Source organism: Malaya genurostris, chromosome 2 (assembly GCF_030247185.1).
Source record: "Malaya genurostris strain Urasoe2022 chromosome 2, Malgen_1.1, whole genome shotgun sequence".
In the NCBI taxonomy this organism is placed as follows: Eukaryota; Metazoa; Arthropoda; class Insecta; order Diptera; family Culicidae; genus Malaya; species Malaya genurostris.
In genome coordinates this window covers 55,037,182-55,109,270 of record NC_080571.1, presented here as the reverse complement: position 1 = coordinate 55,109,270, position 72,089 = coordinate 55,037,182, and the positions used below count along the sequence as shown (strand labels likewise).

Genomic DNA, 72,089 nt, shown 5'->3' with positions numbered 1-72,089 from the left:
CTCCTCGAAATCAACGGTAGAATGGTGTACTACCAAAAATGTCACTTTCGTCCCAAAAGACATGAATCCACCAAATTGCCCACAACTTCGACCAACTGAGGAATTTTGGGCATTAACGAAGGCACATCTTAGGAAACATGTCTCGGCAGCCGAAACCTTTCAACAGTTCGAAAAAGATTGGAAAAAAGTGTCAAAACTTGTCGCCAAGAAGTCTGTACGGAGTCTGCCAGCTAGTCTACAATGGCTAAGTAGCAAATGTTTAGAATAATATTCTGATGTTGTAGTATAATATTATCAGTATATCGAATAAAATTCGAATATCTAACACTTGTGAATTATTTACAGCGAAATCAAAGTGCGTCCATACTTTCCGGGACAGTCTTTATGGTTCCATACGGAGTTCCTGAATTTCTTCCCGATCCGACTTCCGGTTCCGAAATTACAGGATTATGAGTGTTAAAAATTTCAAACCATCATATAAAGCGCATCGGCACGAACGTGTGCTGGTACGGAAGAAGAAAACACAACACCGCCTCCACGAACAAAGCACACAGTGTGCTGAGTTCGACTTCAGGTAAAGAAAAACGAAAACCAACACCGTGCGTCGGACTTCCATGCTTCGTGATGTATAGGAAGTTTTTCCAGCTGGTATAATTAAAATGGTAATAGTAATAATAAAAATGCAATAAAAATTTGTTGCTAGTTCAAAAGTATTTCTCTATAGAGTTCGAATTTCATATACAAAGTAACATGAGCGCTAGATTTTGGTCGTTTAAATTGTTTAATCAAAATAGTGCATAAGATGTAAATCGACCAGCTCGAATTGTCTCTACAATCAATATAGAAAATCGACTAGTAAAAAATTGTGCTCTATACCATTCGACACAGCTGAACATTAAAAAAAACTAAACTAGTCTCCAGCTTACTCCAATCGGTAGTCATTTTAATAGACAATTCCTTAGTCCCGGTTTTCAATAAACGACCGGAGATTGTAGTCAGATACTCAAAAATGGATCTCACTCTCTTTTCTTGTTCCGATTTTGATTACACCGGTTCTCGGATTCCGGTTTCGGTAGAGCAATAGTAGAACTCACTTCGTTTTCTCAGAAATGATCCAGCCAATCTGTGACCTGTTTCATTCTGTAAGTTATACTAGTTTATGGACAAACCTTTCTGTTTTTCAAGAATCAAAGAAAATTGTTTTGAAGAATACCACACATTTATATATGAGAATGTGAGAGACATGAGAAAGACATCGTAATTGTCTTACACAAGCAGTCTGAAAGTAATTAGTTTTCGCATCGGTACGTACACTTTCAACAAGGGAACTCTTCAGATTAGGATGCCTTTTCGTCGTTAATTTTGACTTCTGAGAACTAAAGAAAATATCTAAAATACCCGTGATTTCCATAATTCCCATCAACGGAACGTCAGCGGTCCGATCATGTAGTGCAGGAACAAACGAACAAAATTATGTGCTACAGAATCTCTCACATCAGACCACCAAATTTATCGGCTCATTCAAATCCTGTCCCAAGGGAAGCCACGAACCGCGGAAAGATAAGATAACCATCCGATCATTCCGTCATAACGGACCGTCCTCGTTTGTACGTGTCGAATACAATAAAAAAAAATATGCGAGATAGGAAGCGAACCAACAACGGGCCCGGACATTTCACTTCTGGGGTTCGTTTGTCACTATCTGCAGGGCAAACCCCGGAGCCGTTGTTGTGGCTCTTGGTATACATACCCATCATGTTCGTTTTCCTGTCGTGCCCTGGACGGCTATTCTGTAACCCGGACTTGGTAACATTATAACAGAACCTTACGGTGAATTTTGAAATTGAAAAAAAAAATGACAATACACGACCACACCTCTGCCCACAGTCGGCCCCGGTGTGGATGGCCAAAGACATCCGCGCCAGCACTGCGCTGAACTGTTTGGTTTGATGATCAAGTTACGGCGAAACGGTACGGTGGAGGAAGGTTGGAATGAGAACTGAGGCATTGAACCTTTTTCCTCTTCCTTGGGTGAGAGGGAATTTCACTTGTTGCCTCCATTGTTTGCTGCACTTGACTCATCAACACCTCACCGAGCTGTACTTCAGTCGCGCGTGGTGTTACACAACGTTGTAGCAATTTTCTTCTCAAAGTACGATTGTTTTTTTATTCTGCTCGAACGGCAGCGGCGCTTCGCGCGTGGTCACTAGTTCATAGTCATCGGTTATGATTGCGACAGTGCTGCTATCTGAGCTTTCAAACATGAGATCAGCATGATACATATAAAATACTAGATCAGCTACCTTTACCCGATGGGCTACAGTTCCATTGAAGAACGAGCGGAAATAAAATCTGACGGTTGGATGACCCCCAATACTGTACAGAAAGCACTTTTCCACACCGGGAACATGCCCATATAGTTATGAATGTACGCCGTACCTACACCCAACAGATGCGTAACATTGCCTCGCATCGCCGCAGATCGTCACCGGCTGTTTGCTCAACCGAGCCGAGTGCATCCTGATCAGCAAAAACAAAAAAAAACAAAAACAAAAACCCTTTCGCATTACAACTCTGGTACCTAAATAATAATACTACACACAGCCTACTGGGTATTGGATGAATGACTGGATGACTTTCAACTTTGTCCCTTCATTATGGAGCCGTTCCTTCGTTAAATTACAACTAAACGGTAATGCACCGATTTAAATAAAGTGGTTCCGGTCGTTGCGCCCATCGGCGATTGTTCGTGTGTGTGTGTGAGTACAATGCAGTCAGATCGCCTGCCCGTTGTTTCGACAAAGGGACGATCTATCCCTTGATCATTGTTCTGAATCCACCTGTTTTGAAATCGGTTTCGAAGCAGTAAGGATTCCCCTTCTGTATTCGGTGAATTGCTTTTTTCGCCAGGAAGCTTATGATAATTTATATTGCTTTTCTTGGGGCCCCAGATATGGAATTATACTCAGTCTAGCGTGAATATTGTACTTGATGGATGAGAAACAACAATTTTTCAGAAAGTGTTCGTTAAGTTCACGCATCAGACAGTGCTTCGAACCGACATCACATCATGTGTGAAGGGGTTGTAAGTGATTCTTAAATTATTATCACTTTTGCGTTTCGGGATGTGCACAGCAAGCCATGAACAACAAAAAAAAACCGACAGTTGAATGAAAAATCATCCCTCGTGGGTCCCGGTTTCAAGACGTTACGAGAAAGAAGTTCCGTTGTTCTGTATCGGCGAAGAAGTCGTTATTTTTAGAAGAAGTTTCCCGAGCTACAAAGAGGGAGATGGAATTTAAATGCAGCCGGAAGCGTTCACCTTAGGTGCACTATTCTCATTCGAAATGCACGTTTTTTTCGTCTGTCTGCTTATCTGCTTATGCACACACAAAAAAAAACGGGAGGGTGGCGAAGGAGTAACTCAAGTGTGGCGAAGACGGAATACATACGCTGGCGGAAGTGCTGTTTTAGTCCTTGAGGAGAGGGTCTTAATGATAAGTTGTGAAGATGCGTGCATTGTGTGTTTGTCCTTTGCCTTCCGGCCGGAAAAAGGGGCTGTTATCTGCGATCTAAGAAACTGCCAGGCTGTACTTGTAAGGATATAACTGGGGTGGAACATTCGGGCCCTTTCCCACAGGTTTGGTTCCCAGTATTTGGAGTGTTTTGTCAGTAAATATTTAAATAGATTTTTCTTACTTCGATAGATATTCCACGCACGAAACTACTTTCCCTTACTACCCGCGTACGAAGGCACGAAGATCGTACTTTTTTTTATATAAAATTGTACCGACTTAAATCAAATGAAATCGAAAAGGTGTAATTATTTGAAAGGTATGTACAGTTACTCACAAAATTTATCGTACACACGTGTGATGCTACAAGTTATTGCAGTTTCTTACTGTTGCTAGCTAGTTTTTAATTTATTTTGAAGTGATTTTGCAATGAAAATAGTTTTGAAACATAATTGAACGAAAACTTGGATTAAAATTATTTTGTTGTTAGAAATAATCGATTTATAAGAAAATGTATGCCTTTTTTAATCTCACAAAATTGATCGTACACCATTATCGACACAATTTTCTATGAACTTGTTTTGTGTGTAAACTGTCAGTGTTAGAGTAAACAAACATTAATACAGTGCAAACGGTTATTTTTTTGTAATGGAAGGCAAAAGAAAGCAAAAAGACATTTCTACAAGAAAATTGATCATTTCCTTGCGCTGTGAAGGAAAATCCTTACGCGAAATTGGAGAAATCGGTGGACGATCACATTCCACCGTACAGAATATCGTTGACAACTGGTAATACGAGGGGAAGAAAACGGATCCTATCGGAAGTTGACGAACGCCTTATAGTTCCCAAAGTACGAAATAACCCGAAAATAAGTGAACCGGAATTAACGGCGGAATTATCTCAAGATATTAACCGACTTGTTTCAACTGAAGCTGTTCGTCGCGTTTTCCGGAAATCTAATCTGCATGGTCATGTTGCCCGTAAAAAACCTTTCATATAAGCAGTAAATCAGATGTATCGGCTTGAGTTCGCCAAAACCCACGTAAACAAGCCGCTGGAGTTTTGAAATCAGGTAATATTCACTGATGACACAAAAATAAATTGCTTTGGATCTGATTACAGACAAATTGTTGGGAGAGAGCCGAATACAGAGCTCAAATATAAAAATTTGAGATCAACAGTGAAACATGGTGGTAGCTGTGTTATGTTGTGGGGTTGTATGGCAGCTTTAAGGCATAGGAACACTGGAGTTTATCGACCGGAATGTGGACAAAATGCTATATATGAATATCCTAGAACGTAACCTAAAACCAAGTGCACAATAATTAGGACTATCATCAGGATATTGTTTCCAACAGGACAATGATTCAAAACACACCTCACATGTTGTTCGGGAATGGCTGTTACATAACGTTCCTAAGCAATTAAAAACACCTTCACAGTTACCAGACATGAATCCCATCGATAACCCATGGGATAAAATTAATCGGCGGTTCAAGGATACTTACACATCAAACAAAAACACGCTGAAACAGAAAATAAAATAAGTGTGTAAACATTCGAGCATCTTGCGCAAATAACTAGTGGACCCATTGCCCCGTCGTTTGTAAGCCGTAATCGACGCTAAGGGAGGCCACACTAAGTACTAAATTTGATATTCCAATCCGCATTCCCCAGCTACACTTAATAATGAAGATTTTCATAATGAGTGTACGATCAATGCAATGTTGTGAGATAGAACTAAGGCGTTTTTTGTTGCAATCGAACCACCAAATGGGAAGAATCTTAATATTTAAATAAATTATATATTAATCTAATTCATGAAAAATAAAACATTGAAATTAACAGATCGGCTGAAAAGTTCGTATCGTTTCTATGAGAGGGCGCCACTAGAACTAAATCCATACCATTTTCAGTTAGTACCAACCTTCAAAAGATACGTGTATAAGTTTGACAGCTGTCTGATTATTAGTTTGTGAGATATTGCATTTTGAGTGAAGCTACTTTTGTTATTGTGAAAAAAATGGAAAAAAGGAATTTCGTGTGTTGATGAAACACTACTTTTTGATGAAAAAAGTGCCACCGATACCAAAAAATGGCTTGATGAGTGTTATCCAGACTCTGCACCGGGCGAAGCAACAATTCGTAAGTGGTTTGCAAAATTTCGTACTGGTCATATGAGCACCGAAGACGATGAACGCAGTGGACGTCCAAAAAAGGCTGTTACCGATGAAAACGTGAAAAAAATCCACAAAATGATTTTCAATGACCGTAAAGTGAAGTTGATCGAGATAGCTGACACCCTAAAGATATCAAAGGAACGTGTTGGACATATTATTCACGAATATTTGGATATGAGAAAGCATTGTGCAAAATGGGTGCCGCGTGAGCTCACAATCGATCAAAAACAACAACGAATTGATGATTCTGAGCAGTGTTTGGAGCTGTTATATCGAAATAAAACCGATTTTTTCCGTCGATATATAACAATGGACGAAACATGGTTCCATCACTTCACTTTGGAGTCCAATCGACAGTCAGCTGAGTGGACTGCACGCGATGAACCGAACCCAAAGCGTGGAAAGATTCAACAATCGGCCGGTAAGGTTATGGCGTCTGTATTTTGGGATTCGCATGGTATAATTTTCATCGAATACCTTGAAAAGGGAAAAACCATCAACAGTGACTATTATATAGCGTTATTAAAGCGTTTGAAGGACGAAATTTTAAAAAAAACGGCCTCATTTGAAGAAGAAAAAAGTTTTGTTTCATCAAGACAATGCACCGTGTCACAAGTCGATGAAAACCATGCTGAAATTGAACGAATTGGGCTTCGAATTACTCCCTCATCCACCGTATTCTCCAGATTTGGCCCCCAGTGACTTTTTCCTGTTCTCAGACCTCAAGAGAATGCTCGCTGGTAAAAAATTTAGAAGCAATGAAGAGGTAATCGCTGAAACTGAGGCCTATTTTGAGGCAAAGGACAAATCGTACTACAAAAATGGTATCGAAAAGTTGGAAGATCGCTATAATCGCTGTATCGGCTCTGATGGCAATTATGTTGAAAAATAAAAACGAATTTTGGCAAAAAATGTGTGTTTCTATTAAAGATACGAACTTTTCAGCCGAACTGTTACATATATTTTGTTTTACTAATTGAAAAGCAAAATGTGAAAATGTGATATTTTTTCGTGTGTACGATCAATTTTGTGAGTAACTGTATACACAATGCTAGTAATTTATCACGATCCGACTTCCAAATCCAGGGTTACTAAAATTCGACGATTCACAAACCCATGAGCAAGTCATCATTACACAATATTTCATATATTTTATATTTATTAAGTCTTTGAGTTAAAATAAATAATTTCGCACAGGCTTAGACTTATACTAATTTAATCCTAAACTTATTCTTTGTTTGAAAGTCCCTTTGCTAATATTAAAATCAAATTTGGATTTTTTTGGCCTTACTGCGTTCTATGAACTGATGATCGGAAGGAATCCTTTCGGCGTAGCAATCTGCTTGGAACGTTGATATCCAATTTAGCTAACAGAGCATCACAGTCAGTGTTGTTTGAGAGCAAGTCGAAAACGAATAGTTGCTGTAGTAAGATTCGCCTATCTCGTAAAGTAGGCAAACTGATGACAGTACAGCGATGTTCATAAGAAGGTAGTTGGAAACGATTTCGCCAAGGAAGTCGTCTAAGATCGAACCTCATAAAGCTCTTTTGAACACGTTCGATACGATCGATATGAATGGAAGTGATACGGGGACCACACAATACTTCCGTACTCAAGGATGCTTGAGTGGCCCAAGATGACTTCCTTGGGGTACTCCAGATGAGATAATGAAACTGCTCGAAAACGAAGAATCATGTCGAACAGATGCACTACGATTTGTAGGATATGAAAAAATCCAAGAGGTTAGCCAGTGTGGGAAGACATTTCGTTTCAATTTCTCAACAGCAAGTAGATGTGAGAACATATATTTTCTTTTTTTGCACATTTTACCCCATCATTCCGGAACCGGAAGTCGGATCCAAATAATATTCAGGAATTTTGTTTGGGACCACAAGACCTTTCATTTGAATCTAAGTTTGTGAAAATCGGTTCAGCCATCTCCGAGAAAAGTTAGTGCAAAAGAACGTTACATACACACATACGCACATACACACACATACACACACACATAAATTTTGCGTACTCGACGAACTGAGTCGAATGGTATATGACACTCGGCCCTCCGGGCCTCGGTTCAAAAGTCAGTTTTCACAGTGATTGCATAACCTTTCTATATGAGAAAGGCAAAAACTGTTTGATAGATTTCAATGATTATACATTTATTTGAAAGGTTGATTCATGAAATTTACTTATGAAAAATGTTTGGTTTCAACAGGACGGCGCTACGTGCCACACAGCCAACGAATCAATCGATGTTCTATGAACAATTTTTGAAAATCGAATAATCAGAAGAATGTAAATTGGCCTCCGGGACGCTGCGATTTGACGCCGCTGGATTATTTTCTTTGGAGAGCGGATGAAGATAAATGTTACGCCAACCACCCAGAGACAATTGAAGACTTCATGCACGAAATTCAAGTTGCTATTGATGGCATAAGACCAGAAACAATTGAAAATGTACTCAAAAATTGGGTGAATCGGATTGGCTATTGCCAAGCCAGCCGTGGGGGTCATTTGAACGAAATTTCTTAAATTAAATTTTCAAATAAATGTATAATCATTGAAATCTATCAATTGCATTTTTAAATTCGAAATTTTTCATCGGACACCCTATAAAAGTACATCAAAGAGCTTTCTAATCGTGAGTTATGTTCTTTTCAAATAGATCAAGGGGCTGGGGTTCACTAGGAGATTGATTGTACCTATTATCTTTTTCCGGACAAGACCAGCCTAGAAGTCGTGTGAAATCCGGCGGAAAAAAAAATTATAACCATAAGAATAGATCCACTGGGTTCCAGTACTTGCTAGTAAACCAAGCTTTTTTGCAAGTTTTTTTACTGACCGATCCGGATTTTCATTGCGACTGCACACAATTGCTTTTCGCACATGCTCTTCTTCCGACACCATTTTTGATCTAAAAGCTTGTAGTATCACCAAAAAATGATTTTACCTAATGTCTTCTTAAAATTGAATCAGCTTCGGTTTGTGGAAATCATATAGAAAATGAACATTATCGTAGTCATTGATTTTAAGAGCTGGTTCCGACAATTATTCGTTTTGGTTATTTTAATACCAAAGATGGCGCTATATTTGTCGACGTAGTTTCACATTGTGTGAACTGCATTGCTGATCAACACCGACGCCGGCCACATCCGAATGCAGATCTACTGGGGAAGGAAGGATTGTTAGTTCAATGCATGTTGCTACTAGAAACCGAGGAATCCTCTGCATTTTCACATGCATCACAGGGAGAAGTTGTTTGTTGATGAAGTTAGTTGTTGTCGAAAAATATTATCATGTGTTAATTGCTCTGGGTAACCGGCTACCGAGAATATGTGGCAATTTTATTGCGTTTTGTGTTTATATGTGCTTCCCACTAAAATACGAAATTTCTTCTGAAACTCGTAACACTCCAAAAAGCCGGTTGTCGAGAGATTCGCTATCAATTGATACATTTAATTCTATGTGTTCCGTTTTTCTTTCAATAGACAGCCGTAATACTGGCAAAATGCGTTTTACGCAATTCGAAGTAATGTCGAGGTCTACTCCCTAACCAAAATAATAAAATGCTTAATGGATCCTCCTCACAGTCTAAACTATATTTGAATATGTCCTACTTAAGCATCGTTCGCCAGACATATCTGCACGGTTATGATTTTCACGAGCGCGTCTTAAACTTAGCGTCTAACCCGAAGAAAACTAGATCCCTTGATCGAACGTTCCCCGAATAATTGACGGAGATTAGTCTAGCCCGATTTTAGTAAGGACATTGTAAATAAATTAAATTGTAAATAAGAGAAATGTGAAATATCTCTAAGGAACGATCTCACCAGTAAACAACGCGAGATGATACACAACTACTGAAAAAACAAAATAAGACAAATACTCGCAGGTAGGTTTATTGCAAACCAATTTGTATTTTTTAGCTTGAATCACACGATTGACTTGTAAATTTTCACACATTTCACATACATCTGATAACACCGACAAAGATATGCAGACGGCGCTCCGATCGGTTGACGCCGTTTAATTTTGGGTGATAAATTCGCAGTATCCGTCATTTGGACATTTTTTAGTTTCGCGAATCAGCATTATTCAATAAATAACATTTTTAATACTTTTAACTAATCAACACACACTTGCCACAGCTGCACAATCACTCAAAATATTTATTTCGACCAATTACTTTACTATAATTTGTTTGATACACATTGAAAATAGACTGTTTTGAGATCAACACTTAGGCACCGCATCGTACTCCCAGTGATGCCAACTCCCTAGTTCAATTAGATTGTAAATTTATGATAAGGAAAAAAAGGGGCTAAGATTTTGACATTCAAACATTATATGATTGTGATTGAATGATTTCCAATTGAAATTTCTGTAGTCTTCTGAAGAAATAAACCATACATAAATTCTAGGAAGTAGATCCATAGAGAAAGCAGGAATTCAGAATTCAGAATCCTTGAAAGTGTTAAACAATTTATTGCCTATTTTTCAAATTTAAATCTATTGATGAGTGAGTTTGAAAATTGCATTTTTAATGTCATTGTGATTGGTCGTGTCTCGTACACACCCTGTAATCTTTTCAAATAAACATTTTCCCGAGAAGCCTGCCATTCCGAAAATATTCAATTCCTAAAAAGCAAAGCCTTGATATTACATTCCTGTAGTGGAATTTGACTTTCTGTTTCAACAGAATTCGCAGCCGATTCAGAGTGTACAGAACCAGTGCATGGCTGGTGCTACGATTCTAGTGACACTACGAATCCTTCCGGGTCGGGGCTCGAACATACGACAACTGGTTTGTAAGACCAGCGCCCTATGCATTGAACCGCCAACCCGGGACATTCAATTCCTACTTTTATTAAATAATTATTTTACACGAAAAACAATTCTGTGCAAGAAGCCAAAAAATGACTGCACCCTTCGGTGCCCTAGTTAAGTCACCAATACTCGAAAATTTTCCCAAACCATTTATTTTGAAAAATAAAATACTCACCCACTCTACCACCGTCAGGAACACGAAATTTGAAAAGAAAAATCTCACTAAGATTGAGTATCCTTCCGAACCACTCAACATAATTTATTCAACCCGAAACCATCGAAAATCCTGCCAAGTCACGATCATTGACCGTTGATTGGAAACCTCTATTCATCATAATTCCACTTGCACTTTACTCTCTCTCTCTCTCTCCTCACTTGTGCTTCAGCAAACAGAGAACGAAAACAACAAAAAAACCTGTAGAAGTATAGATAATCAAGAATTTCAATAAAACAAATCAACCTGATGCTCCTGATGGTGGCTTGTTGGAAGGGTAAAAGTTCCTTTTTGTAGTTTGGATGGTCCCCCTGGCTACGACTGGCTAGTTCTGTGCATCTTCAGGTCGATGACTTGTTCGTTTCGTTGTGTCTATCTATTCTTTCTATCTAAGTTGTTACGTTTCTATCCCCTTTGGGTGTTAACTGTCGAGTGTTGATTCGTCCGCAGGAGAAGGATTTTGTTTTTTTTTTTTTTGGAAAGATTACATCAGAAATCAGGCTACCAATATTTTTTTCAGATGGTAGCCACATTTCTGTCAGCAAGCAAAAACAAAGGTTCGTGACATTGTGCGATTAGACTGTCGGAACACGCTAGAAGTACAAGTGGCCAATGTGTCGTCGAACTCAATTATTGCTAATTATTTGGCCTTTGCCAAGCAGGCTGCGAGATCCTCAGTCTCAGTCGGTTCCGTCGATCGCGATCATTCCTTCTATTCGCTACCATTACGGCGCATAGAACAAAGCAGAGAAGATGCATGATAGACGTAGCAAGCCAGGCGAACAAGTCCTTGACTTGACTCCGACCGTCAAGTTGAATGACCTTCTTTTCCTTACAGCGTGTGTAGAGATTAGATTTTCTCCGCTTCCTTCTTCAAGTCGCGCTACGATGGCGATGATGATGATTGTTGGTGTTCGTTCCTTGCCCCGATCGGTGTCTTCTGCACTGCCGTGAAATGTATGGTGAATGTATGCTGCCTTTCCCATCATGACTCTGACTATGTATACAAACGCAAAAAACTGTTCCTCCGTGGCCACGATCGACCGGCAAACTATTTCTATGCTGATGCTTTCGTAGCAGTGTGAGTGAGTTTTGATTCGGCACACACGGATCACACGGGTTCTTTCCCATTTCTCTTCCCGGCTAGGCTAAGAAGCAACAACCATCCAGCCAAACCATCCAACAGGAGTAGGAATAGATACGCTGCGCTCTGCCTTGGTTGGCTATTCTGGCAAAGCAGGGCAGGGAGTGGCAGATAGTGGCAACAGGGGGTTCCGATGATACTCCTCGGTATGAGCGGTTCGCCGGTGCCTGGGAGAGATTGGACTCCTCTCTAAAGATAGATGAATATTCCTGTTATGTTGTTACGACTCGGTACATTGGAGGGTTGGTTGTGTTGCATGTGCGCGGTAGGGTGCTGCGGGGACTTCTTTACTTTCTGTTTATGATTTCGGCTTTTTTTTTGGGCCGCCACGCCACTGACCACGGGAGTAAGGTGCGTTTTCGGGAGGCTAATGGGAATGAGGTTTTTAACCTTTCTGTTGGATTGGATGCAAACGAGATTTCTCCGGGCAGAGGAACTCTCGGCAAGGATTTCTAACAACAGTGTGGAAGTCCACTTTTGGAGGGCAGCAACACCAGCAAAATAATTCAATTGTCAGTTCGAGACGTTACTAAGAGCTTGAGTGCGATCATTCCGACGGAATTTAGACTAGATCATAAAACGATTTACAAGTTTCATGGATAGGAAGCGAGGGTAAACTTACAACGTCCTGTCGTTCGAATCACAATTTTTTCCATATGTAAATTTTTCAGTAATGCCGTCATTGAAAATGTTCTTCTGTCCGCTAATTTCGTATCATGTATTGATGTTTTGTTAGAGATATCACACAAGTCATTCACGATGCCGATTCAACCCGAATTTTAGTTGTTTCGATTGGTTGAAATTTTGTATAACTAATTGATTGTAGTTATATGTAAACTGTCATGACTGAAAAGTAGTTAAAAAACTTAAACTTGCACAATGGCTGAAAACTAGTTAAAAATAAATACTGTCAGTTAGCCAGGGCACACGTCTTACAATTTCAACTAATATTTTAGTGTAAACAACCGGCGTTGTTATGGAAACAAAATTCGGTTCGTTGAAAAACCAATCGATTTCAGTTGTTTCAGATATTGCAATTAATTGAATCGACTCATGCAATGCATTTTCAATTTGCGATAACATCAAAATATGCATCTGTAAAATACGTTATCATTTCTTTCATAAAAAAAAGTTTAATATGTTGAGATATATAAAATAAATATCAAATAACAAATTACTTTCTTTAGAACGGTTAGTGAAATTAGCTAAATCGCTTTTGAAGAAAGTACTTTCCATTCACACGCAGAGAAACATATTGTAAAAGTAACTAAATCTTGGTTACACGCAACAGCTCATTTTATTGAAATAGTGACTAAAGAAAATCTGGTTTGAAATAGCAAATATTGTTGCTTCAAACTGCAAAACTAGATTAGTTTGCTTTAATAAACTGTTTGATAAAAATAACAAATATTTTACCTGTACATTCCTGCTAATCCCATAGTAAATTTTACTTGAAACATAATTTTCAACAAACGGTTATATCCAAAATCTTTCAAGCAATTTTCCATTAGTATGGAAATAAATCATCATATCCTGGAACCCCATCCGAAAAAAATCTCGGTTCGCGCCGACAGAAATATTACAAGAGCTACCAAAGTATCCCAAAAAAGTCACTGTGTGGTGTGGATTATGGACCGGTGGCATTATCCATGAAATACCGGCCGATATGTTGGTCAAAATTGAACCTTGCGCATGGGCCATCTAAAGCGGGGCCGCGGCCAGTATTTGCATGATATCATCTTCAAACATTACATTATATTGTTCGTTTTATCGATTTCAATAGAAATTTCATGAATTTTTGTTTTTTTGAAAATAAAATACTTCTTTAAAAAATCACCCTTTAAATAATCGAAATAAAATATATTTTTTCTTTTTTTTCACAGATCTCCAATAGAATTCAGCAAAAAAACAATAAAAATTCGCAGATTGAGACGTTTATATATTTGACAATTATTTTATAAATTTCGCCAAACATCAGTTTTGAGTGTCTGTAAAGCTATAACAGATCGAAGTTCAGTGTATCTCTGCAGATCATTCAGTAAATGTAGTTTTTACTCAAATGATTACTGAATGTTCATCTGTTTGAAAGTCAGTAAAAATTTGCCGACTTCCGTAATAATAATTTCACGTGTAACCGCTTTGAGAATTGTTTGGTTGATGCACAATCAAACTTTTTGGTTTGCTTTCAAAAATCACAAAAGAGGATTTTAAAGAATATCACAATATTCGATAGGGTAACGGCTCCCTATTTCATTTGAGCTCCTATTTCCATCTTATCCCGTCACCTCATTACTTTGAACATGAATAATATTTTACAACCTACCTGAACCAAACTGTGAAATGTGTAAAAATGAATGTTTAAGCTATTGTCACATTTTCCCATTGAAAGAAATGGGAAAGAAATCATCAAAGAATTTGGTGATCGTTTTTTTCATTGAAAATAAACTCACTTTTCAATTTAGGACACATTTTCGTCTCAAGATTTACAGTTCGTCATGTTTCTGATTATCTACTAATCGATTCGTCTCAAAACATGATCACTATTTCGCACAATTACACTACCACTGAATGCTGGATGACTTTATAGTTAGTAATGTTCATTTGCCACTTGTTTAGCTAACGATTAAAAACTTCAAAAATTTCTCGACAAGCAATAAAAGTCTTAAAAAATATGAGATGCAAGTTTTTCACTTAGTTCACTTGATTGCGCTTTGTTTTCATCTCATTTGGTTTCGTAAAGTTGCCAAGTTATCTCATAATATTACAAAGCAAAAATTGTTTTTCTGCTTCAAATTATCTTCAAAAGGTATGTTTTTGGTATCCGTGAAATTAGTACAATTATATTTTTGATATTTATATTTCAATAAAACTGTTTCGGCTTCGAATATTACCAGAAAGAGCGTGTTAAATACTATTGAAATAACCATTGTGGCAAATCTAGTAGCACTAGTTTCATTCCGCTATACGTCAACATAATGCTGTGAAGTGTGTGTGTTTCATCGGCTGTGCACAGCGATGCCAGTTATTTTCATAGAAAATATGCATTACTTTGCATAGAAAGTCTATATCTGCTCTATCTGTTTTCACTAATAAAATAGTGTTAATCATAATCAATTATCTGCATAAAAGATTTCTACTTTAACGTTGATTAATTAACTTTTAAAGAATCACTGCAATCAAATACTAATAGATACTCAGAGAGAAAAGTTTTTATTTCTCACTTTTTATGAACCTGTACAAATCTGTATTAAATTTAGGAAATCTGTATAACATCTGTACATTGATTTAAATCAGTATGCAAACGCAAGAATCTATACAATACATATAAATCTGTATAAATGGCATCTCTTACTTTGCATTTTGTTTTAAGAAGGGCTAATGCCTAAATTCCGTTTTTGGTTTTATTTAAAGTTCACCAAATTAACTTTGCAATAAAATTTTAAATTTAAAGCGAAAGGTGACGGAAACGACCGAAAAATTTTTAAACGTTGAAATGATTTCAAACTGGTTCTAAAAATATCGTGTGTTGTCTCATAGTTTGCATTAGGCCGTTTTTAAGAAGAATTCTGACATTTTGAACCTGAGAGTGTAATAGTGGAATATTTTGTTTTGATTGCTGTCGCCATTATTAATTTATAGGATGAATAAAGGACCAACGATAGGATGGATAAAAATCCATTGAGATGAAATTAGGAGCAGAGTAGTGAACACATCATAAGTGTTTTTAGCTGTTTCATGAATATTAGTTAAATTTTCAAGAAATGTGAATCTTTTCTCAACGTGAAGCAAAGCGAATGAAGCAGTAATATGAAAAAGTTATAGTAAATTTAGTGGCTAAATCGGGGTTTTGAGGCGACGTTCTTACAAATGAGATGAAATAGGGAGCCCTTACCCTATGACAATATGAGTGATATGACAACTGCTAGAGGGATTTAGACTAATTTTTCTCTTTTGCCTACCAAGGGATCTTTAAGGACCAACTGAAGTAAAGTGTGACTGTGCCGTTAACAGATTGAACTTTCTCAGATCCAGCATTGCTTCAAATGTATAAATGAGAGAACCGAAAGACACAGTCGTAAAATATTAAAACAACTATTTTCGTTCGACAACCGCGAGACGTTCCTGAAGATTATCTGTAACTACTTTCGAAATCAAGTTTCCCACCATTCCTCCAACTTCCGTTCCTCCGTCGTACCACGCAGATCGACGGAAACGAAACGAGTCCTTGAGGTTGAGAAAAACAGGATTTTTTTTATTTCTTCAGCGTTGAATAAACAGCCTCACCCCCCCGTACTTGAAATGCCAGCTTCCAACTCCAGTCTCTGAGCATTGCTTGGTCAGAATGATCTTGCCACAGCGATCTACTAGCGAAGATAGGAGACGACACAGCAAAAGTCACTGACCTTATCCTTGAAAGAGAATTTTCGTTTTCCTTTCCAACGATGTATCCTTTCGAAGGAGACCGGTCCCGGCCAGCTCCGGTCGGCTCAGAGAAAGAGTTGATTTTTCGATTCATCCCAGCAACAGTAACAGAATACAATAAAAAACCGGTATTTTTTGTGTGTTATCTTGCTTGTTGGCCGCTCCTTTTTCCCCTCACTCCGCACCCGCATTCACCCACACGGCACGGCACAGTTGAGCGCGCAGGGATTTGTCCCACGCTATGAACCCCTTCCCTTTACATACAGCGATCACCACAAAGGGAAGACGATCGACGACGACGACGCGCAGTCAGAATAGTCGTTAATGGTCGTTAAATTTGTTGAGGTTTGAAATCTTCTCACATCAAAAGAAATCTTTGTAATATGCCCAGCTAGGAGTCGAGTAAGGAATCAACCTCTCTCCCCCACACGGTCGGTCCGTGCCCGGGACGGTAGTTATTTTTTCCTTCCCTCCGAGGGTTACGATTTCGAGTTTTATAAGAATTAAGGATCGGTCGATCGCAGGGGTGCCTCCCCGGTGTTTCTGAGTTCGTGCTGCCGCGTTGAACGGCGTTCATAATGATGATGATGGTGGCGATGACACTCAACAGGAGTTTTATTGAGATATTGTTGCCCCGAGGACTCGGGTGACGGAATTGCTGTGGTTGCGCACTGCTAAGGGTCGTACTTGTATCGATCCACCTAGAAGAATGGGTGCTGGCTTTAGATTAGGTAACAAGTTTTGTTTTCAATTGCTGACTAAACTGTTGACCTAAATTTTTTTCAAAATTATGACGGAGAAGTGAGTAATTTTACTTCATTTTCAAAGTCATATTTCAATTCTTGGTTACCAGATGAAGAAAAGTAAACATTTCTATTTCTGTCATCTCGCCGTTCCAACTCAACAAGAAAAGAACAATTGTTCTCCTGGAGAGGTTAACGAACTGATTCCTCCCACCCAAGATTTTAGTGTTTAAATAAGGATAACGCTTTCCAACGGCATGGTGGTAGGTTATTTATTAACCAAATTAGGATAACGAATGAGGGTAGCGTTATTGTCAGGAATCATCCTGTACATATAAGGGCTGTACCATTCCTAAAAATAACTTCATGCGGTCGTTCCTCCCGCATCGCACAACAGCCCATACTGATTCCGACTGGAATTGAACTTTGTTGTAATTTGATTCATTTGATTCGACCGCAAACGTGTCAAAATCCATAGGAGTCTTATTTGTTGCTTGTTTCGGTTTCTTTTTTTTTGTTTGGGCTCTTGTCTTCTGTTGGTTCTTCCACCTGTTGCGGTTAGACTAGGTGTCGAGTTTCCTAAATGTACAGGCAAACGCGTAGCAGCGGGTTTAACCGAGTGGATGCTCCTTTTTTGTAGTTATACACACCGTTTGACACGTGATCCCACGGCTATTCGACACCAACTGATCCTAAACAAATCAATTTTCGTGGAATTCCGTGTCAAGCGAACACTCATTGTTTGATGTTTCTGTTATTGAAGTAACGGATGCGAAGTGCCCTTGAAACTTTGTAAATTTGCTATTGATACTCAAATTAGTCTCACCGTAAGCCCGATGTTACTAAGACTTGAATTTAGTAGCAGCAGTTTCTGTTCCCACAGTTATTTTATTTTATATGACTGAGTGCGAAAGTAACCAAACCTTTGTTTGTTCAATAAATCAAAACGTTTACCCGAGTAGATTGAAACTTTAAAACGAAAACAAATCGAAATCTTAATTTGATTCCGGCATACCAATTTTTCAACCTCGTTATGTACACAGCAAAAAATTATGAAAATTATAGCTGACACAAATCGACATATAACTCAATTTATAAGAACGTAATTCGTAAAATAACTGAATTTTACAAGAATGATTCAAATATTTGTCAACATTCCAAGCAGGTGTGTAAATTTACATGTTTCAACAATTAAAAATATGTCAGAATGCATTAAATATGTGTTATATCAGCTGTATAAATGAGACATTTTTGACGCTCGAATATGTCGGTCACAGAAGACGTAAATTTACACGATTTTTTCTAGGTGTGTAATGATATGTAATATGGATGTATTTCGAAGTTTTCTAACCATGACTTTCAGTGCTTCCGGAATCGGAAAACAAGGATTGACTTTTTTGAAGTGGTTTTGTTTTCCATCATACAACAAGTTCAAACAAGTTTAATTATTCCGGGGTTACCCAAATTTTGTGCTAGGACAAATTACCGTTTTCAATATGTTTACTCGTCAGTTCAATTTGAACCGCTAAGCAGACGTAAAGTTTTTGATATTTGCAGAACACTTTTTTGTTTTGCATCGAAATGCAATGTCTATACAGGGTCCGGCACTCGAAGTGTAACCAACTTCAGACCTTCGAGCCTGGCGTCAAGGTAAATGCGACATATTATCGGGAAAGTATTCTGGAGGTTGCTTTGAAGCCGTGGGCAGACAAACATTTCGGTGGCAGACCATGGACGTTTCAGCAGGACTCGGCACCGTCTCACAAAGCTCGAGTGAACCAAGAATGGCTGAAAAACAACGTTCCGAACTTCATCACGTCCACACAATGGCTCTCGAATTCACCAGATGCGAATCCAATGGATTATTCTCTTTGGGCCATTTTGGAGAGCAAAGTCCGAACTAAAAGATACACCAGTCTCGAGACGCTGAAAAAAGTTATTGTCCGCGAGTGGGCCAAAATACACCTGCAAGCAAGGGGCAAATCACTCTAAACTTTGTCTGAACTCAAACAAGTTTTACCAGGAGTAAAAAAGTTTAGCAGGGATCTCGCTGGATTAGAATGGGATTAGAGAAGTTTAGCCGAGATCTGGAAAAGCATTATTTTGACATAAGAAGCTGTAAACGTGGGAGCAGAGATGCCAGATATTTTCATAGAAAATCTGTATTGCTTTGTATAAAAATCTGTATTTATCTGTATTCACTAATGAATGGAAATAAAATTATGTTTAAAGATGTTATTCCATTAGATTATTGTTATAGAATGGCAGAGGCAAGGAGCATTCCTTTATATCGTAAGTCCTTGCCGCACTGACAAGAACATTCAACAACGAAATTAAATTGTTTTTGTTATTAACCACAATTGAATTGTAAATCCATATACTTTTTTCGTTTGAAAATGATGACTTGGAATTCAAACATGGAATTCAAACGCCCAATACGCAACGTCAAGTCAGGTCATACAACTTTTCAGTCTGACAATAAAGTTTCATGACGCCATGACTTCCTTGAACATCATTCAAATTGGTTTCAAATTATGATATAGGTAAATGTATTTCAGCGTTCATCATTAAACAGCTGCACGAAAAAATTTTCATTTTAATATGGGCAATCAAACACGCTCAGATGGAAAAGTTTCATTATTTCTTTCTTACTTTTTGTGGTATCTGTATAAATCTGTATTTAATTTGAAAAATCTGTATAAAATCTGTACTCTGTATTAAATCTGTATGCGCATGTAAAAATCTGTATAAATGGCATCTCTGCGTGGGAGTTCGAATGACAGATACATTTCAAACAAGATTAGGCAAGATTAGGCAAAATTAGGTTGGATTAGTTTTAAATTACCCAAACTTATCTAGACTAGTTGGGTTTAAATGAGATTAGAGAAAATTATTTTGGAATGACATGAGTTTATTAGTATGAGATTGTCTAGAGTTTAGAGTGATTTGCCCCTTGCCTGCAAGTCACATTCGGGCAGCTTGCGATTCGTTTTTTGACCATCTCAAGGCCATAGTCAAGGCAAAAGGTGGTCATATCGAGCAAAAGTGAATTGATTCTGAATTTTGTATTATTTTTACACATTTTGTACTTTGAATTAAGTAAAAGTAATTTTCCAAACTGAATTTATGGCCTTTTTAATTGGTTACACTTCGAGTGCCGGACCCTGTACTGATGCCCTAGCACAAAATTTGGGTAACCCCTGAACGACCAAACCTGCATCGACCAGAAATAGTCGAAAGAACGTTTTCGTTCGGCACGTCAGTATAAATACCGTTGTGTAGCTTGAACCTTCAGTTCCAAATCCCAACTTGTGGTTTGTAAAAAAATATGCATTAGTTTCCGAAAAAAGTCCCGATGATGTGACCAACCAAAAAACCAAAATTTCAGAAACTGCGAGACTAAACCGGATTCTTCTTGGAGGTTAAAAAAATACCCATTATAACTAGGTTTTCATCCAACTTATCTGTACAGTTGTGTAACTTCAACTTGCTGCTACCTGTATACCTGGATGGCTACAGCGTGACTTCACGCCAGCGCCGGGCGTGTTGTAGAGCTCCATCTTCGTCGGTCTTGGGCGATGTTTCTCAAGTTCCCCCGTACGTTTAGGGATCCCAGGTCCTCTTCCACTGCATACAGCCAGCGCGATCGTGGCCTTCCACGAAGTCGCCGACCTCTACCCGGTTCTCTACTGAATACTATTTTTGCATTTCATTCTTCCGGCATTCGCACTAAGTGACCAGCCCACTGAAGTCGACCGCTTTCCGGTCTTTCTCTCGCTTCGTGTCCGTACAGAGCCACCGGAAGGATCAGTGTCTTATAAAGGACGAATTTCGTTTCTACTTGCAGGTTGCGGGACCTCAGCTGGTTACGTAATCCGTGAAAGGCCCTATTCGCAGCAGCAATACGTCTTTTAACTTCACGGTAAACATAAAACATCATTCTAACACATCCCCATCAATCACTACATCAGCACCAACAACAATAGTCTCTACCCGCCTTTGTCTCTACCCGCAACCATGTACTTCGCCTTGGTAGAGTTAATGGTCAAGCTTATCCTCGCCGTCTCCTTCTTCAGAGGAACAAAAGCCTCCTCCACTGCCCTACGATCGATGCCGATGATATCAATATCGTCCGCAAAACCAAGAAACATATGCGACCGTGTGGTGATAGTGCCATTCCGCTGCACGCCAGATCTCCTATTCGCACCTTCAAGTGCAATGTTGAACAGTAAATTTGACAGCGCATCACCCTACTTTAATCCATCTAAGGTTATAAATTAGGTTGACACTTCATCTGCAATCCGAACACTTGATTTCGAGCCGTCCAGCGTTGCACATATCAGCCTAATTAGTTTCGCCGGAAACCCATGTTCAAGCATTATCTGCCACAGCTCACCTTGAAATCAATAAACAGATGGTGATTCTGCAAGTTGTACTCCCGGAATTTATCTAGGAACTTATCAAAGGATTCCTCAAGCGGTCTCAGTCTGTCCGAATTCAGAAGGGTAATCCATCTGTAATTACCGCACTCTAGTCTGTGCCCTTTTTTGTGTATTGGGCATACGAGGCCATACAACTAGTCGGTAGATAATTCTTCATCCTCCCATATTCTTAGGAGGTTATGGTGAATCGATTGGTGCAGCTGCTCATTTCCGTGTTTGAGACGTTCGACCGGGATCTCATCCGCGGGAATTCACCATTGTCTTGTCTGTCAGCAAATTCCCCTCACGGTCGTAGCACATGGCGGGCACTGGCGCAGTCTTGTGCCGCGCGCCATTGACAGTTGCATAAAACCTCCGCATATAGTTCTTGTTCATTCCTTCTTTCTTTACTCTGTAAAAAGCAAAGCCTTTGTATTACATTCCTGTAGTGAAATTTGACCTTCTGTTTCAACAGACTTCGCAGCCGATTCAGACTGTACAGAACCATTGCATGGCTGGTGCTACGATTCTACTGACACAACGAATCCTTCTAGGTCGGGGCTCGAACATACGACAACTGGTTTGTAAGACCAGTGCCTTATGCATTGAACCGCTAACCCGAGATCCTGTACCGTTTTCTATTGAGACGGGTACCAGCCGCTAGTATTCGGCTTCTGACAGCGTTTATCTCATCCGTCACTCGCTGGCACTTCTCATCGAACCAGCCATTTCGTTGGCGTCGCTGAGAGGTACCAACCACATCTTGCGCTGTTGTAGTCACAGTTTCATGGATAGACTCCTATAAACTATTGACATTCCCAGTCCCACTGGTTTCTCCTATCCTCTCATCCAACTTCTGGCGGTACTCTGCAGCTAACCCTTCAGTTGACAAGCGTTGAATATTGAAACGCATCGTTCTGTTGTTTCTTGAACTCGTGACGCTGGATAATAGTGCCCGAATTTTTGCAACTACAAGATAATGATATGATTCGACGTTCGGACCTCTGAAAGACCTCACATCAATAACGACCGAGAAATGTCGACCGTCGACCAGCACGTGGTCTATCTGGGAGCATTTGCGGATATTCTTGCGTGCGAAGTAGGTACTGCTGATTGCCATCCCCTTAGCGGTAGCGAAGGTCACAAGCCACAGACCATCATCGTTGGTAACGGAATGTAGGCTTTCCGTACCAATGACAGGGCGAAAACAGTTTTCTTTCCCGTTTGCATCTCCGATGACTATCTTTACGTCTTGTTTTGGGCATTCACCGTAGGCCTTGTCGAGTCACTCATAGAACGCATCCTTCATGTCATCAGGTTTGTCGTTCGTTGACGCATAAATACTGATCAGGCTATAGTTGAAGAATTCGCCCATGATTCTCAAAACACTGGTTCGGTCGCTTATCGGCTTCCACAGGATGTCTCGCTTCATCTGCCTCCCGATCACTATGAAGCCAACTCCACGTCTGCTATATCGCCACCACAATAGTAGATGTGGTACTTGAAGAAAGTATTGGCGATGGGATCCACCGCTTGGAATTCGCTTTCTCCGGTTCTGGGCCAGCGAATATCTTAATATGCTGCCACACTGACGCCCACATTCTGCAGTTCACGACCTAAGAGCCCAACACGGGTTCATTCAAAGTTCTCACGTTCCCAGATCCGACTTTCCAATCGTTGTCCTTATTTCGTTGCCGGGTCTGTTGCCGTTGAATCAATCCGTTTGCTCTACTATTGCCTTTCGTGGTTGGTAAAAATTTCGGTAGGCCACCATACCAGGATTGCGCTACCTACATCATGCTGGGGGGGCTGCCTCCTCAATGCTGGCACGATGCAGCACTTGCTGTTCGCTTGTGTTTTACTTGATGACCGCGATCATAGCCATCACAACCATCTTCCTTTACCAGGGCTTTCTACCTGTACCTAAGTTTCACGTTTTTCGGACATGCTACTATAACCTAATGAGCGCAATAGAAATGAAATCGTGTTCGGATGGATTGTATGTTAGTTTCAATCTTGCGTGAGGCATAATCTTGCTCGCTGGGAAGATAGGTATTCGCCATTATTCTGAATAACGTCGTATCAATTTTACGATCGTATTTCATTTGTATTCTTAATAACGCTAGCAAAATCAAAGGTAGCTAGGATTCGATCCAAAAATCAATACGTCGTTATTCAGAATAAGGGTGATTGTTTCGATCCTTTACGCCTTTACTCTTCATGTAATCGAAAGTACGTATTAACCACTGGATTCAGCACGGAATAAACATTTGAAAGCACTGGCCAGAACGTCATTAAAATGCACAGAAATCAAATCCCAAGTAGCAATCCGCAACTAGTTCTGATACGACAAAGTCCAAACTATGTTGCAACAAGAGCACGAATATGTTTTTTATGTTAAACTGGTTAAAACATGGTGACAGCAATGTTTCATCATAACATAACTAGTTACGAAATAGATATTTTGGTTTCCAATCATAACATCTTTGTGTCATATTGAATTAAATATAATTTATAAGCTATCGTTACTTAATCCAAACATATCTTTAGTCACAAAAATGTTTCTAGCCACTAGTTGAAAGTAAGTTTATTTGACTTCAATAGTAGCAACCCATAACTAGTTTTGATACCACTTAACCCAACTGTGTTGCAACAAGAGCACGAACATGTTTTTATGTTATACTGGTTAAAACAAGGTGACAGCAGTGTTTCTTTATAACGTAAACATTAAACTAACTATCATTTGTAAGTTATCGTTACTTGATTCTAACATATCTTTAATCACAGCTATGCTTTTAGCTACTTGTTGAAAAAAGGTTTATTTTCCGTTGTGAAACCATTATAAATACCTTAGCTTATATGTGAATCGTTACTGTGAATTGATATAGCAATAACTTAGATATTATAAGATTATAACATATAATTTTTTCATTGATTCAGATAGTTATCGGTAAGTTTTACCAACGTTATGATAACGAAAATGCAAACAAAACAACCTTTATTGGCTTGAATATGGCGAACACAATATGGAGTCTCAAAAAGTGTATGAAACGTAAATAAAACCAGGATATTACTTTTTTCAAAACTACTTTTTGCCGAAAATAGTGAAAGGCAAAATAGTCATTTTTGTTCTATGCACTGTCATAAACACGAAGAAAATAATATAGGGATTGAACATCGAATGTGATAATATTATAATTCTCATGATATATGAATTGAAAATGATGAGGAATCACGCTACTTGGAATAATTTTGAGCATTCTGAACATAGGGTTATTTTGTTGTTTATTTTTTATATCTTTATAAAGAGATTTTGATTGAAGGCGCATGAAAAACAGTTAAGTAAAATTGAATTCCGCTCGACAGTTTTGAAATCGTTGTGAAATTTGTACCTTGTATCAAGTTTGTGATTTAAAGTACTCTACTGCCTTTTTATTGATGATAGAAAAGTATTCTGGATTCATTCAATGTTTATAATGTCGATGGTGACTAAGTTTCAACTAGTTTACTTGCAAACAAGTTATTTTCAAGTTATGAAAAAATAAGTTATTTCAGTAAGGCATTACAACGTAACGACAACTCATTTTCAGCCTGCTTAACAACTAGTTGAAACTGCGCTTTTTGAGTCATGCAAGTGGTTAGATGTTAGTAACAATCACTCAAATATCTGGTTGCAAACTAGTCACAAACAAGCTAGCGTAACAAAAATTGTTACTTGGGATATACCCCAAAAATTTAGAATTTTCCAAAAACAAATTTCAGTAAAAAACCTACACCTTTTGACAAGAATTCGTTGGATGCCTAGCTGAATTTACTCAGCGTCATCCAGGTCACTGACGTCTGTCTTTCATATGAAAACGCGTTCGCAACCCATGGATCGAAATAATTGCTGGAACTTAACCCCGGACTCCCCTATACGGTGAACTTTTAACAACATGAAAGCTCAGAACAAGTTGCACGCGATCTTTTTCGCTGCTTTGAAGCTGAATAGCGATGTGAGTTCCTTTCCAGAGTCGGGAACAGGTGAGTGAGTTTGTTTGGCCATTATCTAACGAATCCTGCTATCAAGATGACCAGCAGCCGAATTCCGGTGTCAGAAGAAATCTGTCACTATTTTTTTAAGAGAAGAAAATCTTGAACTGCCTTTCTCTACACAAAACTGCATTTTCTTCTCAACGCATTCAGCAGCTGAGCTCCGGTTACACAACTTCTTGAAAGAAAAGAAAATTGCAGAGATTTTGCCTATTTTCTGCATTTGTAATTTCCTTCAAATTCAAAAAGAAATAATTCGATACTTGATAAAAAAAATGAAAATAATCACTTCTGAGATTTTCATTCATGAAACAAGCATACACAAAACTCTGAACCTCAAAGTTCACGAGTGATTTTTTGAGTCAGCGAAACTTGATGACGAATTTTCATCCACGAAAATGCTATGCTTCAGATCGACACCGAAGTGATTCATGCAAGAGATAATTCTTCTAAACTGATACACAAAGGATGAGTGCAAATAGCATTCGAAATACTAGTATCTGTCTGTCACTATTACGTTAGTATTATAACGAAATAGTTAAAATTCTTCATAATGGAATTTGAGGAAACTTTCATTTTTTTCCAAAAACGGTTTAGTTTCATTCCACTAATCACTTAAACCCCAAACATTTGAAGATTTTTGCATGTCTCGAACAAAGAGCCGGCGCAAAGGTTTATTGCTTCGAAACGTTGGCCATTGACGTGGAAAAAATATTAAGTAACAAATGACCAAGCAAAGAAGAAAACTTTCAAAACTATTATTGAGTGAATTCATAAAGACTGTCCCAGAAAGAATGGACGCACCCAAAAACCGCTGTCATTTCGCAATGGTTCAGAATCTGTCAATTTTATGGCTGCGTCCTGTTGTTTACACTCTTCTCTAACCACTTGTGCAGTTGTTTATTCGTTTTCATTAGTTTGTTTCGAAATGCGTGGACTTTCAGCAGAACAACGTCGAAAAATTGTGTACAAATGATGCACAGAACGCGGACTGTCACTGAGAAGGATAGCAAAAATGGAAGGAGTAAGTGGAAAAGCCGTGCGAAATGCAATCAGGAAGTTCGGTGAGGATAACACCTTTGAGGATAAACCGAAAACGGGTCGAAAAAAGGTCCTGCTAACCTTCAGTTGGATAAACGTATAATGAAGGCGTTCGAGCAAAAGAAGGAGGTTTCAGTTCGGGATGTAGCCAAAAAAGTGGGCACTTCGAAGTCAAATGTTCTTCGTGCTAAAGAACGTTTGAATCTTCGAACCTATAAGAAGCAGAAACAATCAAAACGTAGTCCGAAACAAGAAGCATCGATCAGGCCGAGGGTTCGAAAGCTGTACAATACGATTCTTGCTGGTAATTTGAACTGCATAATCATGGACGACGAAACCTACGTGAAACTCGATTACAAATCCTTGCCGGGACCACAATATTATACGGTGCGAGAAGGGCAAGTGTTAAACCAGTCCGAGACATCGATTGAAGTCGAAAAATTTGGTAAGAAAGCTTTGGTCTGGCAAGCAATTTGTACCAATTGAGAAATTTTAGGCATTAACGAAGGCACATCTTAGGAAACATGTCTCGGCATCTCCCGAAACCATTCAACAGTTCGAAAAAGATTGGAAAAAAGTGTCAAAACTTGTCGCCAAGAAGTCTGAACGGAATTTAATGAGGAACGTTCGTAATATCTAACACTTGTGAATTATTTACAGCGAAATCAAAGTGCGTCCATACTTTCTGGGACAGTCTTTACCAATTGCTCCGGGGCATTGTGGAAAACCAAGCTATTGAGCAATTTGACGACTCTGTTACTCACACCGATGCAGAGTGCACCGATCTATTCATATACGAAATTGGAATGTGTGCGAACCGAAGTCAAAGTTTGTTGTGGGTTCAATTTTACACTGAGGTAAAAACATTGTTGACTCATAATCATACACTGCGGAAAATGCATATAGAGTTTCGTAAGCTATGAACTTATGAACCAAGTAAAAGACAGTTCCATTGCGTGTTTCATAAACGGTTTTATGCCTTTCTCAACTGTTCTCTTGGCATTGCAGTATTTTTTATTGCATTTATGTCTTCAATAATTGGCACGATGCAGCTCGACATAATTCACTGGGTTATTTCGACATATTCACACTAGCATTCACCACACAACCGCTGAAAATAGCCACACAAACACATTCACACGTGAATTGGACCATTTGAAATAATACAAAAAACAAAAACGGTTCTACCCGTTTCCAGTTTTGTTATACAATTATGATTGCATGGCTACTTCGATGGGAAAATGATAGGACAACGGCTTGTCAATTGACATAGTCGAAAAAAGACTGAAAATGTTAGGGCATATTCAGGAGTGTTTTAGTTCTAGATGCATAATTTATGTCAGTTAAATCTGGATTTTATAACAAGAAAAACTGGCAGACCCAGCAGTGTTTTACTCGTGTTTCAAATATTCAGTTTCATGATAAAAATTTATTTGAATAATTCAATTACTTTTACTTCTTTGGAACTGGCTGATTTCATCGGATATTTACTGTCACCAGACGAATCAGATGCACTCCGAAAAGCTGATAATCTGGAACTATTCCTTTTTTCGAGGATTCAAGATGTACTAGTCATCAGTTCCGTAAAGGAGCACCTCCTGATATTTGTGGAGGAGAGGTGGGATCCAGAAACTATAAATGAAAAATTTAAATCCTCGTACTAGACAGACAGAGTAATGAAACGTATCGGATATTTATTTCAGGGGCATATCATTGAACGAAGTTGAATGAGCTGTCTTGTCAGCGATTTCAAATAACAGAACTTCCTAAAAAACTGTCTGGAGCAGTCGATGAATATCGAGGACATAACTCTTTCTTCAGCTTCAAGCAGTGCGATTCACAACTATTCTTTTGTAAAAACAAACTCTATTTGTTGTTATTTTTCTCAGCTGTCTTCCTTGTTGCAGATTTGATGTACGCTTCCAATAAAAATAATAAGTTTTCACATGACTTTTATTAAACATAATCAGCATGCGATTAATAGAAAAATGTAATGAATATTAAAATTCTATTGGCTTAAGTGTTATCGACTTTTCGCATAACTTGTATATGGTATGTTTATCAATATCATAAAGAAGATATAAAATTTATTCAACATCATTTAGATTTTATGTAGAGTTCCATTGAAGGTCACAAATTGTCATATGTCTTTTGTAAAATACCATCTGCGTACGATTCATAATACACATCCAATGAATATAAATTATGTAACTAGTTAGGTTTCATCGGATTTCAATATACATTATATGGAATATTCTTATAACTTTCATTATAGTAACGTCTATTTAGATTTAACGTACACTTTAAATAAAGATTATAAGTTTTCATATAATCTCTATGATTTATATTCTGCATACGATACATATGACAAATCTGATGAATATAAGTAAGATTTTCATTTCAGTGTGGAATATTTTCATTCCCTTGGAGTAAAAACAGAAACTTCACAGTCAAGGGTTTTTCGAGTAATTTCTGATTTCAATGCCTACTGTTGTGCTCAGGATGCTGTTCCGACTGAGGTAGCCACTACAAAATCCACTGGAAAGTGGTTCCAAAGACTCTTGTTGAGTTTTCTCGAACGAATTTTTGTCATTCTTTCGATCAATTAGTTGAATTTACTTCAATTTCGATTATTGACAGAGCCTTTGTTCACAGTTATACCGATGAAAAAGCATTGAAAATTTGTGTTGATAAATTTTAGAGATGGCTCAGGGACTAACTTCACAATTTTGCGAGAACATGATTGGGTTGTTGGTTGCAGTTTTCCTGCATACTGAGGGATGGCGAGAATGAAACATTACGCATTTGCATATCTATCTTGGCGCTGCAATGAAATTGTCTAAAGCAGATCCGGAAATTTCAAAATGTGAGAACTCACAACAGTTCAGCGTTGGCATCTCTGATTGATGAGCTTGCTCTGAATGGCGTGGACTAAGTCCGGTGGTCGTCCTCCTCATCATATTTTTTTTTGTACCACGACTATTTTTTTTTTTTTGCGTTCAATCAAACAATTTGATCCAGCACAGCTCGGCATCTCGGCCGCTTCTAGCAAATTGGCCCCATCAGCTTCCTAATTCTCCACAATCTTTTTCTACTTCCGGCTCGAGATCCATCTCGTGGCCGCCGAACAGCTCCACCTCCGTTATAGTGCACAACGGAGAACGCTTCGGCGCAAAACTAAAATCCAATCTGCTGATCCCTTCCCACTTGTTGATGATGCTTTCCGCGGCCGCCGTTCCGATGATGGGGAGATTTGTTTTTGTTTGTTTCTCCCCAAAAAAATAATCTTATTTTTCATTATTTCCTCCGGTTCCACTTGCCTGTTTCGGGCAGGTTTCTATCTCTATCCCACTCCCTAGCTAGCCTTTCTTATTATAGCCCAGGGAATGCCGCATAGAAGAATGATAGACTGACCCGTTCCCGTTCCTGAAACGGATGAGGAGCGAGCGGTTGGTGGGATCATTCCCAGCAAGGGAATTTAATTTTTCTTCCTTTCCACATCGCATCGCTGTTTGTTCGCCAGCCACGGAAAGCCCTAACCTCCCCGATGCTTCCTCAAAGCAAAGGTTTTTTTTTCGGATGGTAGCGCTATAATAGCGTCGTTACACATGAGAGCGAGCGGAGGGAAACATTCCTGAAGTCAATAACCGCTGTCGGGGTGATACGGGTGTGGTCCACGTGGCCTGACTCGAACTGCAAGGGGATCGAGCATTTCTCTGCCAGTGCTAGTCGGAAAGATCGCTGCGTATTGCAGTCAAAAGTCACACACTGGTGACATATTGGCATGACGTTCGAATGCCATTCAGTGTCGCACTCAAAATTTTACAATTTATTTTTATTCGAGTAGAGTTAATAAAAAGAAGGAAGAACGCAAGTCATGTGTCAATATGTTTTTGAATCCTGATCAGTTATGAAGAACACCATTCCTCGGGCCCACTTTAATCCTCACACTTGGGGCATCATTATAACATTTCTCCATACGTATGCTGCTGACTTTCTTACGTTTTATATGCAAAACACTGCTTTAAATTCCATCAAGCGTGTAATAATAATACAAACGCATCCAGGCCGCTCCGCCAGACAATACAGGCTTTTCATTTCTTCCTTCAGTCGTCGCGTATCTTCTCCGGGTTGAAGCCGGAGTCAGCAAACCGTGGCAAGAAGGCAAAAGACAGGATCTGTACACGGTCAGGAAGAAGAACCCCTTTTTCGTAGTGTGGAACTGCTCGAGCTACCCAGCTTTGCCCTTGGTTTGCCCTCGTACTGGTAAATAGTCAGAGTGTCAGGAATCAGTTTCACGTGTGTAACGACGAGTGGTGCGTTGAATCTTCTGGCTCCGAAAGTGAGGAATAATGCCAAGATTGTTCCAATGGAACGGAGCTCGAGGAAGCGGAACGAAAAGGAAGCGCACGTAAAACCGCGCAGAAAGAATACTGTAACCATTGTCTGTCATGAGCTGGCTGCGCGAACGAACCGGCCCAAGTGAGGTATTACAAAATCTCGAAAGGAAGTCCATATTTGTGTTTCAATGGTAAAAGAATAACCGAGCTCAGGAACGAAAAGGAAATTGAACGCAGTAAATTGGTAAGGATTTAGATTGCTTCACAGTTCGAAATAATACATTCTGATACACCGAGGGGGAAGCATTGTTGTGTCCTATGTATCTGGAATTGAGTTTACCATGATTTAAATTGTCTGGTCAACGCTAATAAATTGAAAATGAGAAAGTTGTTTTAATTCTCCAATCCAAATTTCGAATACATTCATCAATGTATTCTTTTAGAAGGTCAACAAAATTCTTTCAAAAAACGCACAGATGTTTTGGAACTGAATTCTGAACTTAAATTCCGAACCTGAATAGAGGAACTAGTTTCATTTCCAAAATATAGTTCCAGAACAAATTCCGGATTTAGTTCCACCATGCAGGTTATGAATACTGGAAATGAAGTCAGAAGTCAGTTCCAAAATTCTAGCTCGGAGTTCAGCTCAATTCCAGACTTCCGATCTAAAAATCAAATCATGAATTTAGTTTCAAAATGCTGAAATCGATAAATTCAGTTCCAAAATCTAGTGAAGAAGCCAGTTACAGAATACAGAATTAGGATTCAGTTCCATAGTCAGGCACGTACCTAGAGGGGGGGGGGGGGGGCCCGAGGGAACTTCACGAACTTTTGATCGAACGCTCTTCATCAAGTTCCGGACAAGTGTTGCATCGCAATTTTTAGACACTTGAGCCCAAATTTGTTTGAACTCCTACATGTTCCCAGCTGCCTTACCAGTCTTCTTGAAGACCCTCTTCACGATTGCCCGGTAACGTTCGATGGGTCGAAGCTGAGGGCAATTTAGTGGATTGATATTTTTCTCCACGAAATTTATACCCTTTTCCGCAAGCAAATTGAGAGTGGTTTTGGCATAGTGAGTCGACGCTAGATCCGGCCAAAACAGTTGAGGTGTACTATGCTTCTTATATAAAGGCAGCAATCTCTTCTGGAGACACTCAGATCGATAGATTTCAGCATTTATGGCACAGACTAACAGACAGGACACTCAAATTAGATTCTTCAATCATTTTAACGGTCATTTCGAATATTCCTTTATTTGGGACAGTATTCACATGTGTCATGATGGCGCCACGTTACCCTATCAAAAACATCCTGTCTGTCATCTAGACTGTGTTTATTTTTTTCATTTACCAACAGAGTTGCCATTCATACAGAATTACCTGTAATGTATTGATTTGTATACTATCAAATTTCATGCAGGATACATATTTAATACATATTGCCAAAACTATATACATAATTTTGCCTACGCAATACAAAATCGAACCCGTTCGGTTACAATATTTACTTGCCTCTGGTCTGCCGCCACTTAATTTCAGGTGAAAACTACCAACACAATAAAAAATAGTCTAGATGAACAACGTTGAGTCAAACAAATGGTTAGCTTCCAACATCGCAAAAAAGTTAAAAATATTATCAACGTAATCCAATAATTTATTGTGACGATTCATTTTCAAATTTTATGATGAAATCAGGCATCCCTGCAATCAGCTGATCGGTGTTGACAAACGAGGGGAAACCAACTAGTAAAAAAACTTTTACATAACACAAGGGGTGTACAGATAGTAAATAGTTCGCGCAGTACAATATAGGTGGAACTAGTGCATCACGAAAAATTATTTTGATAAGAATTTATTCATACTGTCATGTCTGTTAGTCTGTGTTTATGGTTCCGATAGTGTAAAAAATGGTCTTCAAACCACAGGAACATATTGCTCGCCATACCAGTACCTTTCGACTGACATTCTCCACTTGATTCGACCTGTCCGCATCGCTCATATCCTCCCCAGCGACGACAATAAAGCATTGTGGACCTGGAAGGTTTTTTGAGTCCTCCTTTACATAAGTCGTCAAAACGCATGCATCCGGACACTGCTAAATACGCGAATACAATTTCCGGGCTGCTCGCTTCCTATGTTCTTCACTTTGTTTGAGATTTTCTGCTTTTTGTAGGTCTTCAGGTGATTTCGTCTCTTGATACGCTGGATCATCCCGACACTCGTTCCTGCTTTTTTGGCCAAATCTTGTATTGACATTGATTTGTTCTTCATGATTAGAGATACCACTTTCTGGTCCAGTTTCGACTTGAAAGAACCGGATTTTCTGCTTCTTACTGGTAGCTCATCCAAAGAATAGTGTTCCCCAAACATATTAAAGTTGGTTTTAACATTGGCATGATGAATTCCAAACCGCTTCGCCAATTTCCGCGTAGTAATACCCTTTCCACTTAGCCATGCGTCCAGAACATTAATATTCTCTTCCTTTTCAGTACGCGACATTTTGAAAACGCAGAATTTCAACCGCACAAACAAGTGAACAAACGAAAGCTGACAGCCAAACGCACAGCATGCTGTGATCTGAGCAGAAACAACCACACGCAGAGAGAAATATTGTAAAAACTGCTAAATTTGGATTTTATACAACGAATTTTTTTATTAAAATAGTGACAAATGAAAATCTGGGTTGATATTACAAATATTGCTACTTGAAACTACAGAACAAGATGATTAATTTTCCTCAGTGGATTAGTTTGTTTCAATCAATATTTTGATAGAAATAACAAATATTTTTCTTGTGCCTATCAATAAATTTCTTGTCAAACAATTTCACAGTAAATTCAATTCGAAAAATTACTTTGTAGTGAACGAACTCTAGTTTAAGGTAATTATTTGTAGCGGTTTAAATTTACAAACTTTTTAGTTGAAATGAATGTGGTTAAATTTAGCTATTGCTACTAACGCTTTTGTTTGTTTTAATAACATATTTTGGTTTGGTTTTAAGAATGAAATGATTTCTTTTAGTTTGCCACCTAATTTTTGATGTTATTTTATTTCGATTTATGCTTTTATTCAAATACTTAAAAAATATTTACATTGAAGCCCGGGTATTTTGATTAGTATCCAATGTTTTGGTTCTTCATCAGTCCGGTCAAGATATCTATATCAAATAATTATTTTGTAAAAATATGTGTTATTCAATGTTATGCAATTTTCAAGAATACTGTAAATTCTCAATACATACGCTTGGATTGTTTAAAACCCCCTATGGAATGAAAGAAGTATATCAAATTTATTTTCAAAACACGCACAAACTTTATTCGCGAGAGAAAAAATGCTGTTTATTCACGCGGAAAAAATTGCTCGAAAGAAATAAATTCAATATGGTCCATTTAAATAGTAAACTTTGTTGTATCAGTTTATCTCAACAGTAGAATCAGCCAAAACATTTTTTTTTCATTTGACTAGTCAAATATTTTGATTTAAATCAAACAGAAAACATTGTTGATGTTAAAGGGAAAATCCGTTCAAAACAATCATATTCTAGTTAGAAATCATCATAAATCAAATTTTAAAATCTCCTAACAGTTTTGTTAGTTTAAACATGCTTAATTTCTTTGCGTGCATCACAAATACATGCACAGATAAAAATATTTTGTGAATTTACATTTATTTCCATGCACATATTTGGAGCAGACAGTTGAATGGAAAGCTACATTACAAAACTAAGCGGTTTGTAAATATACAGTCTTGCTCAATGAAAAACTAAATTAATCATAATGTAATTTTACATCAATCATGGTTTTAAATCAGATTTTCGTTTCAACTGATGTCTCTTTTATAGTACTATCGATTTACATGTCGTGTAAGTTTCATCTTTTCTTTCTGTGTGCGTTCAACACAAATGTATGTGGATAGCTTATTTTCGATACAAATCGTTACGAGTGCTCGGAAGCGGCCTAGGAATACTCCATGGGTCGGAAACGTCTGTTTTTGTGTTTTCTGGCATTGTCATGGTATACTTTTGGTAGACTAGCCTAGGAAGGAGGTGAAATAGCATTATTACTTTAAAATTCTGGAACGGTGGAAGTAAATTTATGCAACAAATAACCATAAAAAATTTTGCAAACTAGAAGGGTTTACTGAATTGTTTTAAAGTAATTTTCTCTCTTCAAATTGATGGTTTTAACACTTATCACTATGGTATTCTAAAACGAAAAATCGAATCGGAACAAATTGTTTTATAATCTCTTAGCCTTTCACTAATTTGTCACTTACCCTTTAACACTAAGAGATTTTTGCTTCAATCCCTCACAGTATTATCTGTTGGTGATTCTATCGTCTCATTTACTATTTCCAGTAGTAAGAAGTTCGGAAACCATCTAAAATAACGAAATTGAATAGTTTCGTCATTCCTTTCGAGCAATTGAAATACCCCCTGGAACACAAAGGGCGGAACTTACGTAAACAAATGGAATGATAGTATCGGCCTTTGTATTACTAAGATTGAAAATTTATTAGAATCCGATATTTTTAGGCAAAATTGAAGCATTATTAAGCATTTTTTCCGTAGGAGAGAGAAAATCGATTTGTTAACTATTGTAAGATTCGCCCTTCTTTGAAAAACAACTGAATTGTATATGAACGAGAACCGAAGCGTTCCACACGTTAACCTTATGTGAAAAAACACGTAAATTCCAAAAATGGCTTTGTCATCGGAGTTTACGTGATCTTATTAACAACCAGCGGATCATGATTGAATATGAAATGAACCATATGTCAGAATTATTGCTGTTGTCACATATATTTTATGTGTCACGCACTCACTTGAATTCATTTAGTCATGTTCATTTTGTGCTCGCAATATGGCGTCATTTGAAAAACCTAGAACAAACAACATAGGCAAATCCCTTTTGACCCTTCTACGGTATTTATCACAGTGATTTTAGGGTAAATAATTGCTCATTGATTTTATCGACAGTTATGAAGTCTAGCTAATCTATATATATAAAAATGCAGAGATCATTCTTTGTAATCGCATCACGTAAGAACGGATGGACGAATTGAGATGCTTTTTTTTTTGTTTGATCAGTTTTTACCCCCACCGGGTTCGTACATCAAAAAAATTAGGAAAACTTACCGGAAAAGTGGGAAAAACCAATAAAGTTATTTTGTATGGACAATGGAATTTTCCACTGAAAAAGTCGCCAGTGATTGCTAGATTTACGATTGATGGCGCGTAACGAGTTGCATAAGTGCTCGACCGTCGAAGGAAAGAATACTAGATCGTCGAATAAATTTTTTGGCGCGCAACGAATAGTTTTGTGTGGAGATTTCACATGCATGATTGATTCGTCATTTGGAAACACGTGCCTAATAGGGTATCATTGCCAAATGACCTTATGGTAGAATGCACATGACTGTTTTAGCTATACCGTAAACAGAAGCAAAAGTTCTAATATCTTTTACCAGTAGATGCAGTTAGATGAATAATGTTTGCCATCGTGGGCGTGAGTTGTACAAAAATTAAAAAATGTAGCGATTTTTTTACGTATCAATGATAGGATTCTGCTGTTGAAATAATGAGTTCAGATGAAAATATTTTCCTGGCATTTAGCATACTGAAGTTTGTTTAGCCGATTCGGGTCAGTTTTCAAGAGTGGTTTACTTCAAAACGATCTGCTTAGGATGCACATATACATAACATTTATGTATGAAATGTTTAAAACGACGAATGTAACAATGAGACAATTCTCTTTGTTTATTTTCTCTTTCGATTATTGCGAAACATTCCTGCTTTTTGTCGGTAATTTATTCAGTGCAGATTCAAAGATGATAGCTTTAGTTATTATTATCGGTAAATAATTTGAGTGAAGGATTGCTAAGAGTACCGTAATAATCCAAAGAGAGAGTAAACAAAGAGAATCTCTCATTGTTACATTCGTCGTTTTGAACATTTCATACAGATTTGTAAGCTGCTTAAGCCAAATCTTTTCATTTTCCGAACTTTTAATTACTTGACGAATTACCTTATGCGAATCATGAATATCATATCTGAAGGAGAAATCGTGGCATGTAAGAACCATTAGTTGTGAGATCTGCTGTTTTGTGCATTGGCTTTAATGATAAGAAGAATACTGGTATAATCACTCCTCATGTTCACTCCGCTAGAACAGAATATTATTTCTCAGGACTGAATACTAAGCAAAACGATGTGGTGGCTCGACGAATGAGAGGCCTTTTGATACAATTCTTGAACGAATCCAGCGTTCATGTCAAAGTTAATGGAAACAATCTATCTATATATATATAAAAATGCAGAGATCATTCTTTGTAATCGCATCACGTAAGAACGGATGGACGGATTGAGATGCTTTTTTTTTTTGTTTGTTCAGTTTTTACCCCCACCGGGTTCGTACATCAAAACAATTAGGAAAACTTTCCGGAAAAGTGGGAAAAACCAATAAAGTTTTTTTGAATGGACAATGGAATTTTCCACTGAAAAAGTCGCCAATGATTGCTAGATCTACAATTGATGTTTGGCGCGCAAGGAGATGCTCAGTATTTCGCCGTTGAAGAAAAGAATACTAGATCTTTGGAAAATCGTTTGGCGCGCAACGAGTAGATTTGGGTGGAGATTTTACATGCATGATTGATTCGTCATTTGGAAACACGTGCTTAATAGGGTATCAAAATCATTACTTGCCAAATGGCTGTTTTAGCTATATCGTTAACAGAAACACAAGTTCTAATGTCATTTACCAGTAGATGTAGTTAGATGAATTATGTTGGCCATCGTGGGCGTGAGTTGAACAAATCAAATTATGTAACAATTTTTTACGTATCAATGTTAGGATTCTGCTGTTGAAATAATGAGTTCAGATGACAATATTTTCCTGGCATTTAGTATTTCCTGGTATTTTGTTCAGCCGATTCGGGTAAGTTTTCAAGAGTGGTTTACTTCAAAACGGTCTGCTTAGGATGCTATTCATGACATTTGTAAGCTGCTTAAGCCAAATCATTTCATTTTCCGAACTTTGGATTACTTGACGAATTACCATATGCGAATCGTGAATATCATATCTGAAGGAGAAATCGTGGCATGTAAGAACCATTAGTTGTGAGATCTGCTGTTTTATACATTGGCTTTAACGATAAGAAGAATACTGGTATAATCACTCCTCATGTTCACTCCGCTAGAACAGAATATTGATTCTCAGGACTGAATACTAAGCAAACCGATGTGGTGGCTCGACGAATGAGAGGCCTTTTGATACAATTCTTGAACGAATATAGCGTTCATGTCAAATTTAATGGACACAATATTTAATAAAAGGGTAATTTGAACTTTCGAATGTCCAAGTATTTTTCATTTTATCGCTAATTCGTTAATCGAAAATTGATCCTGTCATTATCCTGCTACGAACATTCATCAAACACGACTAAATAATATCACTAGAGGAGAAGTAGGTTATGGATAACCGTTCAAAATTAGTTTATTACTTTCGATAATCCCTAAGGATTTGCTATTAAATTTTAAACGTCTTCAGTACAAATAAGTCTTAATATTCAATGATGACAATCCCCGAGGACTGCTTTTGGAAATTTGTGGGGTAAATTTAAAGTATTTATCTTGGTCATCTCTTTTTCATCCATCTGTTAATTTATTTATTTGTTTATTTAGGAGCAAGAGAAAAGTCTGCTGGAGCTGAGATTTTGGTTCACCTTCTCCAGCAGGCATAAAACTTTCTCATCTTTTGTATCAACAAATAACATTTGACCAAATGATACATAACGAAATCTTAAATTACCCTTATTTAAACTACAAAGCTAACTAACAACTATTCATATTGACTAATTATCCTAATAAAACTAGCGGAAAATATTTGGAGAAAACGGGTTTTAATGGCGTTACGAGATAAATTGAAATTAAATCCATCAGAGCAAGTATTGAATACGCGACATATACTCAAAAACGGTTCAATGAACCCATAGTAAGTTCTAGCACGAGGAATTCTGAGAAAGGGATTAAACCGCAAATTACGCCGAAGAATGTCAAAACTTAGCTGTTGTAGGAGATCTGCACTATCAATTCGAGATTGGATGAGTTCCGCGACGAAAACAGCTTTTTGTGTATCTACAACGATTTTCGTAGCTTGGAAGATTAAATGGATCTCTCCAGGGCAGGCGACGCAAAGCAGAACGAATGAACTTGCACTGAACAGTTTCAATGCGTAGCTTTTCTGTTTGATAATATGGTGCCCAAACAACAACAACATACTCCAGTGTAGAGAGAACTAGAGCGCAACATAACGATTTCAGGCAGTATATGTTATAGAAATTTTTTGAGATGCGAAAGATGAATCCTAGCATCTTTAATGCTTTAGAGAGTGTATATTCTATGTGATCTTTGAAACTAAGTTTTGAATCCAATAACACTCCTAGATCCTTAATTGATGTCTCCCGTTTTAGTACAACTTGCGAAATAGTGTAATCATACATGATCGTGGTTCGTTTACGAGAGAAGGAGATAACCATTCTGTTGACGTTGCACCAGTTAGAAAATACATCCAACTGTGACTGCAAGAAGTTTGAGTCTTTCAGATATTTGATGAGATGAAACAGTTTGAAATCGTCGGCGAATGGTAGCTTCATGCATTGCAATGCGAAATTCAGATCATTTAGATATAGCAGAAATATGAATGGTCCTAGATGGCTTCCCTGAGGAACACCAGAGCTCACGATGAATGATGGAGTAACGCAGTCGCCAATTCTCACGGTCATACTACGACCAGTCAGATATTATTCATTCCAATCCATCATCCCACATGTCAAATCTTTAGTTTGAGAGAGATCTACAATCTCTGTTTAATACACTGACTCGATGGATGAGATGGCAAACGGTGCATTTGTTTAGTTTTTGCGTAACAAAAAGCATTGAACATATCCACAATAATTCTTGATTATGTTTCTTCTTCGGGACGAAGTTATTGTGTTGGACATGAATTTGTCGTAATTCGTTTATTGTAAGCCAAGTAATCAGTAAAATAATGGAAAGAAACATTAACGTTTGGCAACTCTGCTGTTCGAAAACACAAATTTATAAAAATAATTTCAGGCGAGACGAAGTTCGACGGGTCAGCTAGTTTTCATTATACTTTCAGATCTAATATTAGTACCAAGCAGAAGTATAATTTATAAGCGAATGTACCATTTAGTGAGTTTAGTACAACTTATTTGCATGACCAATTGGCGAATTCTGTGCTCTAAAAATACGAAACTGAAACACAATTCAATTTTGTTTTTTTCTACAGCGGAGTTCAAAAGGAAAAACCTCTAGATTGTGTTCCAGCACATCAAGCACATTTTGAACTACTAGTTCCAGCTAAATGCATTCCTTAAAGAGAAAAATGTTTGCTTCAGTTTAGCTGCTCCGGAGAAAGGATTTAGAACAATGCATTCTGTATTTTCGAAATTTTTCGCAAGTGATTCAACAGAAACGAATTTAAAAGTAAAATTTTCAGAATATCTGCGTGCGAACAAAATTTATCGCAATGTTATGTCCAACAGACTATGTAATCTATTAGTTTTTAATACCAATATACCAATGTTAAGATTCAATATAGAACTTTATAGTAACAATTACGTGAAAATAATGTGACTATTAGGTAAAATTCTGGTAAAAAGTAAATTCAAATGAAATAAATTTTACAGCACAATTTAAATGAACTTTGTATAATTTTCACAAAAGTTTTCTATAGAATCTACGAAAAAAGTGACGTAGATATTACGTGATACAAATGTGGACTAAGAGTTCATGAGTTCATTCTGTGCTATCTATACTTCACATAAGTATTACAAGAAAAGTTGTATGGATAAAAATCACATACGTTTTCACGTAGCATTGAAGTGAGGATTTTTCTGAGTAGCGATATTACTATGGACGAAGCATCAGAAAATAACTTTACAACAATGACTTGAATAAAAGGGTTCAAAACTTGGCTGCTACACGCCCGGGTTGCTGCGATCGCGCTAGGAATCGTCCAAGCAAGGCGCCGAACTCCCGAAGGAAGAAATCTATTTGTTTCACTACGTTCGGACGAGTGCGTGCGAGTTTGTGTGTGAGTTGGTATGCTGGACTGAAGGGAAAAAACCCACAGTATAGTGAACAGAACCGAAAGTCTACGGTCGACTTGTGGGCCCCTAGGGGGACGAAGGAAAACTAGGCAAAGTCACAAAACTTCAACAGCGCACTCCGCCGCGTCTGCCTGGCAAGGGAAGAAATGGAAAAGAAAAAGAGAAAGAAAATAAGCCAGTTCATTGAACCGAAGAGTCTCGAAAGGAGCATACGAATAGGAATAGCTCAAATGAATTATGTATGTAGCGTAAAGTGGATGCGCAAAGGAAAGGAAGTGCTTTTTTCGGAATGCCCTGCTTGAAGCAGGAAGATTCGGCTGCAAGTGTTGCCCGGAATGATTTGTTGCTTGTGGATGCTCGAAAATATCAATTTAATCAAAGCGCGTTTACGTTTCTAGCAGTGACAAAAATGTTCGAACTTGCACAAATTACTGTTATCAATAAAACCCTCCGCGATCAACGAGCAGGGCACTGGTTTGTCGAACTAAACCGCAAAATCACCGTACCGCGGTGGCAATTTGAATTTCAAATTGATCCCGACAAAACCCGTTACCGGGAATTATTTTTTCTGGACGGCGGTACATTCCACTGCGTTATGTTTTTCCCCAGGGGTTGCGGTAGTTGACCCATATCTAGAGGGTTGAGTCGATATTTAAATTGACCAATTCTCTGCCCCGAACGCTTGTATGCATTGTCCTGAGAATGACATAAAGCTTATTGAGCTATTTAATATCATGGGAATGTATCACCGTTCAACTTTCTCACGATCACAAGAACTGCGGAATCATAACATTTACGTGTTTGTTTCATGGTTGCTTTAACTTTCCGTAAGTTCGGATTAGAAGTGACCACTGAATGTGATGTGTGCCCGTTCTGTTTGACTTTCTACGAGATTGACACTCGCAACTCGAACTGATCACCTCAATAGAGAGCGGTTTTAGACTCAACTCAATCCTCACCGAAAATGTGATATATTTTGTACCGAAGATCCCGATTTTATAAAAAAAAATCAAGCGAATCAACGAAGGCACCGATCAGCCTTTCCAGACATTGATCACATCTTCGGTGTCCATCATCGGTATCGATCATTATTGACTACGCACATTGACGGTTGAGCCTAAATAGTTCCTACACCGAGGAAAAAAAACTTAATAATTTCATAAGTTGTGACTTATGAACCAGCACAATTTTGATTTCATTGAAGACTTATGCATTCAGTAAGCACACATATGAACTTCATAAGCATGACTTATGAAATTCATATCAATGACATATGCATTCCTCAAACACAACTTATGATATTTATAACAGTCTACTTTGTGAAAATATCATAATTATTCCTTATAAAAGCAGTCAAGTCGTAAAAATGGAAAACGAAGACACCGTTGTTTTAAACGAGCACATTTTGCTTCAAGACTTTGTGGAAAGCGCACCATCTGAAGCGTGCAAATTACTTTTTAAAAATTCAAAATTACAATTGAGAGAGTTGATCGACTGCAGAGAAAAAGAAATATATTCGTTGGCTTCAAAATATTCCGTTCTTCCACAAATCGTTTGGAATTGGATTGCGGACTGGAGGAAAAGAAATGTAAGTCTTTATTCATTATTTTATTTAATGATAGTAATACTTTGTCTATGCATGACACAGCAATTAGAATATATTGCTTTTGTTGAGGAAAATAACATCCAGAAATTGGAATCTCCGGACTCGTCTCCTCACGACTTAAATATTTCGTTTGGAACTGTAGAGGTCATTGATTGTATTGATGCTGATATCGAGGTAATTAGAATACAATGAATTCTATTATGAAATGTATTATGATTTCTAAAGAATCACACAGTTTTGAAATCTTATTCCTGATATTTAAATCTTTTACTGTTCATTTCTAAAAACAGCATTCTAATGTATTCTTTCAGAAGATAGAGCACAGAGTCGGAACCTCAAAAAAAAAGCTTACCCTTTTGTCACCATCCCATCTGCGCGTTCTTTTAGAACAAACCGACTATGGCAAACAAATATTAAAACACGCTACAACGCATAAGCTTTCCGATGCTGGCCAAAAACTAGTTGTGAACACAGTTGCACAATTTCATTTATCCTTAGGACGCAAAACAACAGCAGAAATAATTAATGATCTCAGCGACGTGATTATTTGTGTATTTCCTAAAGAGTCAAAGGTACCCGTGATGATAATATCATGTTCATTATTAATTGAAAAGAAATATTTATGAAAATATCAAGTAACATTTTAATTCCAGGAAACCTATTACTTGCCGAAAGCAGGACGATCGAACCCAGGTGGGAAGCTGTTTAGCCGAATCAATTATATAAAGCAGTCCGAACGTCAAAGAGCCAATAAAGAAGCTGCACATATTGCTTCCATAATTGAAGATGATTCAAAGTCTCTAGAGTTGACTACGGAAGAGGAAAGCGCAGTGCAGTGGCTCAACCAAAACATTTCTCCTTGGTCAACCGTACTCACACTGTGGGAAATTAGTTTCAGAGCGAGGAAGCAATATTTGAAGCAATCTAATCGCGTGCAGCAGCTGATCAACGAATACCCGCAATTGCAAGAAGAGTTCGGATATCAATTGGTAAACAGAATCTAAGACAATCATTACAAAAATAAAACGATTACTTTTAGTTGGACATTGATTATCGAAACCTTGGTTTGGGTGATCCAAGTGAATGTTTTAAAAAGTGGGATACTATTTTCGAGCCAGTTGCACAGTATGTGAATAAGAATGCAAAAGATCCATCGTCAAAGCGCTTGTTGCAAGGTTTAAGAGATGCCAGTTATTCTTCCGGTAAGAAACTGTAACGAATTATATAATGTTGCTAAATATTTATATATATATATATATATATATATATATATATATATATATATATATATATATATATATATATATATATATATATTATATATATATATATATATATATATATATATATATATATATATATATATATATATATATATATATATATATATATATATATATATATATATATATATATATATATATATTACTTTTTCTCGTATATTCATCAATTTATGTAATGCTAGTATTCTTCCACATTTATATTTTACAGACATACGTTTGCTTCATCTTCTCCATGCTTTGAGTACAGTGCTTATTCCTGTTAAGGCATCAAAGGGATTCAAACCAACAATATCGGTTGCACAATCGGATACTTTCCTGTTGGCTAATAGCAGAGATTCAGGCCGAACAAAACTCCATGATACACTGCAAATATTGGAGAATCTAAAGCTACCTGCTTCTCCAAAATTGGTAGTAATAGGTGAATCTTTGGAAACCGTTACGGGGCAATGCTACGTTATTTACAAAAACCTCGAGTATGAGTTGCCTACTATTAAGCGTGGGCTTGACGTACAATTGAAGCTACAGATAGTGCTAGGTTTACCGGTCTCGAGCCTTTCCAAATTGGTTTGGAATTTCATAGAGAAATTCGTGTATGGATTAGATCCACCGCATGGTAGCTATTTATCTGTAATCAAATTAGCCGATTTCTTGAAAAATGACAACAACAACAATTCCGTGTAACGTACCTGGTTGCGATTATAATTCTTGTTCGCTAGTTTTACATTTGAAGCACACTGAAAATGTGCATAAACTTCCTGAAAATAACTATTTCAAATGTCCTTTGCTTAATTGCATTCAAATTTTTACGAAATTTCCTAATTTTAAAAGACACGTTATGAACCATACATCTCGTTCGGAAATCATTGATACAGTGGTGCAAGAACAGCAAAATGAAACTAGTGAATCATTTGAAAACGACGTATTACCCAAATTATTGAAGCTAGAGACAGTCACTAATAAAGACATTACACTTGAAAAAAATTTGATATCAATTCAACAATCAGCTGTGCGATTTACTTTAGATATGCATAGAAAAAGTAATTTTACTAGACAAGACGTGAGAGATATTCAGAAGGCTACCAAAAACATTTGTGCACTGTTTGCGGAAAAGCTTGATAACATTAAAATGGATCATCTAGATACACAATATGAATTGAATAAGTACCTAGCACAATTTAAAAACGCGTTTCACTTTATTGATACTGATTTTAAATTTTTGTCGCATTTGAAAACATTGAGTATTTTTGAAAAGCCAACTATTTACGTTTTAGAACACAATTCGGTAAACGTCTCAAGTAACGAGAGCGGTAGAACTTCGTGTTTGGTTTTAAACCCGATAGGTTTTCAAGTAAAATCATTTTTTGAAACCGCTGAGGTTCTCAAGGAGACTCTTCAACATACTAACCATCTGGAAAAATCCAATAAAATCTCCCATTTCGTCAACGCAAAAGTTTGGAAGCGAACAAAAGCAATATATGAACAAAATGAAAATAACTATATTTTACCCATTTGGCTGTACGCTGATGAATTTGAAGTCAACGATGCTCAAAGTTCTCATAGCAAAATAGATTCTGTATGTGGAATTTACTACAGTTTTCCGACTATTCCTGACGCGTTTAGATCTAAGCTTTGCAACATATTAGTTGCAGGTTTTATAAGAAAAATTGCAATAAATATGTCAGGTGTTAACAAATTAGTAGAACAATTACTGGTTCCGTTTAAAAAACTAGAAGAAGACGGAATAATATTTAAATTAAATTCCAAATTTGTGAAAGTCCGATTCATTTTATGTTTAATCCAAGGTGATAACCTGGGAGTTCACACATTTTTACTGTTGTCAAGTGGATTTAACGCCAATTATTATTGTCGCTTTTGTTGTAGACATAGAAAAGATCTACAAAAGGATAATTTAGAGTATCAGAGTTTTTTGCGTAATATTGCGAATTATGAAGCGGATGTTTCTGTTGGAAATCATTCGGAAACGGGTATTGTCGGAGACTCCGCGTTCAATCAGCTAACATCTTTCCATGTAATCGATAATCCCAGTGTTGATGGAATGCATGATTTATTCAGTAATGGAATCTGCAAATACGGTTTACTTTCCGCACTTAATTATTTTATATACGAAAAAAAATTTTTCAGCAGATCAATATTGAACACCAGAGTAAAATTTATAGGAAAGATGTCAACAGATGTAAGCTTGCGACGCATACCTGATTTTGAAGAGACATATAACACAAAAAAACAGAAAAGAGTAATTAAAGGAAGAATGACCGCGTCAGAAATGAAAGCGTTTTGTAGAAATTTTACTTTTATCGTAGGACCATACGTACCACGAGACGATCCCGTATGGACATTTTGCAAAGTCCTTATCAAAACTGTTGATTTGATTCTTCAAAACACATTTTCAAACGACGACTTAAAAATACTAAGAAACCTGATAGAATCTCATCACTATTTATATCAAATACTGTTCGAAGATACTCTTAAGCCCAAGCAACATTTTCTTGTTCATTATCCTAATATAATAACAAAAAGTGGACCAATTGATAAAATGATGTGTTTTAGGAATGAAGCTAAGCATCAAGGATATAAAGAATATGCTCATGTTATGTCTTCACGCTTGAATATTGCATATACGTTAAGCATGAAATCTTGTTTGCAATTCAGCCACGATTTATATAATAAAAGTTTTTTTAATTTAATTGATGAACAACAATGGACAGTTGGCTTTTTAATGTCACGACCTTACTATTCAAAAATTCTTCATGAATACCCATTCGAAGTAGAAAGCATGGTTTTGTTTAGACAATCGTTTATGTTCAAAGGTTCTCTATTCAAAACAGGTCATTTTATCACTACATTTAAACAATCAGACTCATTTAAACTTCTCGAAATAGAAGAGTTTCTTAAAAATGTTGACAAAGTGTACGCAGTATGTAGCAAATGGGAATTAGGAGAGTATGACGACAATTTTTTAGCATATGAAGCAACAGAAAGACTTGATACAATGTGTGTCATTGATATGGTAGAAGTTATCGGTTCATCATTTGCTATCCACGAAATAGGGGATCGTTATCTATTTAGACCAAATGAAGATTTTTTATAGTAGGAAGGTGCTTTTTTGTAAACAAATAAACAATGTGTTATCGAAGTTTTTAGATTTTTTTGTTATATATATATATATATATATATATATATATATATATATATATATATATATATATATATATATATATATATATATATATATATATATATATATATATATATATATATATATATATATATATTCATACATATTCACCATGGAAATCAGCAGTAATCATCATGAAAAATATAAGAAAGTAGCGATGAATTTCATAAGTAGGGGTTATGAAATTTATAAACAACTTATTACATTCATATCTGCATTTCTACATTAATCATAAGTCTACCTTACGAACTTCATAGGTATGATTTATGAAATTCATAAGTAGGTCAATGTAATTTTTTTATCTGAAGATCATAAGTTTGACTTATGATTTCCATATGGAAAACTTGTAGCGAAATATCATAAGGGTTTCTTATAGATTTCAATAGCTTTTTTGCGTCCGTGTAGTCGTGTCCGGCTGTCGAACCGTTATGTTGCAATTAGATGCCGTCTTAGAACCACCACCGGTCCCAGTTTGTCCAGTTTGACGAGAGAGGAATAAATAGAAAGCAAACACGCCCGAGGACAGAAGTTCGTTTTGAGTGCCATTTAGGATTAGCGTGCTTGTTGTTGGCCATTGTTGAAATAAAGCGGCATACAATCGAAAATGTACTAAAAAACTGGACCGACCGTATGGCGTACTGCAAGGCCAGCCGAGGCAGCCATTTGAATGAAATTATATTCCACAATTAACCGGAAGGATTGTACTTTAATATGAAAAAATATATTTAGAAATCGGATAAACCGTTTGTGTTTTATTGCATTTTTACATGGCGGACCCTGTAGTTAGACTTCAAATTGCTTTAGGTTTGGTATCAACGGAAAATGGCGTAAGTATGCTTTATGGAACTCGATATTCCCACTACAAATGGGCCTAAATGCAAATGCAAAGCCTCTCTTTGTTTACTTTCTCTTTTGATTATTACGGAGCCATTATTGCAAATTATCTACGGTTTCCAATATAAATCAAAAGCTTGTAGTATTACCTTGAAAGTTTTGCGAAGACTAAAGCGTCAAATATAAAATCAATTGGGTAAAAAAAATGAATGAGTAAACAAAAAAACTGTCATTTGCAGTTAGGCCCTTTTGTCGTGGGACGGTCGAATAGTTCATGCTTGTTGGAAGCCGGGTTACCAGATGTTCGGATTTTTCAGTATTCTACTAAATTTCAAATACATTGGCAAAATTTACTGAACTTGCAAAATTTTGCAAAAAAATACTGATTTTATTCAGATTTTTAAGAAAGGCGGTTTCTTCCACCAATATAAGTTTCTTTTGCTTTATCATATTATGATAGAGGAACGTAATCAATCGGTTCGACAATTGAACCGATTCCGGCCGACAAATTTCACTGGGTTCAATCATTGAAAACCACCCCCTGCTATGGAAGCTGGTTCCTGAAACCGACGCATTTTGTTTTGGTGGCGTTGTTGTCAACAATATTTTAAGCTACGTTCATACCATACAATCAAACCACACTGGTGTCAAAAGTTTATTTCTTCAAACCTAATATAAATATAACTCTTGTCTAGTATTCTCTGCAAAACAAGTAATTTGACCTCTTTTTGAATAAGAAAAAAAGTGGTTTGTTATAGTTTGATTATATTCCATCGAAATCATTTCCTTATATTGGTGCAACCGCATGAAGAAAGATGTGAACACTGCTTATACACAGCATTTGACAGCGAACTAGAACCAAAAGAACTAAAAATTTCGGCTTCAAGCCAATTGTATGCAGATGATAATCGCACCATCGGGGTGTTGAAAACCTGCGCAAGTTGAACTCAGTTGAACTTATAACTGTTGAAATTTCAGAACGCGCCCAAAGTTTTAATTACATGTACAAACTTTGTTCATTCTGCATTCAATGCACCCTATATTTGCCATTAGTTGCTGAACTGAGAACTGTGTTAGATTTTTTCTACGAACAATGAAAGAAAAATTTCATTCATGACAATTTTTGTCTTTCTCAAATAGATGCAATCACTGTGAGAACCGACTTTTGAACCGAGACCCGGAGGGCCGAGTGTCATATTCCATTCGTCTTAGTTCGTCGTGTACGCCAAATGTCTGTGTGTGTGGATGTAACAAAAATGTGCACTCAATTTTTTCGGAGATAGCTTAAGAAGCGTGGCTGGGTCAAATGAAAGGTCTCTTGTCTCTGCTATTGGACTTTACCCGGATCGAACTTCCGGTTCGAGAGTAACGGGATAAAATGTGCAAAAAAAAGAAAAAAAAGTGCAATCAAATTGAAGGCCTTGTTGACCCATAGGCTGCTATTGAATTACATTTGAATACGGAATTGCAGGCTGATTAGTTAAAAAAATTCATTTTCGGAGCGTTTTTTTAAATACATTTCCCGGAAAAATCTTGCCAAATACATTCAAATAGCCGTATAATTCTTCTTGGTAAGTTGATGACAAAATGCGTTGATTTTAGGTAGACCGGATCATCGTTACTCGTTCCAGAAGTACCGGGAAATATATTTAAATATATTTAACCTTAAATATAATTAAGAATTATTCATGTACATGTAATAATTGTAGATACAGCAAGCAAATAAACAATTCATGGAAATATAAACAATAGTGTTATAATTAAATATCCTAGTATCTCAAGAACAGCTACTTTTAGAAGAAAGGATATCATGAACAAATCTATTGCCTTTAACCTGTAGAATAATAATTCTACTGTTTAAACGATTATCTTTTAACGAGAACTTGAAATTTTGAATATATCTGTAAAATGTTTTAGCTGTAACTTCTTCATTTTTCAAAAGGCACGGATGAGATAGCCATCAATCTGTAGGTTTTGATAAGAGCTTTAAAATAAAAATTATCAAAAAAAATCGAAACCCTGTTTTTTTTTTAAATTTAATCACCCCTATTCGAGAAATGAGACACACAAAAACTACAGCCGAAAATAGATTTTTTGCTGAACAATTTTAATTAATTTATTACCAAAATAACTGATTCAATCGATTTTGATTCCGTTATCGTAATGATCGTATCGCTAACATTCAAAATAAAACATAAGACAACAGTTGATTATGGTTTGGTATGTATTGAATAAATTAAGCAATGAGTTATTCTAATTATTATCTAAAACTAAACATTTTGCTTGTTCGGGTAAGTCTTCTGAACTTCTCTTATTTTGTTTGTTCGACAATGCCAAGATAGGGTCTGCAGATAACTGCAGCCTTTTAAAAACATCTTCAATGTTCGCGATTCTGCATAATTTTTTAGCATAATGCTCTCTGAAGTTCCGGATACTTTTATTTCGAGTCTCCTGAGCTTCTTCACTAAGCATACCAATAGGTAAAATTGCGTGTCTAATTATCGTGGCTCCATGTATCAACAATTTATGAGCAGTTGGTGATAGTGGATACCAGCCATACAACGCTCGTATTTTCTCAGTGTAACTTTGGAATTCGTCGACGTTTATTTTATTGGCTAATGATTACACTGAGAACAACGTGAAATCCTTCCAACAGTGTTTCATCAAGGCCTGTTATATCTGCTGTTTCTTTCCACTTCTTGAAAAATTTCCGGGCCGTGTTTCCGTCGTTGGAATTACCTCCTGATGGCAATGGCTCACCGATACGTAGGCCCAAATGTTCTCTAAACGCAGTTTTTATATTTGTATCCTTTCCCTTCACGGTCTTGTTCAGTTTGCTAACACGCCAGGTGGGGGTTTTCATACGCAATTCTTGAATGATATACTGTAAAATGTCCTTATTACTTCTACCAGCAATCATTAAATCCGTTAGCTTTTTGTAAGACAAAGCACTTCCTGAAACCCAAGTAAATCATTAGTTTGTAAAAATGAGTAGATTGTATTTATTCTAACCAAAACTCATTGTGCGTCGTTTTCCGGTTGTCACAAGCTATTCGGTACACAAGTGGATGAGAAAAAAGGCTTCTCGGTATGATTTGGATAAAAATATTTGCGTTTCACTAACTTACACCAGCTTTGGTTGTCAAGATAATGAAAATTTCTGTTGTTATATTTATCATGGCCTCTACGTCGGAATAACCATATTACACAGTGTCTTTGTTGCTTAAGCTCAACTGAATCAGTTATTTTGGTACTAAATTAATTAAAATTGTTCAGCAAAAAATCTATTTTCGGCTGTAGTTTTTGTGTGTCTCATTTCTCGAATAGACAATGTATGGAACACTTGTAGGGCTAACTTAATACTATTATTTTGCTAAAGAAAGTATGTTGATATGTTAAGGCGTTTAAGAGTTATGCATTGTTTTTGAGTTTTTTGATGAAAAAAAGGCGGGTGGGTAATGTCAGAGACATAACTGGATGTCGTGAATACGAAAACAAATGACATGTTCCTTAACACTTCCGAATATCAATTAGTTGATCAATTGTATGAATTATGCAAGCATTCCCCTTTTCCACATTTTTCGCAAAAACAAAGAAGGCTTCACTTTATCTCGATTACTCTGAATTTCACACAGCGAAAAGTGCAAAAATCTAACCAAACTGTTCTAGATTTGCACTAAACTGAGGATATTTCCTTTCGATTTGCGAACAACAATTCCTAATAGTTCTTCAGAAAACTTTTAGATCCATTAGAACGGCTGATTTTTTATAATGCTCTTCAACGTTGCTTTTTCATCCATCGAAATGACTGGCAGCTGTGACGTAATCGCTCGTGTCGGAAGCGAAACTAGCTTTGCAAACGACACAAAACACATCTGCTCGCAGTGGCGATAGAATCCAAACTGATTCATATTTTGTTAAGATATTTCCTTTTATGTGATTTCGTTTGTAGCTTTCTCACTAATGGGCGGTCCTAACGGCTATAAAAATAGCCGCATACAGTATATTTATGTCGATTATTTCATTTCGGATTTGCATAATTTTTTGAAAAAAACTATCAATATGCTGTAGGGATTCATTTCCAGCATTCAGAAGGGTCAAATTGCGTAATTCTCTACGATATTAAACTCTGGAACATTTTTCGCAGAAAAGGTTTCACTTGATCTCGATTAGTGTGGATTTCACACAGCGAAAAGTGCACAAATCTAACCAAATTGTTCTTGATTTGCACTAAACTGAGGATAATTACCTGCGATTTGCGAAAAACAAATCCTAATAGTTCTTTAGAAAAATTTTAGAGCCATTAGAACGGCTGATATTGTGTAATGCTCTCCACCGTTGTTTTTTCCCAATGCTAATGACTGGCAGCTGTGACGTAATCGCTCTTGTCGAAAGCGAAACTAGCTGTACAGACGGCACAAAACACATCTGCTCGCAGTGGCGATAGAATCCAAACTGATTCAATTTTTGTTAAGAGATTTCCTTTTATGTGATTTCGTTTGTAGCTTTTTCACTAATGGGCGGTCCTAACGGCTATAAAAATAGCCGCATATAGAATTTTAATGTCGATTATTTCATTTCGGATTTGCATAATTTATTGAAAGAAACTATCAATATGCTGTAGGGATTCGTTTCTAGCATTCAGAAGGACCAAATTGAGGAACTCACTACGATATTCACCACTTTTCGGAACATTTTTCTTGAACGATTTGTTGTACAGCAGCAGCTATTTTCTTCTCTTCCTCAGAACGCGTTCTGATTGGCTGGTGTTGACATGGGTCAAATGAGATAGGTTTTTCAATAGTGTACTATTGAAATACTTCAATGCTTTTGCTATACACGTTTAAGTTGAAAAATTTCGATTCTAATGGTAGTTAGATTATATAAATCCTTCCACAGATCACTGAGCTATGAGCTTTCAAAATACGAGAAAGGCAAACGCGCCTTATGAATTATCCTCTTTGATACTCGTTTATACTAAACATTTCAGAAAAGTTTAATTTTGAACTATTTGAGATTATGTCACACAACTGAAAATTTTATCATAAAATTGTGATCATATTTCCGATGGCATTGTAGTAGATAATACTTAAGAGTAATAATAATAGTTGTAATAATAACAATAGTATAATAAAAAAAAATAAAATAAAAATAATAATAATAAAATCAGACTTTAGCATCAAATAAAACTAATCATTCTGCCAACACTGTGTGCCGCCCAAACTACCTCAATGCATTTCGTTACTTTGAACTCACTTATACATAGAGGCTCGTATACTTGGCTTGAATCGGTGTACCTATTTAAGAGGACGATGATAGACAGACGCCTCATTCGATTGGCGACGTTTGGACAAGATACATCGGACAGGAAGAAATCCAGCGAAGATACCGGCAATCCGAGCGAACAGGACTCGGTGTTTCAACAGCGAAAGCGGACGGCTTCTCGGGCGGATTGGCTAGCTTTCCCCTTGGCGAAAAAGCTACGGGAGTATCGCAAACATGCAGTGTTACGACAATGGCGCAGTGGAGGATGGAAACCCTCGCCGAAGGTATGAACAGTGTATATAAAAAAAGTGCTCGTGTTCGAAAAGATTGGTATGATTAAAGCGACAGGTCTTGACGAAAAAAAAAACCTTTCTCTGTCAAGCGTAAGGTCTTGACTACGGACTTTGCTAACAGATTCTAAAACTGCTTGGTAGGAGTGATAGGTCTCCTCGATAAGATTCAAGCGACAGGTGTTGAAGAAAAAATAGCTGTCTGTCAAGTGTGAAGTCTTGATAACGGAATTTTCTGATCCAAAAAAAAAAAAAAAAAACCTCGGTAGAAGCGATAGGATTCCTCGATAAGGGATAGAATATGAGAATGTACGAAATGCGAATAGTAAAAGTGAAAGGTCTCCTCAATTATTACAGTAAATGAAAAAAAAAAGATTAAATGTTGGAGTAGCGAAAGTTCCTCTCAATAACAATGAGTAGTTGACAATATTTTTTTATTCGGCGTAAATTTCTCTTTTGTTTGCAGTGAATCGCCGGACGTTATTCACATTTTTCGAACAAAAGTGACTAAACGTGCCTTACAAAAGGAACTAAAGGAAAAAAAATCACATATCGCTGCATTGCAAGACGAAAACAGACAACTGCGGGAGGAAATTGAAAAGTTACGTGAATCTAACACCGAAATTGTTTCCATTTCTACGAAGAATGACTGTGAAATCGATGCAAGGGAGAAAGCTTGCTCGAACGGTACTCGACAAACCAGTTGTTCAACTGATAAAGACGAAACCCAGTTTTTGCAAAGTATTAACCACCTTTCAATCTCTTCACTGAATGTACCAGAATGTAAACCAGATACTATAGAAGGAGGTATACAACGCAATTCGTTCGAAATGTGGCGAGATTTGTTGGTCGATTCGATGAAATTGCTCGGGATTCAAGATGAGTCGACTATGTTCACTATTTTTAAAGTGAAAGCTGGACAACCACTTCTCGAAATTTTTAAAAATACAAAATCAGATGCGAGCGCACCTGATGTCGAACGTCACCCCTTCTCTAACGCATTACATCGATTGAAGACGTATTTCGGTTCTGGATCCGATATTTTACTTCAAAGGCGCAAGCTTGCTGTTATGGATCAAAAAGTAGACGAGACGGATCTCTCTTACATTAGCCGAGTTGGAGCGACCGCGAGACTATGCAACTTCGAAGAAGGCAAAGAACTTGAACAGATAGTGAGTACTGTCGCTGAGCATGCACTGCGTAAGGAAGTCCGAGCTATTGCGTTAAAAATGTTAAGTCGAAACTCATCATTCACGGACTTGGTTGACAAAATTCGTGAATTGGAGGCTATTCGTCTGAACGAAGAACTTTTAATGAAAAAGCAACAGAAATCCGAACCAGCATTACTAGCTCCGGTACGAGCTGATTTTCCTCGCATTGGTGGATTCCGGCACAAATATAATCACAAATTTCCAGCTAAAACTGATAACCGTTCGGGACCAGCATCGAGAAATCCTGGAAACCGTTATGAATTCGGTAGGAGTTTAATTTCATCGTCGAACAGAAATGCCACTCCATCTCGTGGAGGAAGATGCTGGCGATGCAACAGTGTCTATCATCTGCCTGTGGATTGTAGTGCAGCTGACAAAGTTTGCCGTAATTGCGGTATACTGGGACACATTGCGAGAGCGTGTTCCGCAAAGTTCGCCACTGGTTCCATTTCTCGGAAAAGACATTCTGACGTAGATGTTATAGACGCGGAACCCAATACAAAGAAGTTGGCAGCAATTGAGGCACCATCTTCAGAACAAATTGATAAAGATATTGTAAGTGTTGCTATGTAAAATTGATACCCCAAATTGAATCTTTGAATTAACAAAAAAAAAAAAGCTTGAATTAAATTTTTTTTAATTGCTATAATTTTGTTATTTATCAAATACAAAAAAAAATTGAAAGAGCATTTCCTTCTTTTGACACAGGATGTACCATCTGATATCTTTCAAATAGCTGCAGTATCTTCTACTAGAGACGAAGGAATGATTTCAGTTACAGTAGCGGGCATGCCCTACGAATTCTTGATAGATTCGGGAGCTCAAGTTAATACATTCTCTGAGAAATATTTCCAAAAATTAACAGCAAACGAAGAATACCGAAAAGAAATTTATAACTTTTGTAAGCAATCCGATCGCTTACTGAAACCGTATGCATCTCTGAACGAAATCAAAGTATTAGGTACATTCGAAGCTCCATTGTATATATCGAATGACAGACCAGTACACATTGAAAAGTTCTATGTAGTTAATGAGCGTTACTCCTTACTTGGACGGTCGACAGCACTCCGTTATAGCGTGCTGCTTTTGGGTCTAAAAGTTTCTGATCATCACTTACATGCTGATATGGATTCCAACAGTCAACCAATGCAAATCAGATCAATAAACACCGTTGGTATATTTCCCAAATTTAACATCCCCCCGGTAATAATACAGTATGATAAATTGGCGCCTCCATGCAGAAATATTTTCACAAATATACCAATAGCATTAAAAGCAATGGTACATCAAAGGTTACTGGATTTAGTCAGTGCAGATATAATTGAACCCGTCGATGAAACATGGATACATCATTCTGTTCATCAATGTTAGTTGTCCCGAAAGGCAAAAATAATATACGACTAGTGATCGATTTGAGAGGACCCAATCGATATATATTCAGAACACCGTTTGTCATGCCAACTCTAGAAAACATCGTTGCAAAACTTAATGGAGCTCAATGGTTTTCAACGATAGATCTTTCGAATGCTTTTTATCATATTGAGCTTGCGGAGGAATCACGGCACCTAACTAATTTCTTTACCGAATTCGGTACATTTAGATGTGTTAGACTACCGTTTGGGCTATGCAACGCGCCCGATTTATTTCAAGAGACTCTTGAACGAAAAATTCTGGAAGGGTGCAGAGGAGTCGTCAACTACATCGATGACGTTTTAGTGTTCGGCAGTACAGAAGAGGAACACGATGAGAATCTTAAACAAGTTTTGAATCGATTAAAAGATCACAATGTTAAATTAAACGAAGCTAAATGTTACTACAAGAAGCAGTCGGTAATATTTGTCGGATTTAAATTAACTGCAAATGGATGGGAAGTGGAGGATGAAAAGATAAATGCTATACGACATTTTAGAAAACCGACGTCATGTCAAGAGGTTAAAAGTTTCTTAGGAATGGTGACATATATTGATCGTTTCCTTATAAATCGAGCGGAGAAAACGGAATATGTGCGCCGTTTAGCTAACAGTGACAAATTCTATTGGACCTCGAACGAAGACAACGAGTTTGAATCTTTACGTAACACATCCGTATACATAGTTCAGAGGTTGGGTTACTATAGCCCACATGACAGAACTGAACTTTTCGTTGATGCTTCACCAACTGGTTTGGGGGCCATTCTAGTGCAATTCAATAATCAGTCTGTACCAAGAGTAATAGCATGTGCATCTAAGTCATTGACATCTACGGAACAGCGCTATCCCCCAACAACTTAAGGAAGCACTGGCCGTTGTATGGGGCATCGAGCGTTTTGCAACGTATCTACTAAGTAAATCATTCATCGTGCGCACTGACTCAGAAGCTAATGAGTTTATCTACAATAGAAAATATAGACTGGGAAGACGCGCAGTGTCCAGAGCTGAATCGTGGGCGTTGCGCTTACAACAATATGATTTCAGCATCCAAAGAGTCCCGGGTAATCTCAATGTTGCTGACGCACTTTCCAGATTATTTCAGAATTCTCAAGAATCAAGTCCTTTCGACAGCGAAGATGAAAATCACTTCTTGTACTCCCTTGACGCGGGAGGAATGGAACTAACTTGGCATGATATCGAATCGTACTCTGAAATTGACGATGAGCTACAATCAGTCAAACAGGCTATCGAAAACGATGTTTGGGTACCAGATCTGATCAGATTTGAGCCCCATAAAAAAGAGTTGAGGGTTTTGGGTAATCTATTGTTCAAAGACAACAAAGTTATATTACCAGCATCTTTGAGAGATAAGGCTATTAAATACGCTCATGAAGGTCATGTTGGAGAAATGGCAACAAAAAGAATAATGCGCGACTTTTTTTGGTGGCCTGGTTTGTCCGCAGCAGTAGAAAAATACATCAAGAATTGTGAAACATGCATCAGGCTGTCAAAGAAAAATTCACCAGCGCCATTATCATCTCGAGTACTCCCAGACGGGCCATGGGAAATAATACAAATCGATTTTTTGAGCTTGCCTGGATGTGGTTCGGGAGAGTTCCTCGTCGTTGTAGATACCTATTCACGCTACTTATCCGTAATCGAGGTGCGAAATATTGATGCAGAAAATACGAATGCTGCATTATGTAGTATTTTTAAGATCTGGGGATTGCCGAAGATAATGCAAAGTGATAACGGTCCTCCGTTTCAGGGATCTCGTTTTGTTTCAACATGGGAGGAACGTGGAGTTCGTGTTCGAAAATCTATCCCACTGAGCCCGCAATCGAATGGTTCTGTAGAACGTCAAAATCAAGGTCTTATAAAAGCAGTAGCTGCTTCTAAAATCGATAAAACTAGTTGGAGAAATGCTATTCAGAGATACGTGCATAATCATAACACACTAGTTCCACATTCACGTTTAAATGCTACACCTTTCGAGTTACTCGTCGGGCGGAAATTCCGAGGAACTTTCCCATCCTTATGGGCGTCAAATAAATTGGACATGACTAATGTCCGCGAAAGAGACACTGAGACAAAATTCAAGAGTAAGCTATATGCAGACAAAGCTCGACACGCGAAGGACTCAGATATCAAAGTAGGAGATTGGGTGCTGCTGGCCCAACAAAAAACAAATAAAACTGATCCCACTTTCTCTGCTGAAAGATTCCGTGAAAGATTTTGACGATGAAAACTTGACACAGAATTCTGACTATGTGTGCCGTAATAAGTGTTCAGATAATGATGAAACGGAAGAGTTTTCATTGCTCTCACCTTCAATGGAGGATGATGAATATTCTACAGATTTGACTAGCAACACTGCAGCTGGAAATCCAAACTTACACAAAAATTTACGACCAAGAAACATTTTGAGAAAACCATCAAGATTTGATAATAAGTTCGTTTATACTGTTTATCATTAGAGTATACATAGTGAGATATGTAGTAGATAATACTTAAGAGTAATAATAATAGTTGTAATAATAACAATAGTATAATAAAAAAAAATAAAATAAAAATAATAATAATAAAATCAGACTTTAGCATCAAATAAAACTAATCATTCTGCCAACACTGTGTGCCGCCCAAACTACCTCAATGCATTTCGTTACTTTGAACTCACTTATACATAGAGGCTCGTATACTTGGCTTGAATCGGTGTACCTATTTAAGAGGACGATGATAGACAGACGCCTCATTCGATTGGCGACGTTTGGACAAGATACATCGGACAGGAAGAAATCCAGCGAAGATACCGGCAATCCGAGCGAACAGGACTCGGTGTTTCAACAGCGAAAGCGGACGGCTTCTCGGGCGGATTGGCTAGCTTTCCCCTTGGCGAAAAAGCTACGGGAGTATCGCAAACATGCAGTGTTACGACAGGCATGTAGCAAAAATTATGTTGATTCGTTAGTTACAACAAGAGATATTCACGATCAAAAACTTCTCTCTCAGAGGGTAAATTTTGAAAAGGCACCCCATAGTAAAGTAAGTCGTATTCACGACAAAACAATCATAACTTTTTACTGGTAGCTCATATGAAATAGCTTTACTCAGCAGAATTATGCGCAATATTTATTTCAACAACTCTTTTGAAGACAACTTTTCCGTAGAACGTTTCACAAAAAAGTTAGAACAAAAAAATCGATTTTTCGGGAGCCACCCTACTCTTACCCGGGACAATTGATGTAACTCGGTCGAATGAAAAGCTAGAGAGGTGCTTTTTTCAGCAAAGTTGCTCAAAATAAACTTTCCTACAACTTTATTGTACAATAAAATCATTTTTGAGCTCAATTAAGAAAGTTAGATTTCATATTTCAATCTTAATAAGGACCACCCTAGTAACATTTCATATCAAAAGGAGCGCCATTTGATAACAAACAACTTTTGTGAAGACACCAACTACAAAAAACTAATATTTAATAGTGAAAATATTTTTGTCACGCTAATTTCCCGTTTCAAACCATAGTGCAGTGTACAATATTGATTACACTTTACCCTATACCTCCGGAACCGGAAGTCGGCCCCGGATGAGATTCAGGAATTCCGTTTGGAACCGTAAGACCTTTCATTTGAATCTAAGTTTGTCAAAATCGGTTCTGCCATCTCCAAGAAAACCTAGTGAGATTATTTGACACATACATACATACATACACACAGACATTGCTCAGCTCGATGAACTGAGTCGAATGGTATATGACACTTGGGCCTCCGGGCCAATTTTTACTAGTCGGTTTTTCAGGTGATTGCATAACCTTTCTATATGAGAAAGGCAAAAAGGTTTCATCTCACTAGGTAGATTAGGCAAGTTTTTTTTTTGTAAATGCTTCTGATCTCGGGAGGGACGAGGACTCCTCGGGTCCCCTTCTGGGTACGTGCTTACATGTACTAGATTGTTGTATTTGTACCGATACAGGCAAATCTGCTAAATTCGTCCGAACTTCGCCTAATTATGAAATTATGATTATTTATTCCTTCCGAAAGTTACAAAACATATTTGACTTAAAATGAATTTATTGCGATTATTTCTGTTTGTTGCTTTTTTTTTTCTAGTAGAGCTTAAGTAACAGTGTCTTGAGTTTTATGGTCGACTTGAAATCAGTTTCGGATGAAATTTAAATTTTCCATAGAATAAATTTGAAGCCGCACTTATTGACATCAAGAGTTTAAAAATCCGTCAATAAGGGAATCTGTGACTAATATAATATGGGTATGGGTGCATGTTGCCATAACAAAAATCTGGACCAAAATTGTTGGAACAGTAAGGATTTCTAGGAAGGACTTCCGGAAGAAAAGCGTTGCTTTCAACTTGAACTGGCGAATGTAGAACTGGAGCTTGAATTTTTCTCGCAGTTTTCTTGGTGCTGAATCCTTTGGGCATTGGGATATCAGTATTTGAGGAAGCGATGTTGGCCAACATTGCTAAGCTTTCGCGTTTTGTCAATAGCTTAGTCTTCATAGGTCCTTCGGCAAACGTTTGTGGCGACATGGTCAAGAATCTAATATGTCGGATTATGTTCCGAATGGAAATGGATACCGATTGTTGTTCCGCATCCGTTTCTCCAGTGTTGTTTATTTGATGTCCATTCAACTCGGGACTTTCCGTTACATATTTATTGATTGCTTTAAATAACTCCAACTCGGAATTAATGTTGAGCTTATCTTGTTGTACAACCATCATGACTGTCTTGATTTCGGCGTTTTTGAAACTGTCGTCCTGAATCACTTTTAGTGTTTCTTTACGTAGAAGTTCAAGAGAACGTTCTTTCAATTGAGTCTCATCAAAAAGTGTAGCAAATTCGTATACGCGCAGCACAGTTTTTGGAGTAAGCTTCGCCTGTATAGCTGTAATGCATTTATCAACGACAAACGAGAACATGTACTTCTTAGCTGCTCGGACCAGTTCGATGGCTTCGTCCACTGAATCGATTGCAATCACATCTGTGTAAATGTACCTGTAAATGAATTAGCAAAGTAAATCATCGGATGTGTAATTAAATGTTTTAATAAGTACTTCAGTAAAGCATGAAAAGTCGCATAGTCGAGATCCGTCACATGAATTATACTTTTCTCGGGAAGACTTCCGTAGAACATCGCATGGAAAACCGGAGACGCCATCGCCAGAATCATTTTGTGGGCCGAAATTAATTTTTGATTTTTCGGCTCTCTACCGACCATAAATTCGCAATCGGTCATTTCACCAGTCTCGAACAGATACTGATTGCGGGATTTTATATCGTGGCAAGAAATCTGCCAATCCATGTCAACGGGTTTGTTAGGTGCTGACATTTTTGCTAAACTTTTCGAACGTTTTGTGTCTTAGCTTAACCTATATCTTCGATCGACGATTGTATCTGTAATTTTTTTTTGTTGTAGCTGTGGGTATCACAAAAGATGAGCTAAAGGCAAATATTTTTGTTGTTAAAATCGATCGTCCCACGACAATAGGGCCTAACTGCAAATGAGAGGCTCTCTTTGTTTACATTCTCTTTCAATTATTACGGAGCTATAATAGAGTTTGTCTTGAAAGTTATGCGACGAATATAAAATGAATCTGGTAATTCTTGCAAGCGAAAATAAACAAAGAGAAACTGTTTTTGCCATTTAGACCTTTTCGTACTGGGACGATCGAAATAAACGCTAGGTTCTGAAAAACTACGAAATTTTGAAGTCGACAATAATGCGGTTTATCGTTCAACAACACTATCTATACAAATAATAAGAATGATTTTCACTACCAACACAACGAAATCAATAACAAAAATCTAGTAAGAAAAGCTTACGACAATTACACCGAATCCAGAACAATTTCCACCGGTATTATGAACTATCCCCGTCAAAGACTTATTGATTACAACACGCATTCTGCTCACTGGGCCGACAAATGTCTTTCTCAATATTTATATATTTCAAATGAAACAAGAAACCATTATCGAAATAATCGATTAGTCAATGAACATGTGCTCCAACACTTACTCCACGCTTCCTTTTGTTTATTAGTATCAGTGATTAATGATTTTTTTGTATTTTTTACTCGATTAATCAAAATAATCGATTAAAAGGTTAAAGTAATCGAGTATTCGTAATCGATTAACGACAGCGCCACTAATCGAGCTAATCGATTAATAGAAATCAATTCGACGTGAACATTTCAAAAGAGCCTTAAAACAACTGACAGATTCGCTTTGTCTACTTTCTCTTTCGATAATATCTGCGTTATTACGCAATTGTTCGTTACATGTATGATACTATTACAAAGCTGGAGATATACAAATTTGGTACACGCTTAGAAAAAGTTACTCAAAGTTTTAATAACAAGCTACTCATTTTCAAATGATACATGGAAACGTCAAATATTGAGTAGTTATCATCAAAGATATTGAGTAACTCCTACTCTAAATTTGAGTTTAATGCAATAACTCGTTTTTTTGTTACTATTCGCAAGATCAGTCTAAAAGTTGTAATAACCATTTGTAGCAACAGGTTGTATATTTTGTTAGTGAGATCGCGTATTTCGAGGATGAGTCGCTCAACACAAACGGTGTTGTGTCTGCAAAAACCGGAATGATAAACTCCGTGTTGTGCTTTAGAATGAAACCGAATATGCTCAAATGTCATTTATGAGGAATAAGTGTATGATTGGTGCCTGAGCATAACCAAAGACATCATATTAACAAGATATCCAGCTCTCACATTTCCCGAACAAATCTTTGGCAACATCCTTTTTTGCGACCATGGCGCCCTCAGGCGAGACCGCATCGAATCACGTACACAGAAGTAGGGGAGAGAAATGTCAAATTCGTACGCGCCAAAATAGCAGCACTGCGCACCCATACAATTGACATGACATGTTGAATGAGACGCCGTGCGATTGCGTTGTAGAACTGAAGATTGAGATCGCTCCAAGCTGACAGGGTCTGGCATAACTGACATGTATGTTAATTTGCGATTGACACACTACTCCAAGCAACCACCACTTGATATAGTATTGAGTTCAATTACTTAATATTTTAATACAATACACTCAGAAAAGGAGCAATTTTTTGCAAATTTGGTATATGTGAAATAAAATTTCACTCAAAATTTGAGTGAAAGTTACTCTATTTTTGGTACATGTACAAATAAAGTATTACTCAGTAAATGAGTAAATTTTACCCAAATATCGTTTCCAGTGGAAGAACTCAAATTTGACTAACTTCGGAGTTACTCTAAATTAGAGTTGTTCCACTTTTTCAGTAGATGAGTGAGATCTTACTCATTTTGAGTAACTATTTTTAAGCGTGTAAGTGAACGTCAAAATTTAGGTGTTATTAACAGAAGAGAAAGTAAACAAAGAGAATCTCTCATTGGTTTATCTGCCCTCTGCCGTTCACGTCGAATTAATCGAGATTTCTCGGTTGATTTTCCAGATGGCCGTACACACTTAAATTTTTTAGCTGAGTATCGGCAAAAAAATGCCGAGATTCGCACAGCCGAGTAATCAGCAATCATCTCGGCAAAAATAAAATTACTGAGCGTCTCGGCACCCTAAAATTTGACAAACGTCAAATATTGCCGAAATCGTCAGCATAAGATTTACTGTTTGCTCAGTGAAACGTTCACTGAATATTCGGCAAACCAATAAAACGAAAAAATGAAAAAATAAATTACCGAATCATCAGTAATTAAAAATATAGTCAATTAAATTTGTTTGAAATTTCTCAACATTATAAACACGCCATTCAGGATCAAAAATTCATTTTATTCACACTTAAAGGAGGCTTACAAATTTGTTGCCAGTAGTGCTTAAAGCCTCTACCTGAAAACATGTAGCATAACAAAAAGCGGCGTTTCCAGATGCGACCACCTTGAGTCGAGCTGGAAATATGAAAATAAAAATATATATTGATTTTTGGCTTACAAAAATGTTCAATATTTGATGATGCATATACGGTATTGTTCAAAAAATAAACTTACTTTGATCTATTGAATTATTCCATGCATTGGGTTTTTTTTCGCATATGTTTTGTCTCGAGGACGCTTTGAGCCCCGTGTTGGGTGTTTTCCCTTATAATCGCGAGTGCTCTGATAAAGTCGCTTTTTATAAAGCGAAACATGTCACTATATTTATTCAATATTTTTACTTGCAAGTGGTTCCACGCTTCTTCGAAGATTATCCATTTTTTCACTCGAGAATTTCATTAGAAAATAATCGCACAATGCGAAGCAAAAATGTAACGCGGCAATAAATGACAGCTGTCGTGCTGAATCTCGGCAACAGCTAGCGCATATTCCGAAATCTCGGCAAACGTCTCTGCTGATGTCGGCATATCTGTTGTTTACTGATAAATTTAGCAAGCAATTATGCCAAATTTCGGCAAAGTGAAGCATTTTACCGAAATATCAGTGAATGCATTTAACGAAGTTCAGAAACATGCGTATTGATTACTGAGCAATCAGCAAATTTACGTGTTGCTGATCAGTTTCGGCATTTTATTATGCCGAGCTCATGAAATGGTTTTAAGTGTGTAACAGCAAGTGACAGTTTCTAAAAAGATTTTCTTGGATTTCACAGTTCTGTTTGGAAGTCGAACGTTTCGAGCATCATTCTATGCAAAGAGTTAAGTGATAAACGTGTAAACCGCTTGATAATTAATAGAAGAGAAAGTAAACAAAAAAATAATAGAATATTTTAATAATAGAAGATATATTAATAGAAGAGAAAGTAAACAAAGAGAAACTGTCACTTGCTGTTACGGCCTTCTGGAAAATCAACCGAGATTTATATCAGTTAGGCTGTGAATCATTTCGCGGTTAATTTTAACTTTTGGTTGAAATCTGACACATTAGTGGTTATTTTGATGTTGTCAAAACTAACTCTGTTCGAGAGAATGGTTATTTTTGACAGATCTATGGTTATTTTCCGACACTTAAAAATATCAACCAAAAGTTAAAGTTAAAAGCGAAATGGTTAATGGCCTTAGTAGATAACGTTTAGCCTTAGGCTGTATACATAGTGGGCGCGAGAAGCGAAGCCAAGCTGGCGACTAACATTGGCAAATCAAAAGCGAGAATGATACTAGTAGTTAATCAAAAGGACTCTTTCAGAGTACAAGTGAGAAATCAGTTCAACTTTCACTCTGATAAGGTCCCTCTGTTTTGCTGTAAGTACGTTTCCTGCTTTGGTCACCACCAAGCTCGGCTCAGCTTCTCGCGCTCACTCTGTCTGCAGCCTAAGTCTAAACGTTGCTATGATTAAAGTTGCAGTTTCATCTGTCATTCATTCAAGGAAATACGAATCTCAATTTAAATAATGATTTTAGATCCATTCTGCCTACGGTTACAATATTCATACATTTTTCCATCCGTTTGATCATCGTTATTATTGAATTTTCTAGACATTTCAAACACATTTTCTCATATTTTTCTTACTGTACCTTATGATCAAAAAAGAACCGGAATTTTATTGAAAAACGCAAAATTTCAATTTTTAATAAAATTTCTTTATTATCGCCTTCAAAGTACTCTCCTTCTGCGGCAATACATGCATGCCAACGCTTGATCCAATTTCCCATACAAATTTTATAGGCCGCCGAAGGTATGGCCTTTAGTTCACGCAGCGAATTCTCTTTGTGGTCTCTATGGTCTCAAAACGCGTTCCCCGCAATGGCAATTTGAGTCTGGGGAAGAGGAAAAAGCCACACGGGGCCATATCAGGAGAGTACGGTGCTTGGTTGATGATATTGGTGGAGTTTTTGGCCAAAAATTGCGACACAACCAACGCTGTGTGAGCCGGCGCATTATCATTTTTTGGCACCAGCCGACAAGCGACGCGTTTCAAACCCAAAACATCAGTTAAAATGTGCTCGGCTGATCCATAAGAGATGCCTAACAACACAGCAATCTCTCTAATCGGTACAGAACGATTTTGCAACACGATTTGCTTCGCCGATTCAATGTTTTCTTCAGTAACAGATGTTGTTGGGCGGCCAGGGATCTCATCATGCTCGTACGACCACCTTTGAAGCGTTTATACCACTCGTATGCCTGTGTTTTTCCTAGACACGATTCACCAAAGGCCTTTTCTAACATTTTCAACGTTTCGGAACACTTCAATCCATTTGCAACACAAAATTTGATGCACGCATGTTGTTCTAAATTTTCATCCATTATAAAAATCGCCACACGAAAATTTTTCAACTTCTTTGTATGGACGCCAAACAAAAACTAATCGTACGATATGCGTCAAAATTTGACAGAATGTGTATAAAAGTGTTGCCAATGTTGAGAGAATGAAATTTTACCGATTGGACAAGCGCGGGAATTTTAAAATGAAAATTTCGGTTCTTTTTTATCATAAGGTACGATACCCGAATAAAAAATATTGTAGAAAAACAATACGATTTGCTGTTACAAAACCTTTCACAATTTTGCTTTGATCATTGAAAAATATTTTAATGTATTGTTGTACACTATTCAATTAATTGTGAACATGCTTTTTACAATAGAATGTATAGGTTGTTAAGTATCGTAACAATTCAAATCATAAAATTTTCTCATACATGTTTTCTTGGAAAACAATCAAATGTACAGTTTGCATATTGTCTGAAACATCACGTGTACAATAAATTCAATTGTAGAATCGTAGAAGCAATATATTGAATCGTTGGAAATTTAAAAAAATCTTGTCAAGATACAATAACATGTATTGTAACCCATATATCTAAATGTGAATCAATTGTTTATGCAGTAAAATCAATGGTTTATTTTTTTACGGGTACACTAATGGTAAAAATTTGATATTCAACCAGAGATGCCATTTATACAGAATTATCTGTATTATACAGATTTTTACATACGCATACAGAATACAGATTTGATACAGATTTTCTAAATTTAATACGAATTTCCCAAGAAGTAAAATAAAAACTTTTTCGTATGAGCAATCTATTAGTATTTGATTGCAGTGACGAGAAGCAAAGTCTTGGTCTCATTGATTTTACCATTCTACAGCCATAATGTGTTGGGATAACATTTTTTAACATAATTTTATTGTTGAAATTTATTTTATTAGTGAATACAGATAAATACAGATTTTTTATAGAGAGTTTTACAGATTTCCTATGAAAATATCTGGCATCTCTGTATTCAACACAGATTTTCATTTGGCAGCTCTGATTCTGTTTAGAATAATTTTATCGATTAATTGCAGTATGCTTAATAGTAATCGATTACACTAATCGACTCCTCTTTTATTAATCGAATACCTAATAATCGATCAATACGAAAAATTAGACATCACTATCAGTGATTCCTGCTAAAAGGCTTAGCAGAGATGCCAGATATTTTCATAGAAAATTTGTATTGCTGTGTATAAAAAATCTGTATTAATCTGTATTCACTATTAAAATGAAATTCTTACAACAGAATGATGCCAAAAGATGTTATTCCAATAGATTGTGGTTGTTGGATGGTAGATTCAATCAGTCATTGCTGCGCTCACAAGAATATTCAACGATGAAATTTCATAGTTCTTTTTAATTTTTTCATTGACAACAGTTGAATTGTAATTCCATATATTTATCTAGTTTGAAATTGTTGACTTCATAATTTGACATGGAATTTCAACGCCCAATATGCAACGTCAAGTCGGGTCATACAATTCTCAGTTTGACAGTAAAATTTTATGATGCCATTACATCCTTGAATATCAGTTCAAATTGGTTTCAAACAGTGTTGGTGATTGCCGAAAATTTGACAGAAGCTGCTCGATATTTTTCTATATTGTATACAACATTTTCAATCCGATAGAAGATGCTACAGGAATTCGTGTCTCTCAATGCATGAACCGTGAGAGAATTTTTCTACATTTCTTTGCTCCACTTCATACTCTGAGTATTTCACGGCCCTTAAAAAAATTGTAGTCTGATAATTATCGTTGCAGGCTGGAATTTACCAAGAGAGAATCGCAAGTTCACAATTATCGCAGAAAATCGAATCGATGATTTGACTTGATGATTCTCATACTATGTTGCAATATTTAAAAACCTTTGTGTGGAGCATTCACATACATTTTCATAGACACAACTTATACAAAGGCTATAAGCACAAAAAAAAAGTTTTGCTAAGAGTGAAGCGTCAAATATAAAATCAGTTCGTTAAATCGTGAAAGAAAAAGTAAACAAAGAGAAAGTGTAATTTGCAGTTAAACCCTTTTGTCGTGGGACGGTCGAAATGATTCTATCGCAATTATCCACTGCCCATGTAGAATCTGATGGCGAGACGAGAATGAGCGACCGTTTGCTGCTTCAGAGAGAATTCCCAGAGCAGCGAGCTAACCTTTGATTCTCAGACAGGTCATCGAGAGAAATTCGCTCTCACACTAGTGTCTATTCTATGTTAAATGAACCATGTCGGATTTTTGTTGCTGCGATGATATTCGTCTCTTTTTTATGGCACTGATTTAATCGTGTGAAGAGTTGCCAATGAGCGTTCTTTGATACGATAAAAGCCATCATTGGTTTCAAATTATAATACAAATGGATTGCACAACTGATTTCCATATTAATTTGTTATTTGTCCGTTGATTGAAGGACTTTTATCTCAAAACTGGAATCAAATACTAAACATAGCTCAGACAGAAAAGTTGAATTTTTTCGTTTTTAGTTTTGGTGAGATCTGTATAAATCTGTATTAAATTGAGGAAATCTGTATAAAATCTGTGCTCTGTATTAAATCTGTATGAGCATGTAAAAATCTGTACAATACAGATAAATCTGTATAAATGGCATCTCTGGGGCTTAGTTAGTCTAGCCAGCGTTGCCAGGTATCCAGATTTATGTATGATTCAGACGATCCGGCTCCTTCCGTCACAGACTGTGACTCACAGTCAACCTCCATCACCGTCACCGTCAATATTAATTACATGCATTCATATGGAGCCATTCACACGTAACGTCACCGTCACGGAACGTCTTGACGGACGGAGCGTCTGAATGTTCCGGTAAAGAAAGTATTAAACTAATTTTGACAGAGGCTGACGTTCCGGTGACGGTGACGGAAGAAGGCGGATCGTCTGAATCGTACATTATCTGGCAAATGCGAGATTTTCCTTGCTTCGCCACACTGAAATATATTTTTACCTATTTTTTGAGGAAAAATCACTCATTGTCTTGGTCTTCTATAAGCTACCCAAAATTAGGTCGTTATCTACTCAAACTTTGAGTTGATCGATAAAAATGGGTAACGTGCTTAGTTAACACACTTGTACTAAACTCACATTTACCTAAATTTTGAGGTCATCACTCTTTAGTTGATTTTGGGTAGGTTTTTACCCAAAATTAGGGATCGGCTGGTAAGTGTGAAGACAACAGCAAATCAAAAAAAAATATTTTACTGGTGCGTTCTTGCCAATTTCTTTTTTTTATAAATGAACCAACTTTGGATAAAGTTAAGAACGGTAGCGCTTTAAATTTTTTTAGTTGAGATAAATTACTTTGAATTTGATCTCAACTAACGCTTTTGTTTGTTGAAATCATAGATTTTTGTTTGTTTAGCCTTACTTATATAGAAAGGTTATGCAATTACTTGAAAAACCGACTAGTAAAAAGTGGCCCGGAGGGTCAAGTGTCATATACTATACCAGTCGACTCAATTCATCGAGCTGAGCAATGTTTGTGTGTGTGCATGTGTCAAATAATCTCACTACACTGAACATAATTTCTACCTATTTTTAGAGGAAAAATCACTCATTGTCGAGCTCTTCTATAAGCTTCTCAAAATTAGGTCGTTATCTACTCAAACTTTCAGTTGATTGGTAAAAATGGGTAGCGTGCTTTGTTATGGCATATCACTTATACTTAACTTACATTTACCCAAATTTTGAGATCATCACTCGTTACCCAAAATTTGGAAGATGCACTTTAGTTGACATTGGGTAGGTTTTGACCCAAAATTAGACGGCGGCTGGTAAAAGTGTAGGTTTTCTCGGAGATGGCTGAGCCAATTCTGACAAACTTAGATTCAAATGAAAGGTCTTCCAGTCCCATACGGAATTCCTGAATTTCATCCGGATCCGACTTCCGGTTCCGGAGTGATAGGGTGAAGTGTGTTCGATATTGTACACCGTCACTTAAACCGGCGAAACAAACCACGTACAAAATTGTCCGCCCTCAGTGTTTTCGAAAGAAAGGTACTGAGGACCATCTATGGCGGAGTGCAGATGGAAAACGGAACGTGGAGACGGCGTATGAATCACGAATTGCAACAGCTGCTAGGAGAACCACCCATCGTACGGACAGCTAAAATCGGACGTCTACGATGGGCTGGGCATGTCATAAGCAGAGATGGCATTTCACCAGAGTTATACACGCTAGAGTCAGATTTTTGCCACACCGAGGATGAAAAAAACGAAGCACCGCACAAAGAGGAAAGCGCACTTCTTCTCAGTGTCGAATAGACAGCATTTGAGTGTGTGCTTGTGGTTAAAGCAGCTGGCGCGAGTGAAACACATTCTCTTCGCATGAATCGCTCACACGCGCTCTCGTCTAAATACACCCAAGTGACCACTGGCGCGTGATTGTGAGCGAACACTTCTGTGAACTTCAATTAATAGAGAGTAGATCTGGCCTTGCTATGAAAAATTTGCAAGGAAAACCGAAAATTTTACGATAAATTGTTTTATTTTGCTGATTTTGCGTGTCCACGCTTCATCTACGAAAACCATACAGCAGAGTGCTCACCGGCGTGTACACCTCTGTGAAAGTATCTGCATCCTCCTCAGAGAATTTATTAGCTAATGCTCTAGCACTTTGGTGCGATTCAGTGGAAGAGGTAAAAGGAAATAAACAAACGCACTCATGATGCGTGCACACTTACACAACAGTGGTGTATAAATGTGAAAGAGAAGAGCTCTCGTTGAAGTTGTCAGTGCGAGGGGAGAAATTTTGCTTGCTCTTCGTCACACAGAGGAGATAGACATCTCTGGTCATAAGGATGTCGGACGACAGCCCAGTGAAAATAGTTCTTGAATCTAATCCGACTGGTACAAGAAGAGGAGGGCAGCGAACAAGGTGGATCGATCAAGTGGATGGAGATCTCAGAAGCATCCGTGCCTTGAGTGGCTGGCGACGAGCAGCCATGGACCGAGTTATGTGGAGACGTATGCTTGATACAGCAAAGGACACCCCAGGCCTATAGCTGTTAGGTAAGGTAAGGTAAGGTAAGGTAACAATATTCTACATGAGAAAGGCATCATTATACCACTAGGTGGATTAAAACAGGTTTTTTAGAATAAAATGATTTCTTTCAAATTCATTTACAAGGTAATTTTTGATACTACTTTTATTTCGATTCATATTTGTTTTGAAACTCCTAAAAAACAATTATTTTCTATTTTGAAATTTTTTAAGACATTTAGCTTCATCAAACCTAGTTTTTTTTAAACTTTTATAGCATTCATCGATTCGGTGCTCTATCAGTCTAGTCAAACCCTCTAAGAAATCAAAGAAGCAGATAAAATTTTACTTTTGAAACGCATACAAACTTTATCCGCGGGGAAAAAAGCGGGTGCGTAATATCACTGACATAACTGGAGTACGTGTATACGAATAAAACTGACATGCTTTTTTACACATTCAAATATAGATAATCGTTCACATTAGTTGATAGTGTTATTTTTGCAACTTTTACAGCTTCACTTCCAGAATTGTAACGATGCATCTATACCAAAGTACGACTTATTGACGACAACAATATTTTACCTTAAAATTCAAACAATACGGAACCAATGGAAGTGGAAAATACAACAAACAATGTTTTTTTGTGGATTTACATACTCAGTAGAGAAAAAATTCGCACATTTCTTTGGGAATGTTTCCGTTGTAAACCTGATTTGTGGAATTTATCCGATGTTTACAACCGTGAGTACTTTTTTCGATTCGCACAA

General features: G+C 37.2%; 2 protein-coding genes and 2 long non-coding RNA genes across 6 annotated transcripts; 2 read left to right on the top strand and 2 right to left on the bottom strand.

Annotated features, from left to right (window-relative positions):
* The first annotated feature begins 3,322 nt into the window (after nucleotides 1-3,322).
* Nucleotides 3,323-8,028, top strand: LOC131432932 (uncharacterized). Its single transcript, XR_009229995.1, has 3 exons — nucleotides 3,323-3,640; nucleotides 3,708-3,834; nucleotides 7,912-8,028. It is a non-coding gene; the product is annotated as an uncharacterized LOC131432932 (long non-coding RNA).
* A 34,165-nt stretch (nucleotides 8,029-42,193) lies between these two features.
* On the top strand, nucleotides 42,194-44,595 carry LOC131431459 (uncharacterized). 2 transcript variants are annotated; one of them, XM_058597187.1, is made up of 6 exons: nucleotides 42,194-42,604; nucleotides 42,665-42,796; nucleotides 42,934-43,194; nucleotides 43,276-43,611; nucleotides 43,662-43,824; nucleotides 44,114-44,595. In XM_058597187.1, exons 1-6 carry the CDS (start codon nucleotides 42,290-42,292, stop codon nucleotides 44,584-44,586), a joined length of 1,680 nt encoding a protein of 559 aa, XP_058453170.1. In that variant the 5' UTR covers nucleotides 42,194-42,289; the 3' UTR covers nucleotides 44,587-44,595. The 2 variants fall into 2 exon arrangements, with proteins under 2 accessions (XP_058453170.1, XP_058453171.1); XM_058597188.1 differs by lacking the exon at nucleotides 42,194-42,604 and having other exon boundaries at nucleotides 42,646-42,796.
* LOC131431460 (uncharacterized) lies at nucleotides 43,635-44,732 on the bottom strand. 2 transcript variants are annotated; one of them, XR_009229679.1, is made up of 3 exons: nucleotides 44,592-44,732; nucleotides 44,052-44,530; nucleotides 43,635-43,832 (listed from the first exon to the last, which is right to left on the bottom strand). It is a non-coding gene; the product is annotated as an uncharacterized LOC131431460 (long non-coding RNA). The 2 variants fall into 2 exon arrangements; XR_009229678.1 differs by having other exon boundaries at nucleotides 44,120-44,530.
* Nucleotides 44,733-60,312: 15,580 nt separating this feature from the next.
* LOC131432807 (BTB/POZ domain-containing protein 6-like) lies at nucleotides 60,313-61,539 on the bottom strand. Its single transcript, XM_058599334.1, has 2 exons — nucleotides 61,179-61,539; nucleotides 60,313-61,119 (listed from the first exon to the last, which is right to left on the bottom strand). The coding sequence occupies exons 1-2, from the start codon at nucleotides 61,451-61,453 to the stop codon at nucleotides 60,342-60,344; spliced, it is 1,053 nt and encodes a 350-aa protein (XP_058455317.1). The 5' UTR covers nucleotides 61,454-61,539; the 3' UTR covers nucleotides 60,313-60,341.
* Between the last annotated feature and the right edge of the window lie 10,550 nt (nucleotides 61,540-72,089).

Excerpts from the sequence above, each read along its gene's own strand:
- LOC131431459 (XM_058597187.1), top strand. The coding sequence starts at position 42,290 with ATGCATTCCTCAAACACAACTTATGATATTTATAACAGTCTACTTTGT. Across the intron at positions 42,605-42,664 it reads CGGACTGGAGGAAAAGAAAT|CAATTAGAATATATTGCTTT; the intron begins GTAAGTCTTTAT and ends TGCATGACACAG. Across the intron at positions 43,612-43,661 it reads AAGAGTTCGGATATCAATTG|TTGGACATTGATTATCGAAA; the intron begins GTAAACAGAATC and ends GATTACTTTTAG.
- LOC131432807 (XM_058599334.1), bottom strand. The coding sequence starts at position 61,453 with ATGTCAGCACCTAACAAACCCGTTGACATGGATTGGCAGATTTCTTGC. Across the intron at positions 61,120-61,178 it reads ACTTTTCATGCTTTACTGAA|GTACATTTACACAGATGTGA; the intron begins GTACTTATTAAA and ends ATTCATTTACAG.